General features: G+C 51.0%; 1 protein-coding gene across 1 annotated transcript; it reads right to left on the reverse strand.

The window, feature by feature from the left end:
- Positions 1-2,154: 2,154 nt before the first annotated feature.
- Positions 2,155-57,480, reverse strand: SEMA7A (semaphorin 7A (John Milton Hagen blood group)). Its single transcript, XM_034782835.1, has 14 exons — positions 57,301-57,480; positions 24,710-24,843; positions 23,737-23,778; positions 22,917-23,012; positions 22,096-22,177; positions 17,597-17,707; positions 15,907-16,046; positions 15,259-15,440; positions 13,156-13,264; positions 11,539-11,737; positions 7,720-7,835; positions 6,500-6,651; positions 5,024-5,097; positions 2,155-3,494 (listed from the first exon to the last, which is right to left on the reverse strand). Exons 1-14 carry the CDS (start codon positions 57,410-57,412, stop codon positions 3,130-3,132), a joined length of 1,914 nt encoding a protein of 637 aa, XP_034638726.1. The 5' UTR covers positions 57,413-57,480; the 3' UTR covers positions 2,155-3,129.
- Positions 57,481-71,321: the final 13,841 nt, after the last annotated feature.

A 71,321-nucleotide genomic window follows, 5' to 3' on the forward strand; every position in this document is an offset into this window, starting at 1 on the left:
GAATTCCATTAGCGGATCTGCAATGAGATTAACATCTCCCCCAGCTCCCAGCCCCACTTTGTCCCTGGCTGCCCCCCTTGCAACGTGGTGCAATGTGGCGACTTCCTTAGCGTTCCTGTGACTTCGTGGCTGTGCTTTGACTCAGGCAGGGCAGCTCTGAATGGCAAAAGAGGCTGGTGTTTCATCTCCTTGGCTTCATGGCTTCCCAGTAAAGTCATCTTAGCCACGCTAACCAACAGACAGGAAGAAATGTCGTACTGCTGAGAATTAGAACTTACCCACAGTACCCGTCATCTCCACCCCATTCCCCAATGCCCCTCCCAATCTGTTTCTGCTCGGTCCGATGATGGTTGATTAAGACTTCCCACAAGTGGAATTACAACCCAAGGACACCTGAATACACATAGCCACATGCCTAGATGATTTGCTGACTAACTGCTTTGCTGAATCGGGGCCTCAGTTTCCCACCCAACAGCTCTCTTTCCACATGGCAGGACCCCTCCAGCTAAGAGATGGGGCTGTAATCATGACCACACTCACGCTTTAGTTAATTAAAAGTCACAACTTTATTGAGACTTTTTTGGGTGGGGAGGAGAGGTTAACAAAAAAATCACCTTCTACAACATGATGCAAAATTAACATGGAAACATAATAAATAGGTCTTTTAATAGTCACATCATTACGATACTAAAGTGCTTTGAGAAAGGATGCAACGAGCCAGTGTATACGATGCAAGAAAGGGTTTGCGAATATCAGAAAATGTAGTGCAGCAAAATATGCTCCATGGCTGGGTGGCCAACACCCAGGAAACTGACCAAGGAGGATTCTGCTTATTTCACAGTTTATCCTTATCTCACTAGTTGAGCGGAAATGAGCAGACAATCAACTCGGGGGGCGGGGAGAACTCCAGTCTTCTCCCTCCATTAGGAGACTGGTCTCCATCCATCCATCCATCCATCCAGCACACATCATGAAGAGAGGAAGCCATTGAGCAGATCCTCTGCTAGGGTAAATCACAAGTCAAGTGTATAAACTGAATACAAAAGGTTAAGCAAGTAGAGTGGAACCAAACCTCTGAATAGAGATGGATGCAAAACAACCCCCAGATCTGAGGCTATTTTCTACTCTGGGGCGGTTCAGACACAGCTTTCAACTTTGTGGCTAACTCCTCTCACTGTGCAGGGCTCAACAAGACGCCAGAGCTATTTGCCCCCTGACCTCAAGAGAAGTGCAGAACTTAATAGGGCTCAGGTCTAGCTCTAGTTCTATTGCAGGTGCACCTGTTCACACACAGATCAATCACAAATGATTGTAACATCCAGGTGACCAGCCACTTATATACCCAGATGATCAACTAACATTCACATAGAGGTGCTCAGCTACTGGATTTACACACACAAATGATCTGCTCTCACATGCAGATATTCACACACACACACACACCTGAAATGCATTTCTCCCACACTCTTGGGAGGGGTCAGAGAAACATCTCCTTTTCTGGTGAGTAATCTCCAGTGCCCTGGAGTTGCACAGTGCTTTAGGGTAAGTGTGGTGTAGATATTTGGGCTCCGGATGGAGCCTTGGCTCTAGGATCCTGTGAAGGGGGACGGTCAAAGATCTCAAGGTCTACACCACAATTAAACAGCCCCTTAGCCCGAGCCCTGCAAGCGGGAGTCAGCTGGCATGGGCCAGCAGCAGGTGTCTGATGGGAGTGTAGCCATACCCTTAGAGAGGAGAGGAATCTGTTGGAGACTTGCCTGGGCAGGTTGGGAGTGGAATAGATAATAGCAACAAGAGCATTAGACAAGACCAACAAGCCGTCAAGATGTGTGGTTCTGGTGGATCCCCCCCAGCCTTGATCCTCACCACTTGCCCAGAGTCTGCAGGCACCCAGGACAACTGCATGAATAAATAAAGCTCATCCTCTGTATGTGTGCGCCTCACCTGACATCCCCCCTGGTGCAGCCCGACTGAATCTTGTCCCTGCTTAGCTGCACTCTCCCTGCCTCACTGGCTGCTGCTGTCTATAAGCGCTGACTTCTGGCGCCGGTGGGTGCTCGACCCCCATCTGCACCCAGCCCCGCCCCAACTCCACCCCTACCCCACCTTCTCCTGCCCCCATTCCAACCCCTTCCCCAAAGTCCCTGCCCCAACTCCGCCCCCTCCCTGCCCCGGCCTCGCCTCCTCCCGAGTGCACCACATTCCCACTCCTCCCCCCTCCCTCCCAGAGCTTGCTACAGATGTTTGATGGCAGCAAGAGCTGGGAGGTAGGCGGAGGAGCGGGGATGCAGCTGCCACCTCCTCCCCTGAGCGCGCGGCAGGGCGGGGAGCTTGGCTGCTGGTGGGTGCAGAGCACCCATTAATTTTTCCCCGTGGGTGCTCCAGCCCCCACGGAGTCAGCGCCTATGTTGCAGTCTATATCAATTGCTCTGCCTTTCCCTTTTAGCAGAGAAACACCAAGGCAGGATCCTTCCCCATCCCCTGGCCCCCTGGTGACCGATCTGCAGACCCTTCCTCTTCTAGTGCAGAACACTTATTAAAATGATCTTTCCATCTCTTCCACCCCTCCTCCCTGACAGCCCCCTCCATTCCCTGCCTCCCGGCTATGTCACCTCCTGCGCATCTTCCTGTCCCAAACCATGAATCTGCTCTCCTTTATTTTGCCCCCTTCCTCTCCCCTGAGCCTAGCTTCCCTTGTGTGCACATCCCTCCCTCGCTAGACAGTCAGATCAGCCCCATGTTACTCTTTGGTGGCATTAGCTTTAGTCCCGTCCTGCCCCCTCTCTTTGGTGGCCTCAGCTCCTGTGCTGCATGGAATCAGGAGAGGGATCTGGGCTGGTTTCATCCCCTCCATTCAGTGTCTCTAAAACACCTTCCGGCATAAAGCCGCCATGATGGATTCGATGGGCACAGACATGTGGGGGATGGAATCCATCTGCTTCGAGTGGAAGGGATGCCACTTACGAAGCTGAGAGGGGGGCCAAGGTACACAAAGATGAATGTCCAGAGAGCAGCCACTGGGATGGGGCTATCCCTTCCTTGCTCAGGTGCTGGTAAGAAATTGAAGAGGATCAATAGTAGTCCAAATGGTGAGTCCTGGCCCAGGGGTGTGGACACCACCCCACCCTTTCACTGGAACAGCAGGGCAAGAGCCATCATCTGCAGGAAGCCCAGCCAGAAGGAGGGGGAGGTGGCCACAGCCTGGCTGCTCTGCCTCAAAGTCTGGGAGGGCACAGGCTGCTTCAGCAGCCATTCCTTCACGAGGGTTTGGGAGAAGCCATTCTCCTCCGAGATGCAGGTGTAGCGCCCGTAGTGGTCATAGGTCATGTTCTTGATGAAGTGGATGCAGGGCCCGTGGGTAGAGCTGCAGTTCTGGATGCGGCTGCTATTGTGGTGCCACATGTAGGTGGCGGCGTGGGATTCGGTGGGGCACTGCAGGAAGTAGCGGGAGAAGAGCGCCACAGTGACGTTCCGGTAGCTCTCCGGGCTGTCCACTGGCAAGAGAGGGGAAGCGAGACGGTTGTCCCCAAAACATGGTCTGGCATGAAACTAACATGTTTCCCCTTACTCATGGGGGTGGGGTGGGGAGAAGGTCTCAACCCACCCACCTATTCTGCATGTCCACCCAACCTGAATACACAAGCCTGATCTGAGGGGAACATTTCCATGGACTTCAATGGGCTTTGCAAGGCCAGGGTTTGGAGGTTCCCCCCTGCCTCTTTAAAAGGCCCCAGACCACACCCAGGCAGATTTTAAAGGAGAAAAAGGCCCCTCTCTGTCCAACCCCAGCAGCCCCCTGAAATAAGTCAGGGCCAGCTGGGTGCCTGCAGAGTTCCCATTGCTATCAGTGGAGCAGGAGACATGCATGCAGGAAGGGAATGTGGAACCTGGGTTTACAGCAGCTGTGAGGAACCATTGCTGAGAACAGCGGGATGAAGGGTTACTATGGATCATGGGGGCTGTACACAGGGTCGTCTGACTCCAGCTTCCTTTGACTTCAGGTATTGTATAGTGGTTAGTTTGGCTGTGCCTCATTTTCCTGGGCAGGAGTGGATCAGACCTGTGTCTCAGACTCTATACTGCTCATAGCGATTCTCTAGTTCAAGTGGCAGGGGCCTGTGCTTTCAGAACAGGAGGAGCTGAGCTCTAGTCCTGAGGAAGTTCAGTGGCCTCACTTAGCACTGTGCTTCGTGCCATGAAATGCTAGGGGCTGTGAATCCATCACCTTATTTAACTACAGACAGGTATTAACACAACCCTGCACATAACAGGAGTGAGATTCAGTCCTTCTCACCTGACTGCAGATACTAGCTGCTTAGTAGCTTCAGTCCCCCTTCCCACAGAGGGGAGAGCAGTTTACGCATAATAGCGCTTACTCTTGGGTCTGTCTTCACTCCAGTGTTAGCGGGGGGGGGGGGGGGGAAGAAGAGAGATCAGTACTCCTGGGTTAACCTAACGCCAGGTGTGAGCAGTCACTGCAAAGCCTTGCCCGTGTTAATACATCCTCACTGGTGATGTGCTCCCCCATGGGTTGCTAGGACTTCTGGGGCCCATTCCAGGATTCCTAGCATTGCAGTGAGCTAAGTCTCTCTCTGATTCTTCCCAGTGAGTTGTGGGAGTCTGTCCTGCTGGGCACAAGGTGGATTTGGGGAAGGCAGTGAAGGACTACCAACTCGCAGGTGCATCCTCACTGCAAAGTGGGCAGGTTACCAGCGCCAGCGAAAGCAGCCCCCAAGCAGTAGCCTTCACCCCCTGCCGAGCCACCTAGCCTGGGTGCAAAGCACCACTAAACCCGGAGAGTTTAGTGGGACGGGAGTTGGGGCAACAGCCAGGAAAGAGCCTGAGTCAACTCTGCAGCGAAGGTACCTACAAGGTACCATCCTCCCAAGGAAGGTAAAAGTGTGTATTAGAAACCTCTTCCCAAGACATTAATTACATACCCTACCCGTGCCCCAACCGCCCGACTTTTCCCAAGAGCAAGTGGCTCTAGAAATCAAAGATCAGCGCTGATCGTTAAAAGTACCTTCCTGCTGTCTGAAGGCCGAATGGGTACATATTTCCGGTGTGGACTCCAGGGTCACATTCTGTAGCATTGTCCTGAATAGAAGGGAAGTGGGAACAACCATTAACAGAGAAATAAAAGTCACTGAGTTGTTTATATTGGATTTCTTTCCTGGCCTTTGAAGATTTCTCTCCTATGGATCAGAGTTGGCCCTCCTCCTTCCTGGCCCACCTCCCTGGTGAAGGGAGAGAGAGAGAGAGACACATTGTACCATGTCCAATAATCTCCACCACACACATTCACTCTGCACCAGTCTTTTAGAGCCTGTTTACATTACAAAAACAACACTAATCCCTGGCTCTTATCTAGGGCATTTTATCAGTAGATCTCAAAATGCTTTATCAAAGGAGAACAGGACCATTATCTCTATTTTGCAGATGGGGAAACTGAGGTAGAGAGGGGAAGTAACTTGCCCCAGGTCACCCCACAAACCAGAGGCAGAGCCAGGAATAGAACCTTTGTTTCCAAAGTCCCAATCCAGTGCTGCGGCTGCTAGGCCATGCTGACCGCCCTGTGTACACAGGACTGTGACCAAATCACCTTCTTGTCTGTGAGGACAAGTAAAGCAGGTTATAACCACACTGGAGAGCCAAGTGCCAGTCTGGGTAAAGCCATTAGTAATACTTAGTGCTGTTTGCATTGGTAGATCTCAACAGCTCAGGCTGTGATACTTCTCCCCTCCCCTTGCACTCTTCCATGGGAGAAACTACACCCAGTAACACCTGGGAAGGTAAGTGTTCTCCATGTACACAAGGATCTCAACTGCTTGTGGAGCAATGGGCTAGAGCATGAGCTGGGGTTCATTGGTGCAGCTCCATTAACTTTGATATCACTATATTGTCTGGCCCCATGCGAATACGGGTCTCTCAGGCTGAGGCAGAGGTAGGTAGGTATCATCCCCTTCTCATTGCTGGGCACTGCTGCGTTCCACCCCAGAAGCGGGTGCATTTAAAGCAGGGAGTAAAAGCTCTATCTAGGCTCAGGATTAGCCAGCATCGTGGCCAATGGGACACAGTGCTTTCCGGAGGAAAAGCTAGCATGGCTAGGTCAGCTTCTATGCTGCAGTCAAGGGGTGTGATTGCAGCTCAAGCAGACACACCCAAGGTAGCGTTAATCCTGGAGCAGTGAAGCTGCAGCAGGGCGAGCTCTCTCATAGGCTGTCCAAACCCGCCCAGTACCCTGGGGAGCTCCTCGTGGGGCAAGCCAGCGCTCCAAGCTTCCACCACTGCAGCTTCACTTTTCCGGGACCCAAGATAGCTAGATTGTAATTCGAGGTCGGCAGCTTGAGCGGATCCCACCAGGTGCTTGCAGTCTGGATAGACTTTATGCCTGCGCGGGGGAAAGCAAGGGGGTGTTAAGGGTCAGGGTGTGTTTATTGTCACCAGCACTGACACCAGAAACAAGCAATAAAACAGTGAGCATCAAAGGGAGACGTACAGGTTAGTGTTAATGGAGACGCATTTCCCATCTGCCCATCCGCAGTAAGGATCCTTTGCCATGACGCAGCTCTCGCAGCTCCTGTTATATACCTCGCACATGTCCATGGGCAACTGGACCACCTCGGTCGGCGAGCTCACATACAGCTTTGCCTGCACGGGGAAAACAAGGCAGAGCTATTACTCCAGCAGCCGTTCCTCACACCAGGCGCCTTCCTGAACCCCTTCTAGTCACAGAATACTCTTCATTCCAAAAGCTCCCAAAGCTCTCAAGGGGCTAATACCTGCCCAACCAAGGATCACTACCATTGCAATGCAGCCATCTCTGGGATGGAACGCCGCAGCTGTGTAACAATAGACAGCATGGCGATGCTACACAACAAGCAGGGAAGTGAAGAAGAACATAGCATCCCACTCGAACCGCAAGAGGAAGCTGAAATTGCAGCTACCCAGGTTGGGATTTGGAAACTGGGCCCTGGGATTAACATCCCTGTTCTTCCAGAAAGTGGCTTGGAATCCCCAGTGCTCAGGGGCTTGATTTGACGTCTGGGAGGCAGTCTTTGCCCAGCAAGGAGCAATTCCAGGGAACTTTACATCTGGAGATCAGGTATTTTAAGGTGTCTCTCTCCCTTCCTTTATGGCTAGCACCTGACCCTTGGGAGCGCGAGTGATTCGCCCACAATTAGCAGGTGGCATCAGGACTCTGGGTAGGACTTAGGGCAGCGTTTCTCAAATGGGGGTCTCAACCCAAAAGGGGGTCACAAGCCTATAGTGTGTGTGTGTGTGGGGGGGAAATCACGGTAGTGCCACTTACTTCTGTGCTGGGTGGCCAGAGAGCAGTGGCTGCTGGCTGGGCACCCAGCTTTGAAGGCAGCACCGCCACCAGCAGCAGCACAGAAGGAATGGTGGCATGGTATGGGAGTGCGTCGTCAATCTTTTGTGTGTGTGTGTGTGGGGGGGGGAGTCGTCAGAGGGGCTCCCAGCAAAAAAAGTTTGAGAACCCCGATTTTGAGAAATGTCCTTCAATCCTATGGGAAGCTGGAGGCAGCTCCAAGATACAGACAACCCGAGCCCTGATAGGAAAGCCAGGCTGTTTCCAAGTCTGGTGCCTAGATTCTGCTGCTTGTATCACTGCAGGTGGGCTGCAGCCATCCAGACATCATCTCTCCACTGCGGGGGGCCAGGATGAGGCCATGCAGAGCGACGGAGGAAGGAACTCACCCTTCTATGATCCAGGGTCATGGCCAGGATGGGAGCTAGCTGTTGAAAGGGCTGGATCTCCAGGATGTTCAGGACGCCGTGCGGCATCACCACCATTTTGTGGATATACCCTTTGTCTGCAAGAGACAGGAGAGCACAGGTCAGCCCACAAAGCAGGGAGACTTGGAAGCGTAGGAGGATGGTGCCAGGGCTACACAGGGAGTGGGGGAGAGAAAAAGCAGGGTCAAGATCAATGGTCCTGGGTCTAAAAGCAGAACCTGCCTTTTCTGCAGCGTCTCAGGCTGCATGGGAAGACAATGCCCTCTTTGCGAAGCTTGGCATGAATTAGTCACAGGAACCAGCAGCCCATTGGAGCTTCCCGCAAGAGGCTGATTCCAGAGCCCTGCCCGCTGCTGCTACGGATGGCAAAACAATGGCAGCTTTTTCAGAAAGGGCTCAGCAGGGCAAAAGCACCATGGGAAACACAGCCAACAAAGGCTGGTCCTGTCACTGAGTGCGCTCAGCTCCATACTCTGCAGCCCCTGGGAGCTGGTTCCCCGTTGCCACTTCTCACAGACTGGGAGAGGAGGCCCTGCTGTTAAGAGCAGGAAGGTGTGACTGTCCCTTTAACACCACGGAAAGGAAAATAAACCCAACCCAGATCTTTCCCCATCTAGGGGAATTTGACTAGACCACAAGTCTGGCCTCTTCCTCCTGCTCATGAATCACATCAGGTTGGGGGAAAAGGAGGAGTACACACCCTCTTGTCCCTTTCTGTTTGAATACAGATATCCCTGTCCTATGTCACAGGTGGCCGGAGGGTTGCACACCCTCTGATCCTGCCCCTACAGCACCTGCATGACCCTGGAGAGTACAGCCCACTGAAACTGACAATGCCGCACTGGGCCATCCCAGGGCACAGTGGGGCCGGGCAGTGCTCCCAAACACTGCCAGCAACCAGACCACCTGGGAGGACACTGTTGCCAGAGGGAGGAATCCCAGGCTCAGTCTATGGGGTCGCTGTGCCATTGGGGAGGGGTGCTGGGAACGGAGCGCCACCTCCAAAGCTAATGATCTTCCGGCCCTGGTTCTGTCTCTTGTCCTCATGCCCAAGCCCATTGATGCTCCTAGGCAGGGACAGAGGGGTTGGGGGTGGGGAGGAAAGCACAAGGGTATTGCCACCACCACCATTTAAAAAAAACAACAAAACAAAAACAAAAAATCTGCTGCTGGGTCCCACTTTCGAGCTCTTCTCTGCAACCAGGAGGGCTAGAAAGCTGAAATTCACATGTAAAAGTTTTTTCTTTAAAACAATGATCACCTGACTCCAGGAGCTGGGGCTTTAAAGAAAACCCCGAGCATTGAGACTAGCAAGAGCATGCGATGCTGCAGAGAGGGCTCAGGAGAGGCTGTGATACTGGAAGCATGGGGATGGGACAGCTCAGTCCTGAGCATATGATGATGCGGAATCACAAACATTCTATCCATTCACCTAGCTTAGGTACTGGGATATTGGGGGCCGCACAAGTATCTGAGAGCCTCACAATCCTTTATGTATTTATCTTCACAGCACCCCATGAGGCAGGGCTCTGCTATTATTCCCATTGTACAGATGGGGAACCGAGGCACAGAGAGACTAAGGCCCAGATTTCAAAAGTAGCTAGGCACCATCCTTTCTACCCTGCTGGGCTCTGATCTATTGAGTATGACAGTTTGCAGCAAACCTCTCTAATAGGGAATTGGGAGGACTCTGGAGTCAGACATAGTTCTCTGCATTTGGCTCAGGGCATTGGCTAGATCAGAAAGTCGGGTCTGTGGTGGGCAAAGATCCAGCCACATCTGCCAACGTGGAGCTGATCAGGGCACTTACACAGTGAAACAAAAATCACCAACCAATAAAACTTTCCAGCCACACACACAAACACACACACACCCCCACACACCCACCTTTGGAAAGCTCCCATGCTGCTCAAATGATAGAACAGCAAGTAGAAACTGGGGAGAGGGAGCGAGTGCTGGCTGGAGGTTTCTATGGAAATCCTGGGGGAACGGAAAGCACAAGAGGGAAATATGGGGATATGAGTGTTCATAGAAATAGCCACATGTTTCAGGGTTAGGGAGCCAAAGCTCATGTTCTGTGTCCTGAGACTTTTCTCGACCCTTGGGATTTGGATGAATCTGGAGGTGTTTTACATCCTCCCGACTGGAATGTGGTTGGAAGCCACTAGTTAATTGAGCTACGTGGGAAACTGTTTTCTCATCCCTCCAGTATTTTCAAGGCTTTGGACATTTTTCCCCCATCTCAGAGAGGGACAAAAAGTTGAAATCTCAAAAACATTCGCAAACCAAAACCAAAATTCAGCCCACGTCAAACGAAAGATTTCGTTTCAGTTTCAACCTTGGCCTTAAACCCTTTTTTGCTCCAAGCTTAAACTTCTAAATCAAACAGGACAACCGGAGATGGGAGAGTGGGGTTTTTTTGGTATCACAAACATCAAAATGAAACATCTCAACACTTGTGAAAGTTTTTTCTTCCCCCAAAGATTAGTCAAGTTGGGAGATTCATCAAATCTGACCCTGTTTCGCAAACAGTTTCTGTTTGGAAGCATTGGCGGTTTTTGACCAAAAAGATTCCCAATCAGCCCTACGGGTGGATGCTCTGCTGGTGGGCAGGATAGGGCAGGACTGGGAGACAGCCTAGCCTACCCCACCTTCCCTGCTGGGAACCTCCGCTCCTCCCCCACTGGCCTCTGGGAAGTGCCCACCTCTCCCCTCTGCCATGCCTTGTCCCCAGGGAGGAAGCAGACCAGATTGTGACAGCAAGAGGGCAGGAGCTCAGAAGTGGCTCAGTGGGGGGAAGGCAGGCCAGCACTTGGAGGACACACACACACACACACACACACACACACACACGATGGGTATTCTGAGCTGCTGCACCCTGGCACAGCCCCAGTGTTCAAAGGGGGAGATGGGAGAGGGTTTGGATCTGGGCCTTTGCATGGGGAAAAGGTTCTTATGTCACCCTAAGCCAGGCTGACCAACCCTAGCTCTGTACTGAAAGGCCCAAACAATAAGCAGCAGGAAGGGTATATGCCTGCCAGCCACTGCCAGCTTCCCCATGCAGACATTTGCTGAAAACACCCAGAACATGGGCATTTGCAACGCTTCATTTGTAATGAAAGAGGTGCTGGGGCTCAAGCAATTTTTTTTACTTTCATAACTGATGTGGCAAGCCCAGAGGTACCGGGGCTCTGAACTGCCAAATCTAGAGTACCAGGGAGAGCCTCCACAGGGGCCTGATCCTCAGCTGGTATAAAGTGAGTCTAGTTCCACTGAAGCCAACTATGGAAGGAGTCAAACGAGCTACATCCATTTACACCAGCTGAGCATGGGGCATGTGATTGCTATTTAGTAAAGGGCCCTGTTTCAACAAGTAAAACCAGGGCATTGCACTTAGTCACAAACTATAAAATACAGATGCTTCCAGCACAGGGTCTTCTATATCAGGGTGTGCTGTAAAGAACTGGCTAGAGGTAGGGATGTGTATGTGTGTACACCCATACCGATTCCAGCTACAGGATGGAATTGGAACTGTTTACCTGTGTGGCATATGCCCTATATTGCTAACAGCTCATGGAGATTCTCCTTTAATGCTTTAGGAGCAGACTGCTATGCGTTCTATTCCTGCAGTCACTGGAAATTTCCCAGTGGCCATAGGGTGTAGCACAGGGACAAATTCAGAGTCCCTAGATGGCCATGGATTAGTTCCAGTCCAGTGCTCCGGAAGGGGCTGCCCTGCCTGGGTCCTGAGGGTAAAAGGTGGAGAAAAATGGTCAGTACCTGTCACCAAATAGAGGATGTTGTAGGTGTGTCCATCTCTCGCCTGGATGCGGTGCACCCCGATTTTCTGGTAGTGATTCTTGTTGTGGAATAGGGGGCTATTCCTTGGAGCAACGGGCTGCACTTTTTCCTCCACCTCCGGGTGGAGGTCAGCTATTTTGAAAGTCTCAGGAGGGGTATGATTTCTGCCCCAAGGGCACTGAGCCAAGAGAAAAACCATCACCACATTATCAGGGCTATCCAGATCCACAGGGAGACCAAGACAAGGGTGAGCCATCTCCCTTGCTAATTCCCCAAAGGAGCCCCGGGACGAGGAAGCTGGTTACCAGGGATGTGCTCAGGCACCTGTGCTCTCTATTCAGCAGAAAAGCCTCTGGGGAGAATTCCCGCAGCACAGCTGAGGCGTAAAGCAGCCACAGGCCACCCTCGATGCCTGGTGCCAGGGGCATGCCTGGGGAGCAGGCTCTGGAGGAAGCAGGGCCATAGCACAAAGCTCTAATGCAATTCTAGGCAGCACTGCAGCCCTCTCAGGGTGGGCTGCCTAAACTTCGGCCCCTGGCACAGCCCAAACCCAGGAGTGTGCAGAAGGGGCTTAAACTACCATGCCACCCACCCCCTGGGCTGGAAGGTTTGTCTCCAAGAGGCACAAGCAGCCTATATTTCAGAGGCCGTCCCTCGTTCCCACCAGGGAGGCATTAGCTAACTGGGGAGAGGGAACGTGGTTTCTGCAGCGGCTGCAATCCCGAATGCTCCAGAGATGTCAGTCACACACACCCAGTGTCCCCCGACCCCCATGGGGACACGCTAACAGCCTGAGGCACCAGAGAGCCAATCACTCCCATCTTCTCATGCAGTGGTCATAGTCTTATCCAGCCCTGTTATATCATAGAATGATAGAATATCAGGGTTGGAAGGGACCTCAGGAGGTCATCTAGTCCAACCCCCTGCTCAAAGCAGGACCAATCCCCAGACAGATTTTTACCCCAGTTCCCTAAATGGCACCCTCAAGGATTGAACTCACAACCCTGGGTTTAGCAGGCCAATGCTCAAACCACTGAGCTACCCCCCTTTATATACATTAAGGACTGAAATGTGCCACTATCACCTGGCCAGGAATTAGACTGTAAGCTCATTGGGGCAGGGACCATCTCGGAGGAAGTGCCCTAAAAGTGTGTGTGTGTGGGGGGGGGCCCTCCCAAGCACCCCCCTGAGGCCCTGCCCCTTCACTGCCCATTTACCCTCCCCCCCCCGAGGTCTCGCCTCCCACTCACTCCTCTCTGCCCTCTCCTCCTCCTGTTGCTCGCCCTTACGTCAGAAGTGAGAGCATAGCCCTCCTACTTTTAAAAGTGGGGGCGGGGGCATGGCCCCCTGGCCCTCCTTGTTCTGGCACCCCTGGTACAGCACCTAGCATCATGGGCTCCTGGGCCCGCACTGGCCCCCCAGGCACCATGCGACTAGAACTAATCAGTTTCCCCCATTTTACAGGGGGAGAAGCAGAAGCAGCACAGAGAGATGAGGGGACTTGCCCAAGGAAGAGTTGGGAATACAAGTCAGATCTTCCGCCTCCCGGTGCTTTAAGCATCAGACCACCCACCCAGAATGCCCGCTGTCACTCACCTGTCCAGGACGGATGTGGGGCATGTCCTTAGTGTAGCCTTTGAGTTTCGATGTCCGGAACACCGTGTCAATGTCACCGATGGTGTAGACGCAAACGGCAGAGTACCCCCTACAAGCAACGGAACAAACTAGGATGAGGGCCTGGCTGCCATTCTGCTACTGCTCAAATTCTTAGCCATGGTTTCTCCCAAGCTGGGAGGGTGGGGGGGGGAGGTTTATTACATAACCATGGATAGGGACACTTCTAACTATATCCCAAATACATCTCAGCCAATGAGAATGGAGGGATGAAGCAGCAGGTCAAAGCCATGTGACAGTGGACTAGTAACCATATGGGCCAGGATATATTAGCCAGGACATCCTAAACCTGAAACCGTGATTCAGGCAAAATTCCCACTGAAATTAACAGCAGGGGTACCAGGGCTGTGCTTAGTACAGAGATGCTGAAGTCTCTCTCTTCCCCAAGGGAAGAATGTCTATCTTAGGTACTTCTATGGCCCTGTTCCTGGAACCTCTCAGTCTTTAATGGATTCCTCACAACCCCCCCTGGGAGGAAGGGCAGTGTTGTTATCCCCATTGTACAGATGGGAAACCGAGGCACAGAGAAATTAAGTAACTTGCTCAAGATCACATGGGAAGTCGGCAGCAAAGCAAGTGAGTCTGCTTTGAGGAGGAAGAGGAAGGTCAGGGCTCCTGCAGGGGTAGAACTGCAGAGTGAAGCCTGAAGGGGCACTTGGGTGGCAGCCGGCCCCATTACACAATAGGATCACATTGTGATGTGGCAGCAAATGCCATACCACTAGCATCTTCTCAGCATGCCGCTACCTCAGCGTCCAATGACACTGCTGTCAATACAACAGCCTCTCCTGATGGACCAGCAGGCAGGGAAAATAAAGGCTTTAATTGCCTTGCATGCTCGTAAAAATGGGGAGAGTGCTGCCAATTTCAGGACATGCAAACGCGAGCATCGCCAGGGTCTCTCTCCTGGATCTCACAGAGAAACCAGCTTTTCAAGAAGTGTTTGCTCAGCACCTAGCCCAATGGGACTCTGATCTCTGAGAAGAGCCTTTAGCCACTCCCATAATACTTTTCTCTTTCTCTCCCCCCCACCCCATGTCCTGCGCATCTCAGTCGTGTCTCAAATCAGCAGCATTAAGCACCACAATGAAAAACAGCAAGGGGAGAGTGCAAAGCAAGATTCCTTGAGCAGGGATTGCTGGAGGAAGCGCCAGGCAGGAGCATGTTAACCCTGGAGTTAATAGTTTGTCACAGAGCTGACACTTGGCCTCACCATCTGTGCATCCCTGGGAAGATGTGTCCCTGAAAGTCTTGACTCACACTGGGAGAAAGCAAGAGAAACGGACAGGATGGAAAGAAGAAGCAGACACCCAAGGGCTAGGCATCCCGCTGAGAGGGCTCACCCCAGGATTACAGAAAAACAAAATAGCCCATAACATAAATACTACAGGGAGCGAAGGGAAAGACTATCAAGGTTAGGACCCAGAGTGGGCCAAGTTACTTGGGTTAGGTTAAGACATGGAAACCATCCTGCCTTCACCCAGAACTGGCCCTAGTAGGGGGAGCAAGCCCTTTTTATCTGGCTTGCTGGCCTTTGCCTGCTCCCATCCCTTCTAGGCACTAGTGGACCAACTCTCACTGGTTCTGACTGCAGCTGATCATGGGAGGCCTCTCTAGGCAGCCCCTAGCTGTCCGAACTCGCTGCTCTTCCCTCCCAGCAGGACACCTTTTGAAGGCAGAGTGCACCAAGGTGTTGGCGACCCCAACACGGGGCAGTGAATGCCTGGTACACCCCATCACAGGGCCCCAATCCTGCAAGGGATTGGGGCCTTGATGGGGATGAAGGTGCTCAGCACCTCCCAGGGTTGGGCCCACAAGCTGCCTTCTCTGATGGTGTGAGGAATAAAGCCACGGGTGGCAAATAGGAGCAGAGGAGCATGTGCTTTCTGTCTCATGCCGTTCCCTCTCAGCTAGGAGGGAGCTGGGGTGAGTGGACCAGCTATCTAGCAGCCAGCTCCTGAGGTGCCTTTGAACACCCCTCCCCTCAGCTCTAAGGCGGTGACCTGCGTGGGCCGAGATACTCACCAGCAGTTGGAGAAGAGTCCATACACTCTGGTTTCCCTCCAGTTCTTGTCTGACGGGACAATGAAGACATCCTGCAGCAAGTCGAAGTTGCTCTTGGTGGCCGGGTCGACGCAGACCAGCGTGGCCTTCAGGAAGGTGGTCCACTTGGAAGCAGAGAGGGAGCTGGTGCCCCCTTTGTCTCCCTGGGGGACACAGCAGAGCCTCAGAGCCCATCCCAGAGGAGGGAGATGCAGAAGGGAATCTCTGGTACACGCCCAGCCCCTTGAATGGCTCTCCATTATCTATCTATCTATCGTACTTACATGCCCCCCCCCCATCACCACAGCATGTGAGCAGGAAGTCTGTGGCAGAGCCATGTCCTGAGCCCTGGTCTGCACCTTGGACCACCAGACCATCCTTTCAGCTTACTCCCTTCCAGCACTTCACTTCTAGGCAGGTCAGAAATCAGGGGATGGTTACAAGCAAAATATGACCTATGGCAGCCAGGTTCTCTCTTCACCTCCAGCACTGCTTTGAAATGCCCACAGCAACCTCCTCACCACATGGCCACACCAGCTCCCAGGAGCAGGGGAACTCATGGAGGCAATGCCATTGGCTCCCTCACTCTCTCTAACCCACCCTGCCTGTGCCACCCTGCCTGGTCTGTACCTTGCACAGCTGGGCCACTCTGGAGACTTTTAACGGGGCCTCAGGACTCTTGTCCGGGTTGTCTTCTCGAAAGAAATAGTAGATCTTATCATCATGGCGCTCATCTTGCTTGATGACAGTGGCTTTCACAAATGTTGGATCTGGAATGGAGGAGGAAGAGCTGTGAGAATGGGACAGACAAGCAGACATGTCCTAAGAATCTCTCCTAATACAAGGGCATCTGTGACAACCCATCGCCAGGGATTGAACCAGGGACCTCTAGGACTTAAACAAGTGAACTTCTACTTCTGCAGCTAGAGCTGAAGAGCCATGCTACAAAGCCAGGAACTGAAACCAACTCAGATCCTCTATAGATCAGACACAAAGAGAGACCACCCCGACACACTCATCAGGGGCTTACCCCGTTCCAACACCCTGGTTTAAGACTCTGGATCTTGCCTTTTGCAGCTTCCTTGAAATGTCAAGGCTTTGGAGTCCAGCTCAGTCGAGTCCCTAGGCTGGTTAGCATGGAAGGAAACCCGTTCCATGGAGACAACTGAGTGCGTGGGGGAAATGCCACGGCATGGAAAGGAGGCCCAGCGGGCTTTGCAGTTGTTTGTGTTTAACTGGGGAAGTCCGGAAGCCTGGTAATGATGCGAGAGCCCTATTAATACACCTCCCGGGCTCCATGAAGTCAGCTGGAGGGGAGCGCTGAGGCTCATTACTTCGTGTCCCCCAGCACGGAAGAACCTGATTACATGATGCCCTGGGAGCATCTGCTTTGTTTGCTTCTGCTGGCTCTGTGTTTGCACTTGACTTGTTGCCATTTTTGGCCCTCATCTGTGAGGGGGATAAAATCCCCTCGCCAGGTGGGAAACCCCTGACTTCCCTTTGCCAATCCACCAGCAGGGGGGGCGGGGGGGGGGGGGGAAGAGGATGCTTTCCAGATTTGGGTTCATTACCAGGCCCCTGGCTGGAGCTATAGGAACAGCAGCCTTTGGGCTCCACCAGGTGCCCATTTATGGCCAGATGGGCGACTGACGCTCTCTGCTCTGTTGCCATGGGACAGGCAGTGATTGCAGCTGGCAGGCCAATTAAACAGCTGCATTTCCTTCCGGCTTCAGATACAGGATGCTGCGTCCGTTTTTTCAGTTCTTTTTACACAGCTACTTCTGTTTTCCCCAACCCCCCCCGAACCTCACGCTAGAGGAACGGTTCCTCTGCAGCCACTGCCCACAGCATTTTAGTCCCCATCATTACAGGGATAACTTCCCCAGTGCAGCTAGAGCAGGGGTCTAGCTGCTGTTTCCCTGTTTGATAGCAATGGCTGGGGCCAAACAACAGGTGGAAGTTGTTTATCACTCTAAGGACGCCTTATTGTTCAGTGCTGAAAAGAGCAGGCCAGGAAATGCTTTGATTTCCTCTGCTCTACGTACGGCAGCCTCCCCACGGCTACCTAAGGAGACTGCCTTGCCTGCCACAGTCCCACCCCCTGGCATGCTGCTGCTGCGCTTGAAGACTTGTCCCAAGCCACTTCCTGACCCTGTGCAAGTGCAACCCCAGAGCAGCAGGTAGGAGTACAGTAGGGGGGCAGAGAATGCAGGACGGCTTGCAGAAAGAGAACAAGGTGGAGACACCCTTACATCCCAAGATCATCCTCCTGCTGGGCTTAGCCTGGCAGGCACCCCCAGGGGCTCTCTGCCATACTCACTCTGCATCACTGTGTCGCTGGTGTAGAGCTCCCCAGTCCCTCGGACCTGGCGGAAGCGGGGTATCTTCCCATTGTGCTGGTGCAAGCTGATGGTGGAATAGATGGCTTCGCCTGCAAGATGGGAAAGATTGTTTGCAGCCGACTCTGCAAATACTGCAAAGTTCTGCCAATACTCGCCTGGGGAGTATTTTTCCCCTCAAGGGATCTAGCACTGGTGAAAGGAACTGGGTTGATAACCCTGGAGGGCGGATTCCCCTCAGATCCAATGAGCAGGCCTGGCCTGGGTCATGGTAGTGCCAGCTCAGCCTATATCAGCAAAGAGCTCATTCTCCAAGGCCCACTCACACCATGGCTTCTGCGCTGGGCCAAGCCCTGTCAGCTGCGATGGGGAGGGGGGCTGGCTTTGGATACAGACACTTGTCCCCTGGGGGCCAGAATCAGCAGCGTTGCCCCTTAGCAAAGGAAAGAAACAATTCAACAGAGCCATGGAAGCAGCTCTGGTTTCCCAGGGGCAGAAGAGGAGGGGAAGGTTTCAGGGGCGAACGGCATTCACAGCAGCCTTGGATGGGGCATGGGGATGAGCTCCCCACTCCACTGCCTTCTCCCCTGGGCATAGGGCTCAGTGCGAGGGGCGGCAGGTTATATGGGCTCATGGTGCCTGAGCACCAGGAATATTCAAGGCTGGGGGCTGTGCTCCACCAATATCTGGAGCTGGGTTTCTCCCCTGGACATGCCTGGAGCGGGCACCGGCCTCTGCTGCCGCCACCCCTCCCCCCCGCCCACTAGCATAGCTGGGGGGAGCGGCTGCTCCCCTCTGTGCACATTTTCCAAAAGTGGCGCCTTTCCACTTTCCAGGCAGCCAGCACTGAGCTCTGGACTCGGAGACTGGAGCCTGGTATTGCGTGTGGCCGCTGGCTGGCTCTGGGCTCCGCACCGCCCCCCGCATCCCCAGCCCAGCTCACTGGCTCTGGGGCTGCAGGCAGCATCGGCTGGTTGCCGGGCTCCCTGGGGATGAGGAGGAGGAGGCGGCTCCCTAAGACAGGGTGGGCTCTGCCGGGGAGGGGAAGGGGTGGCAGCGCAGCCCCCCTGCACAGCGGCAGGGAAGGGGGCTCTGAAGTTCAGCTTGTGCCGGTGGAGAAGGAAGGAAGGGGGGGTGCGGGATGTTTTTTCCTCGTGGTCTCTCTTCAGCGGAGGGGGCTGAGGGAGCGGCATGACCAGGAGGCAAAGGAGCGACTTTGGGTTATTGCCCCCCTCTGTACTTACCCCCACCCCACCCCAGTGCTGCACCCTGGGCTGTGAAACTGTGCTCAGTGCAGCTTGTGAAGGAAAGAGGGGTAAATGTGCTTTAAGGTGCCAGTTATGTCTCCTCAGTCTCACTGCTGACTAGCTGCAGCCCCAGGGCTCAGAATTAAGCAGCGTTCTCAGGGACTGTACAGACTCTATACTAGTTTTCAGTTGCCTGCTAAATGCTTCAGCCATGCCACCTTTTCACTTAGCTATCTCCTGAATAGTGGTGACTGGGAATGGGGGGGGGGCGGGGGAAGTGTAGCAGATGCCAATTTGAGGGGAATAGTCTCTTGGACAGATTCTACTGGGTTTATGGTGCTTTGTGCTATGGACTGGAGCAAAGTGGCTAGTGAATAATCAGGAATCTGGTTAATAATTATTCTCTAAATTCAGTTTTCTTCTTTCTCTCTCTGTGAATTATCACCAATTCAAAATAGTAGTGTGCAAGTTGACTAGATAATGGTAATAGCATAATCTCTTGTTATAACATTGTAAACCCTACTACCTGATTAGTAATTTGATATGTCGGGTGGCGCCTTTTTTTATGTGTTCACTCCCCCTGATGTTAGAACCTGGCTACGCCACCGGGGAGGGGGGCTTCTTAGACCTGAGCAGCTGGGGCTTGGGTGAATTTTGTGATACCCTACCCCCCCCCACCCCACAGCCACCAGCCTGTAGTCCCCAGTCCTGCCCCACGTTGGGCAAGGGGCAGCCCCATCCCCAGTGAGGCTATGGTGAGGGGCAGCAGCAGGGGAGGCCACACGTGATGGCAAACCCCCCTGCCCCGGTACCCACCATAGGGGAGGTGAGTGGGCTTTCTGGACCTGAGAGAGGCCCTAGGAGCATGTGCAGTGACCGTGGTGCAGAGTGACCGTGGTGCAGGGGAAGAGGAGGGGTCCCTCCCGTGGAGCTTGCTGCTGCCAGTGGGGGGGGTGAGTCCTCTCTGGCCCTAGCCCTGGGGCAGCCTGTCTGCACCCCAAGTTCCTCATCCCCAGCCCTGCCCCACCCCAGAGCCTGCACCCCCAGCACCCCAACCCTGAGCACCCTCCTGCACTGTGAACCCCTCATCCCCATCCCCACCCCAGAGCCCTCACCTGAGGGGAAAAACACACAACTTAAAGTTGGTGGTCAGTTTGGAGTATCATTGTGTTTAGCACAATACTTGATTATTTTACACCCTTTAAAGTATATAACTAGTCGTATACAGGTATTACGAAGTGGGAATGTTCTTAATGTTTTCTCTGAATACTGTGTGGGTGCCTCAGTTTCCCCTATGCATTTCTTAAGGATCTAGATCGTGGGATAAGGGGGTGTGATTGTTGTAGAGCCCTAGAGGGCCAGTGTGATGGTGTCTGCACAGAGAATGGCCGAAACCCTGTCTCTGGACAACTAATGGCCTGGGCCGCTCTCCTGCAAGGTGCCAACTGAAGGTGTTGGAGAACGAAGATCAGATGGCCTCCTAATGCCTGGAAAAGAGACAAAGGCCAGAGGAGGGAGTGTTAGTGCCTGTGCGGTATGGAAGGGGATGCTGGGATGCTCTGGAACCACTCTTTCAAAGCCAGTCAGGACTCTGGGGGAGCCTCCTCTCCCTTAGCATACTGTCTCCAGGACAAGAAGCTTACACCTTCCTGGGTCTGACCTCTGAGCATTCAGCATGAGCTTCCACACCATGCGCTTCCCGCAGCGAGTCTGTCCAGGCAGAGTCCTGGGGCAGCCAGAGGTCCCTGCACCCCAACTCTGCAGTCAGACATGACTCTCAGCCAGCCGGGAAAACAGAAGGTTTATTAGACGACAGGAACACAGTCTAAAACAGAGCTTGTAGGTACAGAAAACAGGACCCCTCAGTCAGGTCCATCTTGGAGGGGTGGGGAGCCCAGACCCAAGTTCTGGGCCTCTCCCCATTTCCCCAGCCAGCTCCAAACTGACACTCCCTCCTCTGGCCTTTGTGTCTCTTCCGGACAAGGAGGCCACCTGCTCTCTTTGTCCCCAACACCTTCAGTTGGCACCTTGCAGGGGAAACTGAGGCACCCACATAGTATTCAGAGAAAACATTAAGAACATTCTCACTTCGTCACAACAGGTGCAACAAAATACAATACTGTATATTGAGGCAGGCAAGTGCTGCTTCTGACTTTCCACTTTTAATTGACCCTTGTAATCTCGTGGCGCCGCTGCATTGTAGCTTCATTTTATCCCAGCAACAAATTCTTGATTTGTAGGACCACTAATAATCAACAATAGATTTTTCTCATAGTGATATTGTGCAACAAAGAGAAACATTGCACTTAAATGCTTACGGCTTTACGGCTTCCAGTCCATGTTTACACTCTTTAATAAAATATATATAGCGGCTTACAGGGTGGGAGTGGGGGGCGGGCGGCACCACCATTTTGGGCACCACCAAAAATTATACAAACCTGCCGCCTATGCTCAGTGCTGAGAGGTAGATGTGGGGATGGGAGAAAACCAAGGGCCCCAAATGAGGCGGAATGAAAACTGGCCCCTGGAAGCCGATCACAAGGGCTTTGTATGCCTGCCTGGGTGAGGAGGATGAGGCCAGGTCCCCTGCGATGGCAAGAGAACCCACCGGCCTCCCTTCTTTGGGCAAGTGGATGACGCATTGGCAATGCCAGACTGCCCAGCAGCTTGGGCATGAGTGACAGGGGAGGATTTGCAGGGTTACTGCCCGTCACCATGGACTCTGGCCAACCCTGGCAGGACAGTCCCAGGCTCCCTCCTCACACTGCTCCAGAGATAAGCTCTAGCCCAACCCTGAGGTGGCTCACCCTCTCCTGAGGGGATCCCATCTCCCTCGCTGCTGGGCTTCTTCAGCTGCTCTGACGCTAGACTTAATGGGACTGACCCTGCACTGGGGGCCCACGACTTCACCCTGTTCTTGGTCAGAGGGCAATGCCCACTTCATGCTCATTCCACCTTGAGCTTCTCCCCTGCACAGAGATCTAAGGCCTGTCCTCTGACCAGCACCAGGCCAATTTACAGACCAGCGCTGGCACGGCATGGAGACGGCACCGTTCCCCCAAAGCCCCTCCCCCAGGAACACGATCACATAAACAGGCAAAGCCAAAGACCCTGGGCCAGCCACCCAACTGGTGGAAATCAGCATGACTCTACTGACTTCAGTATTACACCAGCTGGGGACCTGGCCCTGCGGTTCTACGGGCCGAAGAACAGACACAAGCATTTGGACTTACCATCAACAAGGACCAGGGAGTTCTGGTTAGGCACAAAAGGGGCCAAGCCCTGCGCAGCCACTTCAGTTTTATTCCGATCGGCCTGGGGAGGGCAGAGGGAACAATTAAGAGTCATTGTTGGTAGGAGGGGTTCTGGCACCTTGTTGTATTCTCCCAGCAGAGTAAAGCAATCAACATCTGCTCTAAGTCCCCTCTGGGACAAGAGATTACCTACCCCCCGCCCCCCCCCGCATCTGGACCTGGCATGTGCTCTGGCTGTAGGCCGTCTCATGCAGAGCTAGACTGGGTTGGTGCACCAGGAAGCTCAGGAAAGGTGTTTCCTGTGAGTTAAGGCTAGGGGGCGAGGGGGGTCAGGTCACGTGCTCCAAGAATAACTCTGGCATCAAAAGCTAACTTGAAGGAACATTTACAGACAAGTGCATTGACTTGGCTGGTGTTTTCCTAAATTCCCCTTTACTGTTACTCACTAGAGATGTGCGATCCTGCCTGTCCTCTGCCACAGACCGGATTTCCCAGGTGGGAGCAGAGAGTGAGTTCTGTCATGGACTATTAAACTCAGCTTTCATATAGGCTTTCCCCACATAGGCTTCAAAGCACTTTGCAAAGGAAGGGGAGCGAGATCATCATCTGCATTTGACAGATGGGGAAACTGAGGTACAGACAGGCAGAGCAATTTACTCTGGTCATAAGGCAGGTGAGTGGGGACAGAACCCCAGGTCCAATGGAGAAGACACTGGACTAAGCATCAGGTGACCAGGTTCTAGACCTGCTCACCTGCAGGCTGAGCAACAAACTCCCTGGCATCAAACTCCCTGGCTTACCAAGTTCCAGCAGGTGGGCTTGCAAGCATTTGTCCCACATATCAACAGCATGTCGTGGTACTTGCCAATGAAAGTCAGGTAGTTCTTCTTCTCCTCCTGGAAAAGAAAAAGGGGTGCATGAGCCATGGTGGATGGTTTAGTGAATCCCAGCTGCTCCAGGCCCAACCTTACGAGCCTTGATAACACCGCTAAGTCGGAGGGGATACCAGGATTTTTCTGGGTATTAAAGCCAGGAGGAACCATTCCCCATCGTGATCATCGGCTGTCCTCCTGATACAACACAGGCCAGAGAATTTTACTCAGGAAGGGGACAGCAGGATTGGAACACCCTCCAGAGCTCCAGTGTGGGACTCTCAGCCACCCCCACCCCATAGCACAGAACTGACTCAATCTCCTAATTATACAATCCGCATATTAATGGAATTTGGTGACTTCATGTCTCCTGTTCACCCCCGTCACGCCAAAATTTCCCACCCTGACCCTCAGTTCTTCTGACCCTTGTTCCCCCTGACTTAAGCCTACATCCTCCACCCCTCTAAGTTAGGGTGACCAGATGTCCCAATATTTGGGGCTTTTTCTTATATAGTCACCTATTACCCCACTCCCCATCCTGATTTTTCTCACTTGCTACCTGGTCCCCCTACTCTAAGTGTCCATCAAAGTTCCTTCTACGCTGGGTGGCTTAAGAGTCCTACCGCTGAATGGAAAAGGTGCGCTAACAGAGCGGAGGTGAGAGTTATAAGGGCCCCTCTGGGCTATCTGGAAAACTTCTGATATTTCTCAGAGAGCTAAATCCACCTGGTGAGATCTCCAGACTTACTGGTTTTTGGCAGGCTCCTGAATCCTGTTCCGGGAAGTCCTCCTAGAGAAAAGGAATAAGCATGGGTTAGTTCCTCCCCTTGCTAAACAACTGTCTGGAAGTGAATGACAAATGCAAGCAAAGTTCGGTGAACCCGTGTGCCACCCACGGACTCAGCTGGCCAGGAAGATGAGGTGGCTGCCTGGCTGGGTCAACACCGATAGTCGGCACTTTCCCAATGGTTCCCACGTGGAAGCTGTGGTGTTGGGAGAACTTGGAAGGCTGGGCCGGTTCTGGGCCGGGTCTGGCAGTTTGGGATAAATGGAGGTAGAAGCGGGGCCGCAGGTGGGCGGAGGGCACAGCTGGGGGAAACTAGTAGTGGGCTCAGGTCAGGATGCTGTCAGAGGGATGTCAGGAAGGGCTCAGGTCTCTTGCTGGGGGAAGTGAGTAGGCATCAGTGGCTGGGTAGAGGAGGGAGTGGTAAGAGGAACTGGGGTTTTCAGAGAGTTAACCAGACTGCCCATTTGTATGACAGCAAGAGGAGTGGTGTCTGTGCCTGATCCCTCAGGGGTTAACTTGCCTGTGGGGAGTGGAAGTGCATGGAGACAACTGGAGAAGACATCACCCAAGCTCCCACTGCCCAGTCCATGGTATAATTCAGAGCCCAAACCCCATTGGTCTCCATCATCAGTGATGTTACTGGCTAGTGTATGTGATATCAGAATCGCTAATACAGAGGTCAAACACTGGCTGGTCAGATCCCTAGATAGATTGTGCAGGGCGGTTAACCAGAGGGATTAAAGCACGGGGCTGGGTGTTGAGACACTGGCCTTCTCTTCCCAGCTTTGCCCCTGACTTGCTGGAGGAGGCTGGGCAAGTCACTAACCTGCCCTGTGCCTCAGTTTCCCTAGCTATGCAATGGGGAGAATGTGCCTGAATGACTTCACAGTGAGCTTGGGAGGCTAAGCCATGCACATCTGTAAAGCCTCCTTACCTTATGGTTACTGGAGCTCTCAAAGTCAAAGTAGTAGAGCTTTCCTTCTGCTCCCACCAAGAGAGAGGAATTCCCCTCCTCATGGTAGAGAGTTAGGAGATTCTCGTGCTTCTCCAGCGGAAAGCGTCTCTCCCCTAGGAAACACACAAAGAAGAGAGACTCAGCAGGAGTGTCCATGAATCCAGCAGGATCGTTGTCAGATGACCAGCCACCCTGCCCCACTGAGGAACAGGGAGTGTACACACACACACACACACACACACACACACACACACAAAGCCTCTCAGCTAGTTACTCTCTTGCCACATGGTAAACCCAGCTTCAGAGACACACCCAGATCAAAGAGACTGTCACCAGGTGTAGTCATCAGTAACGCCACACTTGGCAGATGGGCTATCTAGTCTGGTACTCGGTGCCTTTCAGGAGGCGGCCCTTAATGCCCACTGCACACCCACATGTGACACGCTGCACTGTGGGGTGGAATCACTTCTTGCCCTCACTTGTCCACCAGCACAAGGCTGGAGAGCTCTCGTCAGCTTCCTCGTAGCACGTGAAACTGCAGACACTGCGCACATTGGAGGGCGTGTGTGCCAGTGATTAGAGCAGCCTCACACATTTACCAGCCCCGGCCTAAAAACACCTATTCATGTGGCACAATGAGACAAGTATCTGGCCCATGAGAAGAAAAATAAATGGCTTTCCCCAAGTCAAGGAGAGCCAGGTGGGGGCAGAGCAGGGGGCCGGAAATTGGGGCTCCTGGCTTCTAGTCCTGCCTTTCTGTGCCCTCCCCCATTGTACCAGAGCCGCAAAGCATATTGAAACAGAGTCTCTGCTACAGAGGGGCGCTAATGCAGCCATGAGCAGGGGCCCTGTATGGGGTGTGCAGCATGTATAGACACTGTACTGTGGAGCAATTCATGTTGGGGGTGGGGCAGGGGTTAAGTTGGGTCAGATAAGCCCCCAGCAGCTCAGATGCTTTTAACTCAGCTGTGCCCGCTGGGAGCTAGAGGCCTGAGGAGAACCAGCCATGTCTCCACTTTTGCCTAGCGAGGGTGGGCAGTGCCCATCTCCTGGCACTGATCACACTGGCATGGTTCAGCCTCCAGCAGAGGCACCTGAGCCAAACCCCTGCAAGCGGCTGCCCCGATCTCTGAGGGCACTCGGAATCCAGCCCTCCTCCCCCCCCCCATCCACAACGTTTTGCAACTGGCCTCTAGCACTGGCCAAACCCCCAGATCCAGCCACTCCCAGATTTGGGGGGGGGGGGAGGGGCGGGAACAATCCAGGTCCAAACGCAGGGGCTCAAGTCTCTCTACCTACCATACCAACAGCCACCCTCACTCCCACCCACACACTGGTGTCTGCCAGCTGATGTCTCTCACTTCTGGCTCAGTATTAACAAGAAGAGAGCTAGAGAAGCAAGGTGGAGACAGGCACAGGAATGGCAGGGAGGAGCCGGATGATCTTGCAGGGCCTGATGGAAGGGAGGGGTGGGGAATATTTGATGCAGGAGGGCAGCAGATCAGAGTGGCTTGTCACTGACTCCAAAGCAGCTAGGTTATTGCTCTTCTTCCCAGGCACCACTAATTGCTAAGTGCGCTGTGCATCTGACCCTTCTCTATGTAGAGCAGGAAAGAGGATTACGCAACTGCTGAGAAACCGGGGGAGGAACAGATGAGATTACAAGGCTGCAGCCCTCCCAGGCAGATGGGAACAACATGGCAAGACAGCCAGCATCCAGCCTTGAATCTGCCTGCCAGTGCCAGCGTTGCAGATTAGCCTCCTCCCCGTCCGTCCTCCCACAGGGCCAGAGTTGGTTCTTGGCTCTTAATCATACACTGCTCCCCCTACAGCAGCTCCCCATACCTCAGAGTGCCAGGTAAACAAATTAACCAAATCTCACAAACCTAGAAACTACGTCACCCCGCTTTGCGCATAGAGAAACTCAGGCAGGCCAAGCAGTGACAGGACCTTCCCCGCAGCAAGCCAGTGGCAGAGGTAGGAATAGCCCCTGCTCTGTGACTTACAGGCTCCGTGCTCTAACCACTAGCCCACACTGTTCCATTTTGCTGCCATGGCTCTTTCCCACCCAAGATCTAATAGGCCAGAGGCAGCACAGGCTAGGTCAGGCCCCTGACACTGCTGAGTTCTATTGCTGAAGCCATCAGTGGCCAGGCCAGGGCCGGCTCCAGGCACCAGCCCACCAAGCTTGTGCTTGGGGCGGCACCTGGAGGGGGGCAGCGCGGCGCTCCGACCCCCGGGGAGAGCAGGGCCACGGCCGGGCTTGCCGCCCTCCCCCCGGGCGCCCTCCCCCCGGCCGCCGGGGGTAGAGCGGCGAGCCCTGACTGGGGCCCGCCGCCCTCTGGCCGCCCAGCCCCCTGTGCTCTGGCTGCCGGGGGGAGAGCGGAGCCCCCGCCTGGGGCGGCAAAAAAGCCAGAGCCGGCCCTGGGCCAGGCACATGCTGTCCAGCACTGCTGAGCCAACACCACCTCTGAAAAAAATCAGACTGTTGTTCCATGGCCAGGGGAGCCCCTCCTGCTCCCTGTGCCTCATGAGGGTAATCAAATTCACTACTGGGGAGGTGGCCTGGAGTTTACAAAGTGCAGTGAATTTAGCAAGCCCAGTCCCAGTGGGGAGGAGGATTGCTATTTATTCTTCGCTGACGCAGCAGTGCGCCAAGGGGCATTAGTGCAACAGCTGAGCTGCTGCGAAGATCCCTTCCCTGGAGAGGCTGTGGTGCGACTGCATTGGTTACAGGACGGGGAATCCTCATTGCCAAGTCGGCCTGTGATGATCACCCACCCTGGGATTCGTTAGGTTCTGCTCCAGCTGGGCTGGGCTTAGAGGGAAGCTTTGGGCTTCTTCCTCTCCCCGGGGCAAGGGCCTCTCCTGTTGATTCTCATGTCAAAGTGCAGTTGGACATTAGGAAAAAGTTCCTAACTGTCAGGGTGGTTAAACACTGGAATAAACTGCCTAGGGAGGTTGTGGAATCTCCATCTCTGGAGATATTTAAGAGTAGGTTAGATAAATGTCTATCAGGGATGGTCTAGACAGTATTTGGTCCTGCCATGAGGGCAGGGGACTGGGCTCGATGACCTCTCGAGGTCCCTTCCAGTCCTAGAATCTATGTCACAGCTGGCTTTGTGCGGTCTCATGTCACAGCTGGGTTCTCTAGCAGAGTTCCCTTCCCACATCTCCCTTTGGCGCCTGACTCTCCAGGCCTGGAGCCACAACCGAAGCAGAGAGGCCTGCAAATTCAGCCTCCAAGTGGGGGTGATGTCCCTGGGCAGCATAGCTGCATCTGTGCCCCCGAGGGGGGTGTCTATAATCTAGTCTAAAACAGGGGCATGCGCTAGTCAGATCCCTCCACCGTAGCCACATCGCTGCATGCTCACTTGGATCGCGAACTGCAGGCTGGCCGCAAGGCTTAGTGGGGAACTAAATGGCAGCCTTGATGAAGAACATAAAGCCCCTGGCCACCATCAGAAGCAGTATTCCCCGCCAGCACACAAAGGCGTAACAAGTGCATTGCATGACTTGTGCCCCACCCCCCCCAGCAAGTTGCAGCAGGTTGCTACAGGTCAGAGCCTTCCTTGGCTGGCCTGGTACACCGTCCTGCTTGCTAGTGAGAAATCTCCCTGCTCTCCACTCTTCTTCCTCTATTGCAATGTAGTCACTCCTTTCTGCTGTGAGCTTCCTCCCCGCGGTGCCCTGCCACTAGCAGCAGACAGGAGGATCTTAGTTTTTCCTAGACTGGGGGTTGGGGCCGCATCGCCATCTTCTCTATTAAAGAGCCAGCCAGGCACACTTAAGTTGCTGTGTCCAAACTATTCAGAGATCTGTCATTCTACTGACTGTCTCTTACCCTGGCCATCTCGCTGCCCTGGTCTACACTTGGGCCTGCATCTTTTTAGCTAGGTTGGGGGCTAGAATCCCAGCCTAGACAAAGCCCGATGCGTGCGGCCATGTGGAAAGTCTGCACTGATGCTGCCTGTGCTTTGCCCGAAAGAGGGTCTGCCCACACCACAAGAGCTGTGCATGGGCTAGCCCACCTTGCTCAGTGAAGACAGCTAAGAGAGAGCGCGGCCTGGCGGAGACCCTGGGTATGTACTCGGCTCGGCTGCCCACGCTGCGCTGTCTTCACTGCTAGCATTACCCACGTTAGCTGGACTCAAGCTGGCTCAGGAGGCTAGCCCAGGAGGCTAGCCCGGGCCCAGATGTCACTGTGGAGACAGACTGGCTTGTTGGGTCTTACACCAGCGAGCCCGTTCTTTCCTGCTGAGAAGAATCAATCATCAGTGCACATTGAGCCTCGAGTACAGGAGAAGGGGGCAGGGGAGAGTCTGCATCCCACATGAGCCAAGGGGGAAAAGGCCCCCCAAGCAAGGAAATCAATCACCGGCACGTGCCTCGATTGACAGAGTCAATGCGCAGTGCGGGCAAAGGGCAGGCTGCACACGACCGAGCTTCCTGCCAGGGGCCTTCAGCCATTGCACAGGCAGCCTGCCTGTCCAGCACAGCTCCAGTACTCAGCAAAACAGAGGGCGCCTTGATTGTTCTGGTGGCTGCATTGTCTTCTCTGTGCTTCTGCCTCAAAAGCAGCAGCACCTGGGATTCCAGCATTGTGAGCTTCCTCCCAGCAGTGCCCTGTCAATGCCACTCAGGAATCGAGCAGAGTGAGCACTTCCCTGGTAGTGTTGGCCAAGACTCCAGCAGTGGCTTGTCAGTGCCAGACCCCAGCAGTGGGAGCTTCCCCATATCGCTGCCCATTTGAGTGTGGGCCCTACCCCATTGTAAACCCTGTACTGGACCCTACACATCACCTACTGAGGCAGTGTTGTACCTTCGGGTCACTACACGCTGTGCCATGATGCTGCGACACAAGATGGCCAGGTTACCCCTCCTCCCTGCAAACAAAGGGTTCACCTCACCCTGCCGGCTAAGCTTGCAGGAGGCAGGACAGAACCACGAGAATGGGTGCACGATCCTTGTATATCCACAGCGGTCTGTATCGCGGTGCCCCAGCCCCCTGATTCTGCATCTTCACCAGAGGGGTTAAATTCCTCCCGCTCAGCCATTTGTACTGCCCCGTCAGCCTCTAGCTGAACTCTCTGTGGCTGTGCTGATCACCGCTTACTGTCAGCCAGTTTGGTCAACTGCAAGTCACTTCTAGGAAGCTCAATGCCCACCACATCCAGATGGAAAATGCAGCAAACCTCGAGCATGCGGCATTGTGCAAGTCAATTGCAATCACAAAAGGGTTTGTGGGAAGAGGTCAGGGCAGCTCTGGTATAGTGCTAGAAAGTACCATCCCTTCACAGCTTGGGAGAGAATGGTACATGGGGTGGCCTGCACACAATACTTGTTCAAATGCAGCCTGCTTGCTGACATGACCCGGTTGGGGTCTCCTCCAGGATTTGCCCTCTGCAATCCCACAATGCTCCTTGCCCGAGCACCGTCTGTCTCGTGGCCTGGGTGGCTTTGCAGGCCAAGTTGCTCCTTGGTTGATCCCTTTTTTGCAGATCCAACAACTTGGGCACGTTCAAAGTGTTGGGTCCATGTTCACTGCTGAATCTTCACCAGACTGAAGACAGATGCAGACACTGAAGCATGGGGAGGTGAAGTGACTTGCCCAAGGTCACCCAGTGACTCAGTGGCAGAGCCTGGATTAGCATGCAGAAATCCTGACTCCTGGCCAGTGCTGGGCAAATACTGCGCAAAGGTGTGTCCACGTCTTTCTTAAAGTGTGGTGCCCATAATAGCGACCTCAACTGGCTATATCAAGGTAATAACTACGTGTGCCTTGGCTCCTCTAGGGTTTTACATCACCATAGCTACGGCCATGTAAAATCCACACCCCTTTTTGCAGGGAAGACATAGGCTACGTGCCTGGATAAATAAAAAAAGAGGAACATCATCTTATGCTACCAGCATACTCTAGCTCTTACTTGGGGGTCCAGTGACCTTTTCCCTCTTGTGTAACATTCGTCTTCATCCTACGTTCAACAGCTGACCTAGAGGGATATATGCTGCCTTCAGACTTCCATTTCCCTTATGCAGCACAAGGCTGCTCACTTCATTTCTGCTGACCTCAATTTGGCTTTTTGCAGCGTGGGTGTTTTGGGGACTGTATTTAGTTGAGCTCAACCATACTCCAGAGCTCTGCTCAGACCCAAGCTTACACAGAAGCTAATGACTTGTTTCCCTTTGAGCAGCTACAATGAAAACAATCATTTTGCTGGCACCAGAGCAGTAGTTTTTCTTCTTTCTGCCAGATGCTTCAAAAGGGAGGGTTGGATGGCGGAACCCAAAATACACGGGCTTGCCAAGAGCACTTGACTTGCAGCTTTGTTTGGACTCATCTACTAAACATGGTTGAACCTGTCTGGTGCTTGGATAGGAGAACTCCAAGAAGATCCCAGATGCTGGTACTCTTCTCTCGGAATTGGCACTACCCCCAGTGCACCCAGGAGTGCGGTGCTGGAAGTGCTGCCATTTGAGGGATTCCCCGTGTGGGCATTGATTTCAATGGAAGTCAGGAGCCTCAATACATTTAAGGATTTGGGTGTGCCTCAGTTTCCCCATCTGCACAATGGGGCTAGTAGTTCTGCCCTGCCTCACAGGGGTGTTGTGAGGAGATCACATGCCACAGTAATGGGGGCCGTATAAATAGACTAGATTTAAAGCCCAAGGCTTGCCCATGGATGGCCATTTAAAGATCTCGTGGCACTTTGGGGCAAAAAGGGGTGCTACCCCCAATATCCTAGCCAAATTCCAACTTGGTGAGCCGCATTCTGTATTCCTATTGGGGTTCCATTTTAACTCTGGTGAGAATTTACTGACATGCTACGGCTACCATGATCCACTCCCAGAGGTGGCTGCATGTCAGAGGTAGGCAAATTGATCCCCACTCATGGAGTCTCTAAACACCCTGGGATCCTTCTGGGTGAAAGGTGCTAGGTTGTTCTTTGATTAAGAGACCCAAACCTTCTCCAAGTCATGCTCCGCTTTCCCATGCACACCCCCAGACTGGCATTTTCAGTATCTGGTAACACCCCATGTGCATTCTTGATCTCATTTCAGTGGAGGGGGGAAAATAAATAAATCGCAGTTACTGGGAGAAGACTGACCCCTCAAAGGAGACAATGCCACGAAGAAGGCGGCTCCCCACCCACTCTCCAAATTCCCCATCAACTCTCTGAGATTTTCCATGACATTTTATCTGGTTCACACAAAAGCCCCAGCCAGCTGAAGAATCAATGGAGCAATTGTCATTTCAGATGCTACCCCGAGTGGTAGAATGCATACAAGAAAGGAGAGCTTTGTGCTTTGCAGAGAAAACAGCTAAATCAATTGCTGGCAGATACCATGACCTAAGCACAACAGAAGAATATGGGGCAAAGAGAGAGAGAGAGAACAGTAATGGGGGTAATGGAGAAGCACATAAGGAAAAAAGAAGGTGCTGTCATAGGAAAGTACCTCCCATAATTAACTAACAAGAAGCAACCCATCCAAAGCGCAAATGCCACTTCTCCCAACTGCTAAGGGAACTTGCAAACATGGTCAATTGTACAGCAAGGGAACCAAAAAACAGACTAGTTTCCATCCACCTGGGGCAGTTCATGTTATTTAGCTAAGCAGAAGGGCACCACAGCTGATCTTTAATCTCAGTCAGCTGTCCTTGCACATGACTTAGTAGGAATAAGCACATACTTTATCTTTTACTTATGGGGAACTGTGGAGGTGACTGGCCTCCTGGTACAAATGGCCCAAGCTTAGTGGGGAGTTGCCTTGATCTGCTCCTTCCTGGCACTACAGCGTCTGGCACACAGGAACGTAGGATTGGCCCAACTAGACCAGATCACTGGTTCATCCAGTCTGGTATCCTGCCTCCAGCATTGATCAGAACCTGCTCCTTCGCAGGAAGATGAGCCCCTTTCACACCATGCCCTCATACTGCACATGGCCAATTGTACAATGTCCAGCGAGATTTGGGGGGTGGGGAGGGAGATTTCTTTCCTGACTTCCCATCCCCACCTCCCCAAACGTAACCAGTTTATGCTCCAAAGCCAGAGCCAGTGTGGTCTAGTGGATTAGGTCTGCTGGTCTCATGAGCATAGGCGTTCAGAGTAACCAAGTTCTACTGATGGCTCACTGGTGGTTTGAGCAAATCACTCCTCACTTCTGTATATCAGAGTCTGTAAAGGAGGGATATTAGCTACCTGCCCCCCAGATTTCAGGAGGAGGAAGTGGCTAGTGTGTGTAGAGGGTGTCAATGCTCCTAAATGCAAAGGCTTTAGTATTACTGCCTGGCTACAAATATCACCGGACAGTAGTACAAGTATTAGTGAGTCGTTAATTCATTAGTGCTTTAAGAGCCTTGGTTGGAAATTCTTATTATGGCTCGGATATGGTCGGTTAGCAGGACTCCCCAGTCCTCTATTTCTGTTCTCTTTTTAAAAATAAAAAGAACCATCAATATCCTGGAAACCCCTTCAAAGGAGAGGAGCGCAGAGGGGCTCATTCAGAGAAATAGATCTCAGTAGGGGGAATCCCTTCTCGTTTCCATGTAAAACCACACAGAGGTCAGCTGCTCTATTTATGGTACTTATCTGGCTCCCATTGCAGTAGTATTGGCTACGTCACAACACATGCTGTGCTATTATCCCCATTGCATTGATGGAGAATTGAGGAAGAGTGAGACGCAGGGATGGGCCCAAGGTCACACAGCAAGGGTGTTGCACTAACCACTGATCCATCCTTCCTCCCCAGCATGCACATGGGTCTATGGACAATGATAGCAGGGTATTTGCTCTGGCAGAAGGCCGTGTTCTGCTGGTGTTACACTGCAGACAGGTGACCCAGGGAGATGTCAACTCACTGCTGTCATCAGTGGCATAGCTATGGACAGGTAGGGTGAGCTAGGGTGGCAAGCGAGGAGCAGCAGCCAGTGATCAAAGAAGGGGGGAGACATGTGAGGTTTTCATGTGCTCAGTCACAGGTTTCCCGATGAGTGGGAGACTGGCTCAAGGACTGAGCGGACATGGCTCTCTGCTCAAAGCAGCTCCCTCAGTCACTGGCCAGGGGGCCCCAGAGATCTGTGCTCAGCTGGACCTGGTCCTGCTGCTGTATCCATCCAATTGGGTGCTAAGTTCCAATCAGACCCAATTGACAGCACAAGCCACACTCAGGACGTGATCCAAAGGCAATGGACCTGCACAGGTGGCACAGATGGCAGCTATGATCTGGCCTGTGGACCCCATATTGCCCAGCTTGGTTCTCAGATTCCAGGAGTCTGTAGAGCTGGCAGGTTAAAAAAAATAATAATAATGTCTCCTCTTTACTCATGACCTGATCTGGTGTGATCAGGGGTCACTGAGAGGCAACAGGGACAAGCCCCTCCCCATGCTGTTCTTACAGAGTTACTGGTTGGCGTAAACCTGACCTTTCTGTGGAGTCTGCCTGGTGACAACAGAATGGATTCACCCCTCCCCAGGGACCAGAACAGGCCATGATCTGGTTGTTGGGGGGTGGAGGAGGGGTGTGTGTGTGTGGGGGGGGGGGGGGCGCCCGGGAAGTCTCCCAACACAGGCACGGGGGGGCAGGGCCCATACAGAGGGGATGGGGGGGTGGGGGAGGAAGAGACTGGGCATGGGAGGGGGCAGGCTGGTGTCACAGCCCAATGGCAGCAGGGGATGGTTTAATTTTGGCCCTTGGAACAGACCAGGAGAGGGAGGGGGCAGGATGGCTTAAAGCCACCATGGTCCCACCCCGCTGGGCTGAGTCTGTGTGCGCAATGATGCAGCGCACCATCGCCCCTCCCACATTTCCTTTTAGGCCAGGGCAGTGGGAAGGGTTAATGTCAGTCTCCCTCAGACTTTAAGGGACCATCATGATCATCTAGTCTGAGCTCCTGAATATTGCAGCCACAGATTTTCACACACCCCCTCCTGTAATAGACCCCTAACCTCTGGCTGAGTGACTGAAGGCCTCAAATCGTGGTTTAAAGACTTCAAGTTAGAGAATTCACCATTGACAGGAGTTTAAACCTGCAAGTGGCCCATGCCCCATGCTGCAGAGGAAGGCAAAAAAACCCCATGGTCTCTGCCAATCTGATCTGGGGGAAATTCCTTCCTGACCCCGATCAGTTAGACTCTCATGAGACTAGACTCTCCATGACTTAGCACTCAGGCCAGGTTGAGCAAGCCAGTTTGTATGGTCGCTGGCTTCTTCACTTCAGAAAACACCCAGGGCTTGTCTGTGTCTCATGGCTCCTCCCCAGTCCCGTCACTTCTCTGTGGTAGGCCACTGGGACCGGTCTTCCTCTTGCTTCTCTTCTCAGCCTCTCAGGCTTTCCCACGCTCCCCCAACCCCTGGTAGAAACGGGCCATGGAGCTAGTTTGGGGTCCAAATGGTCCCAGAGGGATTTTGGTTGGGTTCCATCTCTCTGGTCAGGGATTGACCTGGGGTCCTCTTGAGCTAAAGAGCCAACCCTCAGTGGGCTGGACTTGGGAGACCTGTCACACTCCAGTCTGTGGCTGCACCTCCCTGCCAGCACCAGTTCATACCCTGGTGAGAGAGCCAGTAACCAGGGCTGGTGCAACCCATTAGGCGACCTAGGCAATCGCCTAGGGATCTAACATTTGGGGGGTGGCGACCGCGGCGGCCGGATCTTCGGCCGCCCCGGTTGGGGGCGGGACCTTCGCTGCCTCTGTCGGGGGCGGAACCGTCACCACCTAGGGTGGCAAAAAAGCTGGCGGCGCTCCAGCCAGTAACCCTTCACCCTGGGGTACTGCTAGGGTGACCAGATCACAGGGATGAAATATCGGGACGTGGGGAGGGGCGGGGGGGGGGCGGAGCAAAAAAAAATGGCGGTGGAGCAAAAAAAAAAGCAGTTTCGCAGGGGCGGGGGGCATTAGCAGAGTAGCAGGTCCCAGCCGCACCGGGCGCACGTGCTGCCCACCCCAGGGCAAAAGCTGGCCCCGATGCAGAAGGGGCTGGGGATAAAGAGGGCATGGGGGGGGGGGACACACACCGATAAGAAGCACTGTGAAGCAAAGTCCGGGGCTGGCCGCGGGGCAGCGGCAGTGCATGTGAGCCGGGGACCCCGGGGGCAGCGCGGTGCGGGCGTGCAGGGGGCCAGGGCTGGCACAGCCGAGCCACAGCAACGGCCGGTCTCCTGAGGGGCTCCCCAGGGCTCCAGGCTGGGCAACGGGCAGGAGCCAGTGCTTTTCCCAGCCCCGCAGAGCCTCCCGCCCCCCAGCCCTCCTTCCCGGCGGGGCGAGCCGCTGGAGCGCAGCCGAGCAAGAGAAGAGCGGGGCTCCCTGGCAGCGGCGGGGAAGTTTATGGGGACCCCAGCTGGTCCCTCGCCCCTGTCCACCGGCCTCCCTGCCTGGGACAAGTCTCGCCCCCGCAGCCCCTCTTCGCCGCGTGTCTCCGGCGGCCCACGCTGCCCACCCGGGCCAGAGCCAGCCCCGGCTGCTGCCTGCACGCAGCCCGGGCCATGCCCAGCTAGCCCCCGGCAGCCGCGGCAACTTTCCCTTCCCCTCCCACGCTCCTGGTAGTTGCCCGACCCTCCTCCCTCCTCCTAACCTCCTCCCTCCATGGAGAGATCCAATGGGGGAAGGAGGGGACGGAGTCGGGGTGGGGCGGGGCATGAGCGCCAGAGCGGAGGGCAAAATTGCTTTTTTGTCCAGTGTCCAAACATCAGTCGGGACGCGGGACAAAGAAGGAAATATCGGGACTGTCCCGATAAAATCGGGACGTCTGATCACCCTAGGTACTGCACAGCCACATGGCCAAGCAGAAGCAGGGAGAAGGCATAGGGACCACTGCAGCTATGGGACTGATTGCCCTGGGGTCTGGGAGTTCCTTGCCTTCAACTTTGTGGTAAAGTGCTGTGAATGGGGTAAGGCTGAGGGGAATTTGTGGAGTTCTTGGTCCTCTGGTCCCCAAGTGGACCAGGATACATTGCAGGGGGAACCTAAGCAAGGAAGGGACCTCTGGGTAGGAGCACCTTCTAGTTCTCTGCTAAAGGACATCATAATTATCCCCATTTTACATACGGGGAAGTGAGGAACAGAGGAGAGAAGCTACTTGCCCAAGGAATAGAGGGCTCTATTCCTTGGGCAGGTCATAAGAACGGCCATACTGGGTCAGATCAAAGGTCCATCTAGCCCAGTATCCTGTCTATTGACAGTGGCCAATGCCAGGTGCCCCAGAGGGAGTGAACCTAACAGGTAATGATCAAGTGATCTCTCTCCTGCCATCCATCTCCACCCTCTGACAAACAGAATCTAGGGACACCATTCCTAACCCATCGTGGCTAATAGCCATTAATGGACTTAACCTCCATGAATTTATCCAGTTCTCTTTTAAACGTTGTTATAGTCCTAGCCTTCACTCCTCAAGTAAGGAGTTCCACAAGTTGACTGTGTGCTGTGTGAAGAACTTCCTTGTATTTGTTTTAAACCTGCTGCCTATTAATTTCATTTGGTGACCCCTAGTTCTTGTATTATGGGAATAAGTAAATAACTTTTCCTTATCCACTTTCTCCACATCACTCATGATTTTATATACCTTCTATCATATCCCCCCTTATCTCCTTTTTCCCCAAGCTGAAGAGTCCTAGCCTTTTTGATCTCTCCTCATATGGGACCCTCTCCAAACCCCTAATCATTTTAGTTGCCCTTCTCTGAACCTTTTCTAGTGCCAGTACATCTTTTTTGAGATGAGACCACCACATCTGTACGCAGTATTCAAGATGTGGGCGTACCATGGATTTATATAAGGGCAATAATATATTCTCCGTCTTAGTCTCTATCCGCTTTTTAATGATTCCTAACATCCTGTTTGCTTTTTTGACCGCCTCTGCACACTGCGTGGACGTCTTCAGCGAACTATCCACGATGACTCAAAGATCTTTTTCCTGATTAGTTGTAGCTAAATTCGCCCCCAACATATTGTATGTATAGTTGGGGTTATTTTTCCCAATGTGCATTACTTTACATTTATCCACATTAAATTTCATTTGCCATTTTGTTGCCCAATCACTTAGATCTTTTTGAAGTTCTTCGCAGTCTGCTTTGGTCTTAATTATGTTGAGCAGTTTAGTATCATCTGAAAACTTTGCCACCTCACTTTTTACCCCTTTCTCCAGATCATTTATGAAATAAGTTGAATAGGATTGGTCCGAGGACTGACCCTTGGGGAACACCACAAGTTACCCCTCTCCATTCTGAGAATTTACGATTAATTCCTACCCTTTGTTCCCTGTCTTTTAACCAGTTCTCAATCCATGAAAGGACCTTCCCTTTTATCCCATGACAATTTAATTTATGTAAGAACCTTTGGTGAGGGACCTTGTCAAAGGCTTTCTGGAAATCTAAGTACACTATGTCCACTGGATCCCCCCCTTGTCCACATGTTTGTTGACCCCTTCAAAGAACTCTAATAGATTAGCAAGACACGATTTCCGTTTAGAGAAACCATGTTGACTTTTGCCCAACAATTTATGTTCTTCTAGGTGTCTGACAATTTTATTCTTTACTATTGTTTCAACTAATTTGCCCGGTATCGACGTTAGACTTACCGGTCTGTAATTGCTGGGATCACCTCTAGAGCCCTTTTTAAAATATTAGCGTCACATTAGCTATCTTCCAGTGGTTGGGTACGGAAGCCGATTTAAAGGACAGGTTACAAACTCTAGTTAATAGTTCCACAATTTCACATTTGAGTTCTTTCAGAACTCTTGGATGAATGCCATCTGGTCCCAGTGACTTGTTAATGTTAAGTTTATCAATTAATTCCAAAACCTCCTCTAGTGACACTTCAATCTGTGACAGTTCCTCAGATCTGTCACCTATAAAAACTGGCTCAGGTTTCGGAATCTCCCTAACATCCTCAGCCCTGAAGACCGAAGCAAAGAATTTGTTTAGTTTCTCCGCAATGACTTTATCGTCTTTAAGCGCTCCTTTTCTATCTCTATCATTGAGGGGCCCCACTGGTTGTTTAGCAGGCTTCCTGCTTCTAAAAAACATTGTTATTACCCTTTTGAGTTTTTGGCTAGCCATTCTTCAAACTCCTCTTTAGCATTTCTTATTACATTTTTACCCTTAATTTGGCAGTGTTTATGCTCCTTTCTATTTGCCTCACTAGGATTTGACTTCCACTTTTTAAAGGAAGTCTTTATCTCTCACTGCTTCTTTTACATGGTTGTTAAGCCATGGTGGCTCTTTAGTTTTTACTGTGTTTCTTAATTTGGGGTATACATTGAAGTTGGGCCTCTATTATGGTGTCTTTAAAAAGCATCCATGCAGCTTGCAGGGATTTCACTTTAGTCACTGTACCTTTTAATTTCTGTTTAACTAACCCCCTCATTTTTGCATAGTTCCCTTTTTGAAATTAAATGCCACAGTGTTGGGCTGTTGAGATGTTCTTCCCACCACAGGGATGTTAAATGTTATTATATTATGGTCACTATTTCCAAGCGGTCCTGTTATTACCACCTCTTGGACCAGCTCCTGCGCTCCACTCAGGACTGAATCTAGAGTTGCCTCTCCCCTTGTGGGTTCCCGTACCAGCTGCTCCAAGAAGCAGTCACTTAAAGTATCGAGAAATTTTGTCTCTGCATTTTGTCCTGAGGTGACATGTTTCCAGTCAATATGGGTAACTGAAATCCCCCACTATTATTAAGTTCTTAATTTTGATAGCCTCTCTAGTTTCCCTTAGCATTTCATCAACACAATCACTGTCCTGGTCAGGTGGTCGATAATATAACATTAGGGATCTATTCTTATTCGAGCATGAAGTTACTATCTGTCGCTTCTCTCCTCTGTTCCTCAGCTTCCCCATCCATCACATCCCAGTGCTCCATCCACTAGACTGCACTGTCTTTGCCTTTCCATACAGGGAATCTGGTGTCTCTTTGCTCATGCTGTCGCGTCTCTGCCCAGGCTACAAAAGAGGTGGGATTTGTCAACATCCCATGCACAGAGGCTGTGGGTACTGAACTAAGGGGTTCATTTGCTCTCCCTTCCCCGATGAACAAGGAGGGATTGTGCTCTCCCACATCACCAGCTGCTGCCCAGGTGGTGAGGCTGGCACATCAAGGCCATTGTTTATCAGGTCCCCTTTGTCCTGCACCATGTGTCATTACTCCAGCTAAGGGCAGCACCGTGATGGCACTTGTATCATTTCAAGGCTATGCTCACCGCTGAATGATAAACTTTAACACCCAGAAAGACAGTGTGTGCTGGGCAGGATATGCAGAGAAGATATAAGCCTCTAATGACCAACAGACATTTCACCCAGCAAGATCCTGCTCTGCCTGAGACCGGAAAGAGGTGCGAAAAAGTTCAGCTGGAGAGGAGAAATAGCTGCTCTTGGACAGATCCACAGGGAGCTGTGCAAAAATCCCAATTATTATTATTCAGCAGTGCCCAGAGGTGCTAGGTGCTGCAGGCCTTGATCCTGCTACTCAGGGCAGAGCCCAGGGTCTGTGGGAAACCCCACTGAACTCAACAAGTTCTGCATGGATGGGCCTATGTGGATGCGATTGCAGGATCAGGGCCCTAGAGGGAGACACAGTACCTGCCCTCCAAAGCTTATCTAAGACAAACAGGATACGTAGGGAGAGGGCTGCATCCCTGTCCATCCTGGCTAATAGCCATTGATGGACCTATTCTCCATGAACTTCTTTTTGGAACCCTGTTATAGTTTTGGCCTTCACAACATACCCTAGCAATGAGTTCCACAGGCTGACTGTGCACTGTGTGAAGAAGTACTTCCTTTTGTTTGTTTTAAACCTGCTGCCTATTAAATTCGTTTGGTGACCCCTAGTTCTTGAGTTATGCAAAGCAATAAACGAATAAGGAAATGTTACATTCTCTACACCAGTCAACATTTTATAGACCTCTATCATACCCCCACTTAAGTCTCTTTTCCAAGCTGAGAAGTCCCAGTCTTTTTAATCTCTCCCCATATGGAAGCTGTTCCATACCCCCGATCATCCATGTATAAAAAGCAAATCAGCCTTCACGCTTCTGCTTCAGGATGCTAGCTAAGGAGCGACTGCCTGGGGCTCTTCCATCAAAGGCATGTTGTTGCAAAATTCTCTCTAGCGGGGATCGATATACCATCCTCAAACTGGCTAGTGGGCTAGATGGCCCATCAGTCATGGCAAATCTCATGCTCCTCCTGTGTAACCATAGAGCTGAGCAGAGAGGCAATTCCATTTTGGGGAAGATTTCAGTATTTTGAAATCTGGTTTATTCCGACTCTATATTACAACAAAACATTTCGAAACCCTCCGCAAAAGGGAAGGAGCTGTACAACCTGCAAGTCCTCGACCCCAAAGAAATCTGCTGGATGGGCTGCCCCCAAGCAACGGGCCCTGGAAGCCTGGGAACTGATGGAAACCTGCCTGGCAGGCGGTGTGTGTGCTGGGGTTCCGTCAGAGCTGCATCAGACCGTCTCTGTGGAATGGGTCGAATTTGCCAAATCGGAACAAAAAAGTTTCCGTGGGATTTTTGCGACCAGCTCTTAGAATTGTTCTAATTGGAGAAAGTTAGATTTAGAATTAAGCCATGTATAGCGCAGCATCATTTATAAGAACACAGGAAATGACTCACCAGGACAAGCCAATGGGCCCTGAACTCTGGTACCCTGTCGGATAGGGGCTAATACTGGATATTTGAGAATATGCAACAATGACCCAAGTGCCCTAATGATGCCCCTAATTGTGCCTTACTATACTATCCTTCCTGACTCCAGCTGGGAAATCAGCTTAGAAGCATGAGCATCAATAACCCTGGTAATACTCAATCTTCCATGCTCAAGGGATGCACAGCAACACGTCTCCATGGGGTGCAGCGAGTGTATTGCAAAGGCATCAGCCATTACTGGCCTGATTTTCAAAGCTGCCGAGCAAACTTAAGTGGGGGTTGCAAGCACTCGTCCCCTTTGATAATCAGGACGCATGCACTCTGCTTGTTTTTAATTAGTCCATATTTCTATTCCAGTAGTTCCCAGAGGCCCCCTGTTATGCTAGAGACTGGAAAGTAGAATTCACCTGCAGCCCTGGATCTTAGCGAATTAGTTTCAACGGAAGAGTAGAACGGTGGCCTCGGATGCCAGTTTAAGTAATATAGCCCCAGCTCTTACAGAAAAGGCACCAGGACCTTCAGCTTCCGTCTAGACAGCCATCACCAGAGACAGGGAGATGAAACCACACCACAATGCATGGCAGCTTTACCATGGTGAGACTCACCTAGCGTCATGAGGTGAGTGCACTGGGTGCCACTTTAAGTCCTATTGTGGGATTTCAGACCCTGCATGGAGAGTGCTCCCACCTGAGCCTCAATCCCTTTCTGTTCTGCTCCCTCACAAGCACATTTACTGCGTCCTGTAGTTCCTGGCTTTATTCTTTACTGCACTCAATGAAAGATGAGGGCAGGAAGGAAGGAAACACTTCAGGACAAATCGGAGGCACTTCACACCTTGGCTTCAAGTTTCTGGATAAGAATCCTGGGGAAAGTGCTGTCCTGGGGGGTCTAAAGCCCTCATAAACCTGAGGGGACGGAGGGCAAACCTATGGCGGGCTTCTGAGCTCTCACAACTCATCGAGTGCTGGGGATTTTTTAAAAATAAAAAAAACCCTCAAAACTATTTTAAAACACAAGAATAAAAATAATCCCAAGGAAAAGAGACAGCTAGCGACAGAGCAGGGATTTGGGAATTCTGTGGGAGTCCCCACTGTCGCAGGAACCCTCAAATTTCCAACAATACAGACGGATCAGAGCCTTACATCCCTTCCGTGGTGCCAAGTCACACACAGCTAAGCCCCTGCACCGGGAACGAGGCCAGAGGTACCAAGTACATACTGCATTCCATGGTTTGAGACAGCATTTTAGTAAGAATATTGCTGATCTATAAACAGAGTGGAGCTGCGGACAGGGCTGTCCCATCCGGACTCAACCCACTTCAATTGGAAGGGCTCAGTATAGCTAAGGTACGGGCAGGGGAAGCAGCAGCCGCCTCGGGATTCTGGCCAGCACTAACTCAGTGCTTTGCCAGCACAGCCCATCTGCTGACCTGTCCCTTGAACTTCAACAGGAAACTCGAAGTACGAGCCCATTTTAGACATCCTCAAAACAAGGAAACGCAGCAATTCAGCTGGTGCCTGTCAATGACGTGCAGAGCAGGTTCTTTCCTGCTGTTGTTTCCCTATTTTCCCCTACAAAGTAAATCTGAGAGAGGAGTTACAATTTACAGTTGCACACCCCGCTCACTGGAAATTTACAAGGGTTCCTGCCACAGTGGGGACCCCCCCAGGATTCCCAAATCCCCACTCAGTCATGATCTGTCTCATTTTTAAAATAATTAAAAAAAAATTTGAAGAAATAATTCCTAGGGTTATTTTGAAAAATTCCCCAACTCTAGATGAGTTGTCAGAGCTCAGAAGCCCACTATAGGTTTGTCCTCCATCCCCTCCAGTTTACGAGGGCTTTAGAGCCACAGAACACTACTTTCCCTGGGATTCTTATCCAGAAGCATGAAGCCAAGGTGTGAAGTCCTGGGACACCCCAATCTTGCTAGTGAAGGTGAGTGGGAGGGAGGGGGGGCTCTTCCCCTCCACAGCCATCTCATTTGAAAATTCAGTTCATCGTTGCTTTTGCTTTTGACTTCCATAGTTACCAGAGTACTTCCTAATCTGTAATGTATTGTCACAAACACCCCCGGGACTGAGAGGCCAGGCACGACTATTATCCCCACTGTACAGATGGGGAAACAGGCACGGAGTGGCTCAGTGACTCGCTGAAGGTCACACAGGGTGGCTGTGGCAGAGCAGGGAGTTGAACCCAAGCAAGTGTTCTAACTACTGAACAATCCTTCCTCTCCTTAGCACCTCTCTGCTGTTCTTATTTCTCTCTAACTGAATTGGAGCAAATTAAGGCTGGGGTTTGCAAAGGAGCAGGGAAGAGCCCAGCCCCCCAGCAAATGTCCATGGGACTGGAACGCTGAAATCCCAGAGCTTACATCAGTATAGCCTAAATACCCCCAGAGGACACCTGCCACCAGAAGATCTCAAAGCACCTTCCAGCAACGAATAAGAATTGTTAACCCTTCTTTTCCAGAGGGGGAAAACAGAGGCACGGGGTGGTGAAAGCGACTTGTCCAAGGTCCATCACTGATTCAGTGCGAGAGCTGAGACCAGACCCCAGCTGGCCTGAACCCCAGCTATGTGCTCCGAGCACCAGGTCATACTGACTCTCTGCTGTGGCCAAGCATGTGGGGACTATAGATCAGTAAAGCCCCAAACACAAAATGAACATGTATCAAGTGCTGGGCATGGCTGCCACCTTGTTTCTCATCTATTGCTGAAGGGGGTTAGTAGATAGTGGAGCAGGAGTTCTGCACCTCTGAGACTAACCGTATGTCCAGTAGTTGCTGGTTGAATACGAAAAAAAGCTGGGGTCAATAAGGTAGGAGGGAGGAGACATCTATATCTCACACACACGTCTCCCTGTCCCAGAGCTATAGTTCAAGCTGTTTCCTGCTCCCAGCCATGGCACGGTCCCAACAGGGCCTGAGACATTCTAGGGGGCTCAGATTTATCCTTCTTGCTACCCACTGCTCAGATCCATTGATTATCATGAGGCCCTTCCCAGAAATCATAACAGTGGCATCTGCGTTTATTGTCCCTGTCTGAGAATCTAAATATAAGAGGAGCTGGTGACTGGCTGTGGGGACGTTTATTTCTGCCAACTTCTGTCTGCAGTTTTTAAAAGCTGTCAGCGCCCCATCCTCCCAGACAGGCGCAGAGCAGGAGGGGAGAGGATCAGACCAGATGGCTGCTCCTTTATCCGAGGGTGGCAGTGAAGCTTGTGGCATATGAACAGCATTGGCTGATCAGGGTCTGAGACATAACAATGTGCTGCCAATATTTTAACTGAAGGCTCCCACAGGAGCATTTCTCAGAAGCGTCCCGGGGTGGGTGTGCGGCTAGGATGAGGATACATCTCTGAGCCCCAAGGAGGAGCCCTCCGTAGTGGGGTTGGTTAGTGATACCTAGAGAGGTGGGACCCCAGCAGAGGTGTGGGGGGATCCAGCCCAACCCCTCCTTCAGCCTGGTGATGGTATTTTAACTTAGGGCCTCTCTGTGGAATCAGTGACCTTGCCATGACAAATCAGTCATTTGAATTTAGGAAAGATGTGGATGCATTTGAGAGAGCACAGAGGAGAGCCACAAAGGATCAAGGGTTTAGAAAACCTGACTTAGGAGGGAAAAGTTTAAAAAGCAGAGCATGTTTAGTCCTGGGAAAAGAGACTGAGGGGAGACCTGATAATCTTCAGATATGTTACAGGCTGCTATAAAGAGGACAGTGCTCAATTGTTCTCCATGTCCACTGAAGGAGGCACAAGGAGTAATGGGTTGAATCTGCAGCAAGATTTAGGTTAGATATTAGGAGTTAGAAAGTTTTTCCTAAGGTGGTTAAACTCTGGAACAGGCTCCCAAGGAAGGTTATGAAATCCCTGTCATTGGAGGTTTTTAAGAACAGGTCGGACAATCACTTGTCAGGGCTGGTCTAGGTTTACGTGGCCCTGCCTCAGTGCAGGGAGCTAGACTTGGTGTCCTTTCCAGCCCTACCTTTCAATCATGCTAGGATTTACTTAGCGCTTTTCATCCCCAAAGCACTTCATGGACTACGGCTGAAAGGTTCAAATCTACTCAAATCCCATGGGTTTCAGTGAGATTTGGGGACCTAAACCTGAGAATCCTTTGGCAAGCCCAGGCTGCATATACAACTGCTCTGAAACACTGTCACTTCTGGGACAGAGGGCAGCAACCAGAGACAGGCAGTGAGAAAACCATTGGTCTAAACAGACACACCAGGCACAAGGGAGATGAAAAGGGTAAAAGGGGTTTCTCATGAGCATGCAGCATTTTACTGTCTGATCTACCCAATGATCCTTGTGTGACAGGTTGGATCACAGAAACCCCCTTGGGATCTGCCACCCAATGCACCAAGACTACTTCTATTCCTGTTTTCCCTGCCAGCTCAGGACTCCAGCACCCTGTCTTGCTGAGCCAGACACTCCCGTCTGCCCCAACACAGACCGAGGGTCTGAATAACTTGCCCCAAAGCTGCAAGTTTACCTGAAAACAGCTCACAGAAGTGTGCTTGTCTCTAGCACTCAGATGCCCAACTCCCAATGGGGGCCAAACCCAAATAAATCCGTTTTACCCTGTATAAAACTTATACAGGGTAAACTCAAATTGTTTGCCCTCTATAACACTGATAGAGAAATATGCACAGTTGTTTGCTCCCCCAGGTATTAATACATACTCTGAGTTAATTACTAAGTAGAAAGTGATTTTATTAAATACAGAAAGTAGGATTTAAGTGGTTCCAAGTAGTAACAGACAGAACAAAGTAAGTCACCAGGCAAAATAAAATAAAATGCGCAAATCTATGTCTAATCAAACTGAATACCGATAATCTCACCCTCAGAGATGCTTTAGTAAGTTTTTTCCTCAGACTGGACACCTTCCAGGCCTGGGCACAATTCTTTCCCCGGTACAGCTCTTGTTCCAGCTCAGGTGATAGCTAGGGGATTCCTCATGATGGCTCCTCTTCTCTTCTGTTCTCTTCCACCCCTTTATTTTTTTTTATATATATCTATATCTATCTATATCTTTTGCATAAGGCAGGAACCCTTTGTCCCTCTGGGTTTCCATCCCCCACTGGAAAAGCACCAGGTTAAAGATGGATTCCAGTTCAGGTGACATGATCACGTCATTGCAAGACTTCCTGTATGTGTGTGTGCTGGCAAATGGGTAATGAAGACTCACAGGTAAACACAGCCATCTGCAGACAATGGGAGTCATCAAGATTCAAAACCATTAATGGCCCATACTTTGCATAATTACAGTAGGCCCTCAGAGTTATATTTCATATTTCTAGTTTCAGATACAAGAGTGGTACATTTATACAAATAGGGTGATCACACTCAGATTATAAGATTTGTAATGATACCTTACAAGAGATCTTTTGCATGAAGCAAATTCCAGTTACATTATATTCACTTATGTTTTTATAAAACCATATAGACTGCACAACATCACACCTTGTTCCTCCAAAAAGGGCTGGGGTGGGGGAATTGTACCCATGCAGACCAGACAGGACCTCAGCTTTGAAGGTCTCATGCCAGACTCCAGTAAACTACCTGGAATGGAAGAGCCAAGAGGACCTTGGCCTCACCCACATTTGAAGAGTTGATGCTAAGGACAGACTTATTTTTATCCTAGACCACTGATTTCTGAACCTCTCTGCAGTGTGAGCAGGGGAGCCAAAGTTCAGCCAGAGGTTGTGAGGAGAAGATGGCAGCCTGCCAGGCACATTGCAGAGTAATAGTTCCCTGCTCTGAGGCAGGGTCAAGTAAACCTAGACCAGTCTTGACAGGAGGTTGTCCGACCTATTCTTAAAAACCTCCGCTGACGGGGATTTCATAACCTCCCTTAGAAACCTGTTCCAGAGCTTAACCACCTTAGAGTTAGAAAGAAGGAATGTGGGGTCACATGTCTTCCTCCCTCCCCCATTGCTTGGTCACATGATGAGGCCGAACCCCCTCCCTGCCAAGCAAGCTGTGCGGGGCAGGGAGAGGCAGGAGGGGAGGAACAGCTGGGAGCTGCTCGGAGATGCCGCTGCTTTCCCGGAATGGGGGGTCAGGCATGACTCAAGCTGTTCTGGGGTAGTGGCCCCCCACTGTCAGCAGGCACTGGTCATCTATGGTTTAATCACTAGGACATTGGGTTACAATCTAAACTGACAAGCCAGACACCAGGGAGGTGACAGAGGGAAAAGGTGTTCCTTGTTCGCGCGCAGCATTTTAGTCTCATCTACCCGCCCGTACACCGCCAGCGTCCCCTGAAAACTCCCAAGTGAGCCTCTCTTTGCCAAACAGCTGCTCTCTTACACTTGGAACAAATGCCAGAGGGGATGCAGCTGGTCCCATTCAAGGTCACTGCCTCTTTGCTGGAGGTAGAGGGCGAGCAGACAAGAGCGGCACATTGTTATTCCCACCTCTATCCCCACGGTGCTGGCAGCACCTGTCATGGGCTGGGTGCTCTGTGCTATTGGAGACTGTAGCATCACCCCAGCTCGAATTCTAGAGTCAGCCCCAGAGACCCAGTGGCAGCAGGGTAAGCCTCGATCCCTCTCGTGTGCATTTTTAAATGGAATCGTACAGTGGGGAGGGTGGAACCTGGCTTGACAACCAGAGAACAAATGAGCTTTAAACAGCCCAGACTCCTAGGGTGCAATTCTGCAATGCACCTCCAGCAGGTGCAGCAGAGATAGCCTAACCCAGCAGATGGAGCAGGGGAAAGATTGCTTAAAGCAGGCTGCATTAATTCAGTGCCTGCCCCTGGCTGCTGCATGCGTCCAGGTGTGGTCACAGGAGGGAGAACGCTTCCCCGGGTCGATTTCCAGCTCTGACATTGACTCACAGCATGACCTTGGGGAAGTCACTTTGCCTCAGTTTCCCCATCCGCATCAAGGTGAATATGAAAGGCTTAGAGCCCTCCGTAGGGCTGAGCATAAATAAATGCCTATCAAACACTTGGAGAGCCTCGGACAAAGAGACCATCGAGGGTACCGGCTGCATGAAGAATTACACTAAGGCAGAATACATACATTTCAAGAGCTCAGCCCTTCTTTTCTGAAGTACTCAAAGATCATGGAACCTTCTATCTCCAAGGTGGAGGCTCCTCTCCCACCCAGGTCTGTAGGATGTTGCCAACTGACTGCACCTATCTCAGGTGAGCGGCTGAATCTTAGTCTCTGCCCCTGGTGGGACAGGGGTCCACATCACAGAACCATCCCTCCCCAACCACTTGTCCCCTTTGTGGACTTGAGTCTGAAGGGACCCTAGATCCTGTGTTCCCCTCTCACTCCTGGTCAGCACCCAGGCACATGGGTGGAGCAGAGGGAGATAAAAGTGAGCTACTTTCTCCCTGCACCTGATCTGGGGATAAAGAAAGTCCTTTGCATTCCCCCACCCCCACTGCTTTCCACCCAGCCTCTTGCACTTTACAAAGAAAAAGCAATTTTGGGGAAATTTGGCATGAGGAAGAAGCTCAGTTAGGAGAAGAGACTTTGTTCTCCAAAAAGCCTGTGAGTGACAAAGAACAGTTTGGAGAAGTTCAACCTCCTGCAGAGGGACCTTCTGCTTGATTAGCAGCGGGCACCACGCACATCTTTATGGGCTCCCTGCACACCATTCTAGGTACTTCCCCTGGCTCCCCATCACTGCAACAATAGGTTATTGCAGTACCTAACTCTCATTGAAATCAATGAGAGTTAAGACAACTACCCTTGGGGATCTGGACCTGACTGCTTGGTGGGCCCCATCCCTTCACTAGGACTAGGGAAGGCAATTCAGACTCCAGGGAATTCAGTCTTTTGTCCAGATTGCTCCACCAATGACCCACCCTCACCGCTGAGGCACAGTAGTCACTTATTATCTATTTACATTCTTTCCTTCCCCGCCTGTGCCAAGTCATAGTGATAACACTGCTGGATATAGTATTAGCTGAAACTTAAACCAGGGGTGTGTCACCGAAATTAAATTATCATACAAGCTGGCAAACCGTCATGACTTCCTATTCTCACACGGTGAGTCATTCAGTATTCCCTTAGGTTAAGGAAATGCTTACTGGGGATAATGATACAGACCTCTGTAAAGCGCTATGAGATCCACAGATCTCAAATGCTAGATGAGAGCTAGGGACTATCATTTTTATTCTCACCATGCATAATTAGACTGTGGAATTCACTGCCACAGGAAGTTGTTGAGGCCAAGAACTTAACAACATTCCAAAAGGGACTGGAGTGATTTATATGGATAGCAAGAAAACCCAGAGCCATTGTAATTATGGACAATAATAATTTTGGAAGGAGTATTAAACTTCAGGGCTTCAGTCATTCCCAACGCATTAGAGATCAAAATGAGCCCTAACGTGGGGGCAGATTATCCACGTCTGCTACTGTGCGACTCTTGCACCTTCTTCTGAAGCGTCTGGTGCTGCCACTATCAGCAGTGCGATACTGGGCTCATGGACCATGGGTCTGATCCAGTCAGGAAATCTCTATGTTCCTACTGCTATTGGAGATTCTTCTGTCACCCAGGTGAGCTGGTGCTTTTGGAGCAGGAGGATCTGTGTTCTAGTCCTGCTGAGCCATGAAGTGAACAGAGGCCAGTCACAGAGGTCTAGCTACTAACAAGACTGACCTTGCGCTAGGTAGCGTATGGAGCCATGGCTAGTTGAATGTACAGGATGCATTTTGAAATGGACACTGATTTCTAAATCCTGTATGCCAAGTAAAGCAGCCTGAACTTTAAATGGTTTATTCCAAACCTATTTGTTTTCTTCACATTCCTATAGCAGGAGGGGAGAGAAAACAGTTGCTCTGTTTGGTTTTAAAATGTTTTGCACTGAGACTTAATTACGCCAACATCACCCCCAGAGAAGATGACCAGAGAGCAAATCTGCACCACTGGGAAAGGTGCTTTCTGCTGGAAACGCTGATGCTAGTAGCTCCATCCCAGGTGCCTTTTCTCCTGGGGGAAAACAGGGCTTCAGTCATGGAAAAACAAAGCTGCCTTCAGCAGTGGAAACACCATGTAGCTTCCTTGCTTTGATTCTTCCTCTGCTGTCTCACTTTCTTTTCTGTGAATCAGCCCCAGTGAGAATGGAAAGGTTCCCCACAAACCTATGGCACCCACAGTCTGGGGGGCCAGGCTAAGGGATTTCTGGGCAAGAAGAGAAGATCAGGATGAAGTGGCACTGACCACACATTACACCCACACAGGGATCACGTGCCAAGTGGCGGCAGCTGGATTGGCATAGCCCATCAGCTGCAGGGGAAGCGTTTGGTACCAGGCTCCCTGCTCCTCATCCTCTCCCATGTGGCTGATCCAGCTCCCTTCACACAAGGAAGGGTGAATACAACAGCCACGGGCCAAGGCGGCAACTCCCTACAGAAGCAGATGCTGGCACAGTACAGACACTGCTGTGGGCACCTACTCCTGACACACCAGTGCTGACCCACTCCTCTAGGGGTGGAGCACCCCCCCCCACCACACACACACACTCCAGCCCTCCCCACCTCCCGGAGTGCTTATGTCTGGTCAGTCACACACAGCTTTCGGGTCTCAAGGACACCCCTCCCGTCAGGCCCTGCTGCAGCCCTTGCAAAGGATCTGAGGACTGGGGTTTGAAGGCACCAGCAGTGGATGAGCAGGCTGGTTAAGGAGAAGAAGGGCTGTCAGATTCCATCTTCAGCGAGGACACCAATGGACAGAGTCTCAACCTGGGGGTCACCCCCCCCCATGCATGCGCCACCATTATAAACTTCACAAATGCCTTATTCTCATCTGCCTCACATCGAGCAGCATCCAATAGCATAACAAGCTGGACTGAAACTGAGAAAGTCTTGTACTGACTACATAGCACTCAGCATATAGAAGATGGATTGGATGGAGGGATGGTAACAGGCGCTGTGTTTGTAGACCTACCAGTGGTATACGATACAGTCAGCCAACAAAACCTGCTTGCCAGAGTCTATGACGCGACACCTGACCACCACGCAGGGTGGTTCATCCAATCTCTCCTGGAAAAAAAAGACTTTTCACGTAGAACTATGTAAGAAACTGAGCCACTGGAGACAAGGGAATGGCCTCCCACAGGGCAGTGTGCTAGCACCACTCCTCTTCAACCTATATGCCAATGAGCAGCCCATGCAGATCAATTCGAGGAGCTTCACATATGCCAATGATCTATGCAGCACGTCTTAGGAGAAGGACTTCGCCACTGTCGAGAACAGACTCTCACGTGCCCAGAGCAATCTTTCAGCTTATTACAGTTAGAACCAACTTTACGCCAGCCTGACCGGGGAGACACACGACGGCTTTTCACCTACGCCATCGAGAAGCCAAGCAGAAATTAAACATCACCTGGGATGGAATCCAACAGCACCAGACCGGTGGGCCAGGGGGCTATGCCCCCCCCACTTTTTAACATGGGCAGAGTTCGGAGGAAGGGGGAAACACTGCCCCTGCCCCCAACCGCAAGCCTCGGGCGGGCACGGAGCAGCGCTTCGCAGCAGGGGAGCTGATCTCAGCATTGCTCCACGCCTGCCCAAGGCTTGCAGTTTGGGGGGGGGGGCAATGCCCCCAAACTATGCCCATATTAAAAAGGGGGGAGCTATAGGGGTCATAAACAGATGCCACCGGCCACACCCACCCTGCCCTGATTGCTGACTTGGAGTGGGGGTCCTGGCTAGATGTGGGTAGGGTCCCAGTGCAGTGCCAGCTGTGGACTGCTCACGGAGCTTCCTTCTAAGCGAGATACACACCAGATGGGCTCATCGCATCCTACATTGCCCTGCCAAGTATGGCTGAGGTTAGCTTTAGTAAGGGGTATTTTACACACAGCGCCACCTAGTGGCAGAACAGTATCACAGAGTTTGGCCTTCCATTACAGAAAAGCCTAACTACTGCTACTATAACGTAGCATATTGGCCCAGCTCTGTTTTTCCTCTTGGTCTCTTACTTTGCAGCCCTACCACACTGTAAAGCCGTGTCTGATCTGACAAGCCAGGGCTCAGCATGGGATGATCCAAATGTCCCTTTTCCAAAGCACAACCCAGCGGGCCAGCATTTAGTTCTAACTGTGCAAGCAAAGAAAGAACACAAGTTACCAGCCTGAACACACTCCCTTCTGCATTGGCAAAGGGAGGAGTGCCCGAGTTCTCTGCAACTCTGAGCATTGAGGGGCTATTTTGCAAAGCTACAAAACTCCATAGCTTCCTTTCTTCCTTCATCTGCACTAGAGGAAGTGCAATGCACCAGAATAGACCCACGGGCCACTCTGTTTAGCTTCTGCTCTGACAATGGCTAATGCCAGATGCTTTGGAGGAAGGTGTAAAATCCTTGCAATTAGAAATGAGTCCAAGCTTTGGCATTTGGAACAGGTTCTGGACTCAGTCCCCCTCGAGACCACAACTGAGAATGAGGAAACACCCAATTGTGTCCCAATACCATGTTTGCAAACAGACATGACCTAGCTACATACATACTGATCCTATGTCAGGATCTGGTGGCTAATCTGCACTAGAGACTGCCAAGCCCACTAGATATCCCTTTAAATAGCATCGGAGCCATCATACAGTTCCTACACTAAGTCCCATCTCTCTTTCCAACAGGTCTTACTGAATAAGACTATCCCATGGCAGAGGGAATTGCTTCCCCACCTCAGCTGGTGAGCAGTTCATGCCCTGAAACTGTGTGTATTGAGGAATGTGTTAGAATTGCAAGCTATTGCTTTAAGAGTGGCAGAGAAAGGGGGCGGGGGGGAGAGGGACCTGGCCAGCCTTGCAGGCTAAGGGGCTGTCTGAAAGTACATGATCAGAGTCAGTATTGGAAAAGGCCATCTTAAAGCAAGGTGAGCTGAGAGTTATGCCTCTCTGCCTTGGGGAGCAGCCTGTTTTCATGCTCTCTGGTTTTAGATTCTTGCTCGTTATTCTGAATTCTAAGAAATGCTACATTGCCAACTTCCAGCCAGACTATTTATGTTGTTTTTACAAATAATTTCTGTGTGCGCTATGAGCACTACAGCAACAGGATTGTGCCAAAACTGGTGATAAATTTGCAGCCCGATTTTGCACTGTTATTCTGGCTGCTCCATTTCAGGCAGTTTCGCGGCCCACCATTTTCCAGGATATTGGACAAAACAGCTTTTTTCACACCAAAATCATGCCATGTTTGGAATCTCAAAGCCACCTTTGGCAAGAAAGGGGCCCATTTCCACCCTGAAACGGGGTGATCACTCTGGAAAAGGGACAGGAAGCCAGTGAGCAGCTAACCCAGTCAGGGAAGGTAAAATAAACCCTGGATTACAGTTTAGCTCAAGGCACTTTCCTCCAAGTTGACTTTATACACTATTCCCTCCACTCCTCCACCAAGAATCAGGTCCCTGAAAAAAATCATGAGATTAGCATAAAAATCTCAAGAGTTGAAACAGTAGGAAGTGTCAGGACCGGTTTTCCCTTGCCTTCTGAGCCTGGTCTGGGGCCATATTCTGAGGCTTTGCGCCAAAACCAGGAGGGCTAGAAAGTTTAAACGAAAGCTGAGACCCTCAGTCAGTGGCCTGCAGGAGTGGAGGTTTTAAGGAAAAGTGCCAAATAGCACCAGACTCATGATGAGAGTCCACAGAGTGACTGATTTGCAGCAGCCAAAGCGTTTCTCTCATCCAAGAGCTGTCCCCATTGCTATGCCAGCCCCAGCTGGTGGAGGTTAGAGCCATCAATGATGGGATATACATAGAGAATCACAGGACCCCAGATCACTTCACAGTCCTTTAGCCATAAAGCAAGGGCAACTGCAATGGAAGTGCTGGCCTCCTGACAATGTGCCTCCATCCCAACCCAGAGGGGCCAAGCTCTCAGAGTGAATGCAGTCTGGATCCCAGTTCTCTGCTGGTGTTAACGGGCTCGGCTCCATTGGAATCAGTGCAGCTCCAGCCACTTACAGCAGCAGTGAATGTGTTCGTTGCTCTCCAGCCCCTCCAGGTGTCAGGAGCAAATCTAGCTGTGTGGACACTGCGGCTCCTGCAGAGACATGCATTAGCCACCCGAGCGCAAGGCTTGGGGGTCTGCTGGGCTTGCGTGGCTAGCACAAGTCTACTCAGGCTGGGAAGCTCACTCACACCTGCAGTGTAGACACACCCATAAAATCCTTGGTCATTTTTGTTGAGTCCCAGTTGTGGCTGTGGGTTTGGGGATACTGATCCGAGTTAGGTCTGAAGCGGGCCAGGCACTTCCCAGACACGAGGTAAGCTGTTTGGAGCTGGAACTGTCTTATCATTGAAGTGTCTGGAATGCAGGTGGGGTCAGGGTAGGGATCAACAAAAATTATTTCCCAGCCTCCTTTCCCCCAGGCCAGACAGCCAAGAGGAGTAACAGCTTTGGGTCACTACCGACCTGGGCTGGATTTTAACTCATGACAAAAGGCACCAGACTCCCTAGTCAATCCTCTCCACTATCCAATCTGCACCCCCAGCACTACTGGGTAAGAAAGATGTGGGTGACAGGGAGCCAGACTTACACAGCAAACTGCAGATTTCTTAAATTAGATATTGTCACTGGATTCCCAGCTGTTCAGAGAAATCCTGCTCAGGAACCAATAAAGCAGGGGTGGGCAAACTTTTTGGCCCGAGGGCCACATTGGGGAATAGAAGTTGTAATGGTGAGCCATGAATGCTCACAAATTTGAGGCTGGGGTGCAGACTCTGGAGTGGGGCTGGGGATGGGGTGTTTGGGGTGTAGGAGGGTGCTCTGGGCTGGGACTGAGGAGTTCGGAGGGGGATCAAGGCTGGGGTAGGGGTGCAGATTCTGGCTGGGGGTGGGGACTCTGGGGTGGGGCTGGGGATGAGGTGTTTGGGGTGTAGGAGGGGGCTCCAGGCTGGGATTGAGGGGTTTGGAGAGCAGGAGGAAAATCAGGGCTGGGGCAGGGGGTTGGGCCCTGGGGAAGAGGCTCCGGGGTGCTGGGTCCGAGTGGCGCTTACCTCAAGCAGCTCCCAGAAGCAGTGGCATGTCCCTTCTCCAGCTCCTATGCGTGGATCGGCCCCCGACCCTGCTAGCGCCTGAGCAGGACCATGCGGCTGCTTCTGGGAGCCAAGTGGTGCGGCCCCGACACTACGCCCTGGCCGGAGTGCCAGAGCGAGGCCGAGCCTCATGGTCCAGACCCAGACCCAGACCCAGCCGGAGTGGAGTGGAGTCGAGCCGCGTGGTGCAGCCTCGACTCTAGTGCCGGAGCTAGGCTGAGCTGTGTGGTCCGGCCCCAGACCCAGCGCCCCGGCCGGAGCACCAGAGCGGGGCCGAGCCGCGTGGTGTGGCCCCAACCGGAGCAAGGCCGAGCCACGTGCCGCAGCCTCCAACCCTGCGCCCCGGCTTGCGGTCCAGCTTAAAGCGGGCCGTCCCTGCGATAAGCAATAGGGACGCGCTCTGTCTAAGCCGTGCGGCAGGAGCCATCTCAAAGCATATATTTGCCATCAAGTTTCCCCAGCACTAATTATCAAATGCGCTCCTTAGCAACAGTGTCTCCCTGCATCGCGTGCCGGGAAGCCCAGCTTGCGGCACACGTACATTACAAAGGCTCCGAGAGGGTAAATCAACTGCGTAACAAGCAGCAGGGGAACACGGCCAAAGAGAAACAGGTGCCATAGAAACCCGATCGCTTCCGCCTGCTCTTTCCACTGGCATACGCTCCCTTGGAAAGAGCTGTTTACCCCTCATGTTTCGCCAAGAGGCTGGTGATCTGACTTTTTTCCCTAATGGGAAAATTCAATGGAAATTTTCCTCCTCCCTAAAGCTCACTCATTTCCCAGCCACGGATTCTGTGTTCCCATCTCCTCCTTGTACCATTTGTCTGCATTATTTGCCAGACAAAGAGATAATAGCGGCACCTTTCCCCTGGATCGCCTTTGTCTGACTCCCCCACATGCTGTGAATATCATTCAGGGGCCTTAATATTCCCCTCGCTCTCCGAATGCCCCCGAACAGCTGCTTCTGAGCCGCCCTACTCACAAACTGCACATGGCTGAAGAATAACAGAGGGTTCATAATAAGCTAGGCCACCGCTGGGTACAAACATGCCCTCAACAAAGAGGCTCCAGGAGACTATACAGGGAAGCTGTTGGGTCACAGACTGACAAGAAATGTTCAGTACAGCTGTCTGCTCGGTTCAGACAAATAGCGTATACATCAGGGACACTGCAGTGCCTTCTGTTAATGTCTTTGTACATGGCGTTAATCAAGGTGTTTGAGGCGGGGGGGGAGGGGAGAGAAACCATCAGTAAAGGCTATTCTGTTCTATACATTTACATGTGCTCCACAAATACACTGTATATGCTTCCTCATCGGTCACCTCACCTCCCTTCTAATAGCTGTGCCCCTCCGTCTCTGCTCAAGGAGAATGCAATACTAAATGTTTAGCGTAGAGCCAAATTGGCGCAGAGACAGCGGGTTAAGTAACTCTAATGAATAGGAAGCTAACTGTTTTACAAGACAAGTGTTTGGCATTTCAGCTTCTCAGTATCTGTGCAATTCCAGAGAGAGCTGTTACAGTCTCTCTCCAGGAACTGGGCATATCAGCAGCCTTAATTATATTTGTGCAGTTTGGAAAGGGGATGAAATTTAAAAAAAATGTAAAGGTCTCCTCAAGAAAGAAATTAAAAATTAAGAAACTGATCAAGGAGGAGAAAGATCTTAACACATGAGAAAGTTGCCAGTTAATATCTTTTCATGTACGACAGCATCAATCTTCCTTGAAGAGGCAAAAATGAATCAAGACTAATCCCACCAAAGTGACTTTATACAGACAGAAGATAGAGATTGTTACACCAACAAGGCTATTCTCCGCATATCTCTTGTAAATGGCACACACTATTTATACATTTCAAGGCTGTAAGATCTGCCTATCAGGGAGTACAAGGATCTGTCAGGCAGTTGCTCTCTGGGACTCACCTTTTGGAGCTGTAATAATTCTAGGATTCACCCTCGAGTGCCCAACTGTCAGGAGAAACAGGTGGCTGGTCCACAGAGCAAAGAGATAGGCAGCATAGGAGTTCAGACCCATTTCCACAGCTCTGCAAATCGCTCAGCAGCTTACTTCTGTAAGAACAGTAGAGCACACACTTCAGGGCAAACCTTTGAAAATGGGTGTGTCTAGAGTGGTTACTAACTCTAGCCAATCAGAGTGCAAGCAGGAAACATGGGGGGGGGGGGGCAAGGATGGGAAACAGTTACCCCAGCTAGGGATAAGAGTTTATCAAAGCTTGGAAATTTACCAAATCAGCTACTCTGGAATAAGAGTCCATATGAAGAGTTATGGTAGGATTTCTGGTCTATAATTTTTGTGGAATAAGAATTCCAGACTAGCTATTTCACTCCATTTCCAAGGGAAGATAAGCCCTGACTCACCATCCAAACCCTTTATGAAGGGAGGCGGGGGGGGGGGGGGGGGGGGAGGAGAGTATGATGTTATCATTGACTGAATCCAGAACATCTGCTCCTTGTAGATGAAACAGGGAGTAGCGACTGCCCCACAGCAGATCCAATGGTCAATCCCCTTCAGCTCCATACAGCTGTTCTTGGGGAATGTGGTGCTCTGCAAGCTGGAGGTGCCAGGGCGGGGTCACTTTGTGCCTGTGGAGACGGATGGGGCAAATGTTCAGGGTTAGAGAGATACTGCTGCCCCCTGCTTGCTTCTGCAGCATTGCAACCTCAAGCATTCAAAAACCATGCGTGCCTAAACATCATGAGCTTCTAAATAGAATACATTGGGGGTGATTTTTTTCTTGGCTTTCTAGCCTTTGAGGGCCACCTTTACAAGCTTTCTTCTGCCACCATGAAGGATAGAATCTTACTTTAAAAAAAAATGAAAGCTGAGATTCTGGTGTATTCCCCTAACTCTGGTGTGTAGAGCTTTTAACTCCAACTATCGCCAGGCTCACGGTAAGAATCACAAAAGTTGGCAATGGTCTGCCAGATGAGAGACAGCATAGCCTAGGGGGTAGAGCACTAATCTAGGCCTCAGAACTGGATTGTATTCCTGGCTCTGCCACTGGTCTGCTGGGTGACCTTGGGCAAGTCACGTTGCCTCTCTGTGGCTCAGTTTCCTGGTCTCTAAAACAGGCTTAGATTTGAGCCAACTGGCAGTCTAGGTACTTACCCAAACCAAGAAACCAGTGGCATATTGCCCTACTTAACCTTGACATTGGAAAAAGAGATGATGACATTAAAATCCCTCCTGTACTTCCAATTTGATACATCTTTCTTCCCTTCCAATCCTATAATAATAATAATAATAAATGGAGATATCCCATCTCTTAGAACTGGAAGGGACCTTGAAAGGTCATTGAGTCCAGCCCCCTGCCTTCACTAGCAGGACCAAGTACTGATTTTGCCCCAGATCCCTAAGTGGCCCCCTCAAGGATTGAGCTCACAACCCTGGGTTTAGCAGGCCAATGCTCAAACCACTGAGCTATCCCTCCCCTGTTGTGCTATGTTGCTGTTCACTTATAAACAGCTGTTATGTTCCACCCCAGAAGTGGTGGCATTTTTGTACTGGTTCATTGATCCCTCTGCACATTGGGCCCAATTTTAATTTACCCCTCTGGCAGTGTGAGCCTTAAAGTGAGTGTAAAGGTAATTCATGCCCACTTTAAGGCCCCTTTACATTATCAAGGCAGTGTGGAAGTACATGAAAGTCAGGTCCATCATTTATAAATCAGCAGCATGGTATATATAAATGTCATTCCCTTTCTAGCCCCAGTAGCGGTTGATAATATGAGACTAAAAAAATTTTTGTACCTAAAATTTGGGCTGTACACACAAAAGATAAACTATAAAGGAAATAATGTATGTCCTGAACTATCTTAGCTCTGGTTTTGTGCTGTGTGTTTATCCAATTAGTGTATTATTTTTACAATATTGCAAAAGTCAGGACTATCTGAATGTGATTAGCATTGTAAAAATTATATTAAAAATATGAAGATCTTGGTCAGTATTGTGATTTATTGGTCCAATGGGTAAATCATGGTAAATTCAATTAACAGAGCAAAGCATTTTCTAAGAAAAATGGCGTTTCATTTAAACTAATATTCTAAAAGGGAGATTGAGTTAGCAGTCCAGAAGATACCATTATGGTCCCCTGAACTACCAGTTGGAAGGTATTTATTTACATATGCTATCTAATTGGTTAACTTTGCACCAATCCTCAGCATTCTTGATACATTTAACTCTGGCCATGACAATTTTTAGTCAATGATGAGCTAGGATTCTCTCTCAGTTTATAATAAAAATAAACACAATTTATCCTTTGCATTAGCTGCATCCATGCATTTGATATCCAAGTGTTTTTATCCTGGCATTAAATTTGGCTCTGGACTACAGAATTTATCTCCAAACCCTCCCAAGGGATCTTGTTTCAGGGCTATTCAAGTCAGTTGCACTTGGTATAACAGGAAAAAGCACTCTTCATTAAATCTATTTTAATTTCTGAGTTTATTCTGGAGTATACGGAAGAAACAATCATTTTATAAATAACTTGAACTTCAGCCCAACCCTCCAGCCAGTCACTGTCAAAATGCTTCCTCCAGACGGTTCCTTTTATTTCTAGGTGGCTGTTTTCATACATTTCCCTGTGTGATGGTTCTTGGGTCATGAGTGTGGTAGTTGGGCATTAGCTCCCTAACATTAGCAGCCTTTCAGCCATTCGAGCACTCTCCACCAGCCCTGTCTTTGCCTTACAGTTAACAAGAGGTGCACCCCAGTCCCCGAGGCCCTCTGAATCATCCTCCTCTGATATCCAGCCCCTGACATGGACTACTCACAGAAATCCCAGATCCTCTGCCCCCAGTTTTACTTTAAATCACTGCTCCCATATAACGCACAGCACTTGTAATAAACGAAAGATGGCCGATTTAAGTAGGAAATAGAGATTCTACTAGAAACAAGAGAAAATGGTGGAAACAAATGGTTACTATACAAAACAATCAAAAGAAATCACAAACTAGGGCCTACACTTATTACTAGTTACCTTTCCCGTCTAATAAAGAAGATTTTCCCCTAGGAAGACCAGATAACAAGTGTGAATATCAGGACAGGTTTCTTCCCCGACTGGGGACTGAGGGGGGAGATTTGGGTAATAGTTGTGTATATAAGACAAAGCCCTTAATATTGAGTGGGTCCTGATAATATTGGGTCATCTGGTCACCCTATTTCTCCCTACCCCTAAAGGTTAGTCTGTTGCAGAGCTGGCAATCAAAGGACAGCAAAGAAAATGTAATTCATACAGGCAAAGAAAAATAACTGGTAAACACACAGAGAGCAGAAGGGAAACAGGCCAACCCTCGCGAGAAAAATGATCTTCACATGTTTTATAATTACATTTTATATCTGGGGGTAATATCCAAGCTTTATTGTTCAGATTTTAGGATTCATTTGAGCAGTGAGGCTGGGCTATTTGGTTGTGCTAGGGTTCCCTTGAACTTACAGCAATAAAATGTGCTGGGGGGGGGTGGGGAAAAGAGATTTTCATAGACACAAATGGACTCGTTCCTCTCTGTGCCTCTGAAAATCTGATTTGCACTATGATTTCTGAGAGGAGATGATGCCTATTCTGGGTAATAAATCCCTGATCAGTAATCTGGATCTCTGTACGCAGTAGAGGTGCCTTACCTTTGTTTTATATTCCTCACTCCTGTGAGAGTTTAAGCTCTGGCTGTAGGAGTGGAGGGCCCCGCTGAGTGATTCTGTTCCTGAACTGCATGCATATAGTCTAAGCAGAGAGTTAAGGTGTTATCCTATACTCCTCACTCAGGCTGTGTTTGAAGGGTCAATACCAGCTACATGAATAATACTAAGGCAAAATCCCCATTAGGTTAACAGGAGTTTTGGATGAATGGGTCTTTAATTATGCCCAAATACATTTGTTAGTCTCTAAGGTGCCACAAGTACTCGTTCTTTTTGCTGATACAGACTAACACAGCTACCACTCTGAAACTTTTAAAATGTTCAGGAGTACTTGTGGCACCTTAGAGACTAACAAATTTATTAGAGCATAAGCTTTTGTGGGCTACAGCCCGCTTCTTCGGATGCGTTTAAAATGTTGTTAGCCTCGGAACTGGCAGGTTAGATCTGGGGACAAGGTAGCATTTTTCTACCAAAGTTGAAATGAGTTGGAGAAGGGGATCCTGAATTATGACACCGTGGGCTCCAGCAATCCCCAGCTGGCAGAATGGCCACTGGATCCATAGGCAGACAGGTATAGTATTGGGCATTTTTGGACACCATGGACCAGATCAGCTTACAGAGTTAGCCTGGACCAGGGAATTTAAAGTTGGTTTAAATTACCTTTACTCAGACTCACTCCAATTCTGTGCCCAGCACAGCTCGGTCAGACCAGAGAACTTTGAATGGAACCTGGATCCTGATCTGAATGTCAGAGCTCTGCTGTTATGAAAACACAACATTAATTAATTGAATGCAGGAAGCAGAGCAATGCAATCTTTCTGAAGTGTTTTCATTTCTCATCAGATGCCCAAACCATAACTAGCTGAGCCAGATGCCGGATTTCCTATTTTATTGAGCAAGAGCTGAGGTAAACTAGAAATTAGGAAGATTTCAAATTGTTATTCATGGATCAGGTGCCAGCCCTTCCCTTAAAAATTCCTGCAGCTTTGAAAGTCAATTCCAGGCAAGTATCAGACAGCTCAGTGGCGGATTCTATGCAGTTTTGCCTGAATTGCAATATTCAGATGCAAAATCAGACCCGGATCGGAACCTCCCTGATGTACATTAAAGAATGACGAAGCATGGATTTTCCTTAATAAACATGTATTTTTATTTAATCACAGAAGGATGATTCCAAAGAACTAGCAATGATCAAATCCCAAACAGCTACCTCACCATTAGAAAACCAGCATTCTTCTCATTAACAGTCTCCATCCGGCCTTTTTCCCCGACTGTAAACAAGCAGGACTCAAGCCTGCAGCACCTCCTGCTGGTCGTCTCAGGAAATAGCTGTCCAGCCATCAGAATGCCCTCTGCAGGCCGGCGATCCACCTTACCACTGGCCCCAATCTCAGGGTCTCCCCTCCCAGGGGAACCCCCCCCCCCATCCCCACCTCACCTCAGTCTTGGCTACTGCCAGTCACCACTTAGCCCCTATTCACTGGGGCAGACTGCAGTGTATCAGCCACTCATCACAGGCAAGGGGGGTCTGGACCTGATGCCTCTGCATTGCCTACCCGTGGGCTGCCTCCTGCAACCCAAGTGCCCCATTGGCCTTACCCTAGGCCTGCAGCCTGCGGCTTTCCTAGGCCAGAGCTCCCCAGCTCCCTTGGCCTTTCCCCAGCCCTGCTCCACTCTAGGCACTTGGTTAAGCTCCCTACAGCAGAGAGAGACTGTTTGGCTTTGGCTCACAGCCTTTTTATACAGGCCAGCTGTGTCCTGATCGGGTGTGGCCCAGCTGTGGCTGCTTCGCCAGTCAGCCATCCCCAGGCACAGCCCTCTCCAGGGCTGCATTTAAACCCTTCTATTTTAGGAGCAGGGAGGGTAGCCACCCCGCTACACAGACTAATCAAAGAAAAATTGGTGCAAGCTAGAACACTAGTTGCAACGGTGATTCATCATTTGTCCCCAGCAAGTCTATCTGACAGAAACAGAGCAGGCCATGCACCTGATGTTTTAATTGACCCTTGTGCAAGAGATAGAGCAAATTAATCCTTTAGTTGCTGAATTGACCGCAAAAAGCAGAGATCTAACAGACCACTTGCTGCATCTTGCTACTCCAGAATCTGTATGTGAAGTGATGAAGTTCTCCGAGCTGTCCTTCTTTTTCAGCCAATGCTGCTAAACTGAGGCTAGGGATGAAGCTTCAAGGGAAACTAACTAATTGTGTGTGATTGAAACACGGACAAATCTTCACCATCACGCACAGAAACAACACTGCAGATCCATGCAACGTACCCTTATTCATGAGATCCCACAAAATGGGAACATCACCCAGCCACCTTGTCCCTCCTGCAAGTCTGCCAAGTGAGGTGGGTCTCAAATGGTGCCCTAACTTTGGGCCATGGCTGCTTGAGAGGAATGCCAGGGAGGAATTTTCCCTATGGTACTTGGAGGGGGGAGGGTAGATGTTGCCTCTTCTGATGCACTGAGCAGAGGACATCTGTGAGGAGGAGGCTGGCATGTCCCACAAGATCGATGTCCTTTGTTGGCAGGTGGCAGACACTGGCAGCTCTTGGGCCTTCTCATGTGCTAGTTGGATTGTACTGAAGCAGAGGGTGTGCATGCACAAGCATTTGTTTCACTGGTCTCTACTACACAGAGTCAGCACTGCTCAACTGTGTGTCAAAGCTCAGTACCGCTAACCACTAATGGAGATGCTCCTTTAGATAAACAGGTTTTAGGAGCCTGTGCTTTGGAAGCAGGAGGATCTGAATTCTATTTGTGCTGACACAGATGTCCAAAGAGGCCATGACATGAGCATAAGTGACAACCATGAAGTCTTGGAGAACCATGGGTTTGCACAGTAAAATCCAGGATATATACCAGGAAGTTCTAGGGTTTTGTCCTCTTAATATTTCTGCTTGTCTGTGTGATCCCTTTGGGAAGGAGCAGCACATGGTAGCAGAGGAGAAAGGACCTCTCCCAGCAGAAAGACTGCCACAGTTATCAGACAGCTTTCCTTCCGCATGGGCTTTGCTAGGTACATGAAGAGGCAGCGATATGAAATAAAGTGAAAGGGGAATGGAAGAGAATTAAACCCTTATCACAGCTGAGGAGGGATATTGTTTGTTCCGGGACTGGCAGAAAGACATTTGAACTCCTAGGAGGCTAAAGTGATCAGAAGGAAATGGAGCTTCATGGACTTTTCCCCTCGCCATGGCAAAGGGGAGACAAATTAATGGTCAGTAAAAATGAAAGGTGCAGTGACTCCATGAGAACAGGAGATCCTGCTCGGTGCCCCGTGAGAATGCATCCCTGGAATGAGTTCATCAACCACTGCTCTGGCCTGATCACTACAGTAGCTAAAACCCAGATCTTTAAAGGTACGTAGGCACCTACCTCTGATTTCAAGGGGAGTTAGGTGCCTAAATACCGTTGAGATCAGGGCCTAAGGGTACATCCATACAGCAGCTGGAGGTGTGATTTCCAGATCAGGCAGATGTATAAGCATGAGTCTTGATTAAGGTAGTGCACAAAAAATAGCAGCATAGCCGTGGCACAGGCTAGTCACTCAAATACACACCTAGGATTGTACATGGGAAAGTTGCATGTACAACCACCTGGGTTGCTCTTTTTAAGTGCACTAGCTTGATCAGAGCCAGTGTGGCTATACCTACCCAACCTGGAAACTGCACCTCCCAGCTCTAGAGTAGATACACCCTAAGTGACTTGCCCACAGTCAGTCTGGGGTACAGGAGGGATTTGACCCCATGTCTCCCAAATTGCAGGCACATACCCAAACCATCGGACAACCCCGTCTTTCCAACGCTCCCCTTTTCAATCAGATACGCTAGTCCTCAGCAGAGCCAGACCGCTGGCACAAGTAACAGACGCCAACATCTCAGAAAGCCCTATGGGATGCTCAAGTATTATAGCTGTTTATTAGGGTATGTCTACACTACGAGAGTAGTTCAATTCTACTTAAATCGAATTTGTGGAACCGATATTACAAAGTCAAATGTGTGTATCCACACTAAGGACAGTAATTCGACTTTGTGAGTCCACACTAATGGGGCAAGCGTTGACATTGGAAGCGGTGCACTGTGGACAGCTATCCCACAGTTCCCGCAGTCCCTGCTGCCCATTGGAATTCTGGGTCAAGCCCCCAATGCCTGCTGGGGCAAAAAATGTGTCGAGGGTGGTTTTGGGTAACTGTCGTCATTCAATCGTCACTTCCGCCCTCCCTCCCTGAAAGCGCCGGCGGGCAATCAGTTCATGCACTTTTCTGGTGAGTGACAGCGCGGACGCCACAGCACTGCGAGCATGGAGCCCGCTGCGATCATCGCTGCAGTTATGGCCGTTGTCAACACCTCGCACCTTATCATCCCCCTTTTTCAGAGTCAGATGCTGAGAAATCGGGCGAGGAGGCTACGGCAGCGCGGTGAGGACATTAAATCTGAGGGGGGCACAGACCTCTCACAAAGCACGGGACCCCGCGCCATGAACATCATGGTGGCAATGGGTCATGTTGATGCTGTGGAACGGCGATTCTGGGCCCGGGAAACAAGCACGGACTGGTGGGACCGCATAGTGCTGCAGGTCTGGGATGAATCACAGTGGCTGCGAAACTTCAGGATGCGTAAGGGAACTTTCTTGGAACTTTGTGAATTGCTGTCCCCTGCCCTGAAGCGCAAGGACACCCGGATGCGAGCAGCCCTGACTGTCCAGAAGCGAGTGGCCATAGCCCTCTGGAAGCTTGCAACGCCAGACAGCTACCGGTCAGTCGCGAACCACTTTGGCGTGGGCAAATCTACCGTGGGGGTTGCTGTGATGCAATAGCCAACGCAATCGTTGAGCTACTGCTGTCAAAGGTAGTGACCCTGGGAAACATGCAGGTCATCATAGATGGCTTCACTGCGATGGGATTCCCAAACTGCGGTGGGGCTATAGATGGAACTCATATCCCTATCCTGGGACCGGACCACCAGGCCAGCCAGTACATTAACAGAAAGGGCTACTTTTCAATGGTGCTGCAAGCACTGGTGGACCATAGGGGACGTTTTACAAACATCAACGTCGGATGGCCGGGCAAGGTTCATGACGCTCGTGTTTTCAGGAACTGTGGTCTGTTTAGACGGCTGCAGGAAGGCATTTATTTCCCGGACCACAAAATAACTGTTGGGGATGTGGAGATGCCTATAGTGATCCTCGGGGACCCAGCCTACCCACTAATGCCCTGGCTCATGAAGCCCTATACAGGCGCCCTGGACAGTGAAAAAGAACTCTTCAACTACCGTCTGAGCAAGTGCAGAATGGTGGTGGAGTGTGCTTTTGGACGTCTCCAGGGGAGATGGAGAAGCTTACTGACTCGCTCTGATCTCAGCGAAACCAATATCCCCATTGTTATTGCTGCTTGCTGTGTGCTCCACAATCTCTGTGAGAGCAAGGGGGAGACCTTTATGGCAGGGTGGGAGGCTGAGGCAAATAGCCTGGCTGCTGATTATGCCCAGCCAGACAGCCGTGCGATTAGAAGAGCCCAGCGGGACACGCTGTGCATCCTGGAGGCTTTGAAAGCTAGGTTCCTCAGTGAGCAGGGTAACCTGTGACTATTACGTTTGTTTAAAGAGAAGCTGAACCTGCCCCTGTTTCTTTACCCAGTTAATGTTGACTATCCTCTCCAGTTACATACCCCGTTCACCCCATTCCCCCCCCTTCCAACACACGTTTAAAAATAAAATGAATGGAACTTTGTTAATGAACACTGTTTTCTTTATTACGGATTTCGCGGTAAAGTGTTGAAACTGGGACGCAGACTGTGGTGGGGAGCGGGCGTAGTGATGGAAAGAACGCTTCTAAACTCGAGGAATGACAGGCTCCTGCTCCTAGAGTGGTCCGTAGTGGTGGACTGGTTGTTTCAACGGAGCCTGCCACCCCTCCTTTTTGGGACTCTGTGTGTGGGGGCTATGTGACTTTGTGGCGGGGGAGGATGGTTACAGATCCCCTGCTGCGTGGCTCTGTGATCCAGGCTAAGGACCGCTGCATAAGATCTCTAACTGCCCTCCCCCGCCACAAAGTCACTTGCCTCGCCTCCTCCCCCCCTCCCCCGAACATGAAAACCACCTCCCAGACTGACCAGGGTGCCTAGTGACTGCAATGTGTATGTGACCTTCTGCTGAAACTGCCCCTGTGTCTGTACCCTGGTAAAGGTGACTGTCCTCTCCAATTACCAACCTCCTTCCCCCCCTTCAAACACACTCTCCTCTAAAGGAACATGACGGAAACAGTAATTAACAGAAACATATTTTTTATTAGCAACTACACAGTTAGGGGATGAAACTGGGACGGGGGCTTGGTTGAGGCGGGAATGAAAGGACTTATCAAATTTTTGGGAATGAGAGCCTTCTGGTACTTGATCAGTCTGCAGGGGTGGAGTGACAGTTTTCACGGCCCCTGCCGTCCCTCCTTCTTGGGACTTTGGGTGAGGGGGGTATGGGACTTTGTGGCGGGGGAGGGCAGTTAGAGATAGACTGCAGCGGGGCTCTGTCCTCCTGCCTCCGGTCCTGCAGAACATCCACAAGGCGCCGGAGCATGTCCGTTTGCTCCCTCATTAGTCCAAGCAGCGTTTGAGTCGCCTGCTGGTCTTCCTGACGCCACCTCTCCTCCCGTTCGCTGTGTGATCGCTGGTATTGCGACATGTTCTCCCTCCACTGGGTCTGCTGGGCTGCCTCTGCTCGGGAGCAGCCCATAAGTTCTGAGAACATGTCGTCCCATGTCCTTTTCTTTCTCTGCCTAATCTGCGCCAGCCTCTGGGAGGGGGATGCCAGGGTAGGTCGGGAGACATTCGCAGCTGTGGGATGGGAAAAAGGGAGTGAATTCCTCACAAAGATACATTTTTGTGAACAATGAACATAGTCTTTTTCTGTGAACAAGACCATGCACAGCACCTATCTCATGCGCACTCAGGACAAGGTTGAATTTTCGGCCTTCGCATTCAGTGCCTGGGGTCTTGCAGTGGAGATCAGACAAGCAGGGCAGGACAGCGGGTAGCAGGCTGACATGGTAAGCCGAAGACTTTTGGCTGCTTAAAACTTTAAATTATATATTACGTTCAAAGCAATGCTCCTAGCATTGGCCAGTTCCTGCTGGCGGCAATCCGGCAAGCACGAACTCTGCCCCTGTCCCACCCCCTCACGGTTGTCCCCGGGAAAGATCCCTGTATGTTGCCCTTCTCCCGCCTCCACCGCGTGGCTGTAAACCGCCGGTTACAGTTATGTAAAGGAACAGGCAATCAGTCCCAATACTAACATTCCCCTAATTCAAAGCAGGTCACCATGCGCGACATCACTCTGATGAGGATTTCTGACACAGAGAAAGACCGCATGCTGCGTGAAAGTCAGCAAAAACCAGGGCCGTATGCCACCATGCTCTGCGAGGCAATGATCCCAGAGTACTTGATGATAGCCTGGCGTGGAAAAGTTTCCTACCATGAAGGACGCAATAAGGCCGCTCTCCCCAGGAACCTCATGCAAAGACTTTCCAATTACCTCCAGGAGAGCTTCGTGGAGATGTCCCATGAGGATTTCAGCTCTATCCCCGGACATATAGACCTTATTTTCCAGTAGCTGCACTGGAAAGGACTAAAAAGTAGAGCGCCTAGGGCAAACTAATCATGATAAACCGGACATTGTTAGATTATTTTGCAGTAGTTGCACTGCCAAGCACTAAAACATTAAGCGCCTAGGGGAAACTAATCATGAAAAACCCATTGTTAATATTCCTGTTCTGTTCAAAATAAATGTTTACATGTTTAAAACACTTACCGACTGATCCTTCCCCTGATTCAGGGTCCGGGTTAACGCCTGGGGAGGGTTGGTAGGGGATCTCTGTGAGGGTGATGAAGAGATCCTGGCTGTCGGGGAAATCAGCGTTGTAAGCGCTGTCAACTGCCTCGTCCTCCTCATCTCCTTCCTCATCTTCTCCGTCCGCTAACATCTCCGAGGAAGCGGCCATCGACAATATCCCATCCTCAGAGTCCACGGTCAGTGGTAGGGTAGTGGTGGCGGCCGCACCTAGAATGGAATGCAATGCATCGTAGAAACGGCATGTCTGGGGCTGGGATCCGGAGCGTCCGTTTGACTCTTTGGTTTTCTGGTACCCTTGTCTCAGCTCCTTGATTTTCACGCAGCACTGCGTTGCATCCCAGCTGTATCCTCTCTCCATCATGGCTTTTGAGATCTTCTCGTAGATCTTCGCATTCCGTTTTTTCGATCGCTGCTCCGAAAGCACGGACTCATCGCCCCACACAGCAATCAGATCCAAGACTTCCTGATCAGTCCATGCTGGGGCCCTCTTTCTATTCTGAGATTGCATGGCCACCTCTGCTGGAGAGCTCTGCATCGTTGCCAGTGCTGCTGAGCTCGCCACGATGTCCAAACAGGAAATGAGATTCAAACTGGCCAGACAGGAAAAGGAATTCAAATTTTCCAGGGGCTTTTCCTGTGTGGCTGGTCAGAGCATCCGAGCTCGGACTGCTGTCCAGAGTGTCAACAGAGTGGTGCACTGTGGGATAGCTCCCGGAGCTATTACCATCGAATTCCATCCACACCTACCCTAATTCGACATGGCCATGTTGAATTTAGTGCTACTCCCCTCGTCGGGGAGGAGTACAGAAATCGAATTAAAGAGATCTCTATGTCGAACTAAATAGCTTCGTTGTGTGGATGAATGCAGGGTTAATTCGATTTAACGCTGCTAAATTCAACATAACCTCCTAGTGTAGACCAGGCCTTAGTTGCATTGCGCTAGCACCTAGGGCCCCAAGGAGGGATCAGGACCCCACCATGCTAAGTGCTGTACACACATATCATGAAAAGATGGCCCCAAAGTGCTTAGGCCCAGATCCTGAAAGGTATTTAGATTCCTATCTTCCACTGAAGTGAAATACATTGAGCAGCTGGGCCTTACAGTCTAACTAATGTTTCCTTTTTCCAGTGTTTCTGACCATATGTGTGTCGGGGGGGGGAGGAGGGGGTATATCTGGGATATATAAATGATCACCCATGTTTCTGATGACGTGTGGTGCACGTGTGTGCATGTGTACCTGGGATATATAAGGGGTTTATCGCCAGTGTTTTTGATTACATGTGTGTGCGTGCATATCTGGGATATATAAATGGTTGATCATGCATGTTTCTAATTGTGTGTGTGTGTGTGTTCTTCTTCAACAGTTAGTCAAACCGTTGGCCATAACGATTGTTAGTCATTCTATCCGTTCTTGTGCAGCTGCAAGGGCTTGATGGGCCAAGAGTCCAATGTCGGAACAGACTTGATCCACCCACGTAATAGGGGATCTGCTTCTGGGCCGCATCCACCCCTCAATTGGTGGAATTTTATCCCGGATGTTACAAGCCACTCAGAGAATGGCGTTTGCTGGAATGCCATCTGCGGACAATTGCCCCAGTAGTCTGTAGACCAGAGCCACTGTAAACGTCTGTGTTACTAATGAAGTCATTCCACTTTGTGCCCAATGTACAACGTTGGCTTTTTGTATGGAAAGCCTCCGGCTTTGCCCGGTCTCAGTGACATAGTGTCCATGTTTCACAGCCATACAGCAGTACGGGGAGAATATAGCTCGAATAGATCCTGAACATGGTTGTTGTACTGAGATGATGTTAGTTCCATATTTGTTGTAAACAACCCATGACAGACACTGTGATGCCAATCCGGTGAAGAACCTCCGGGTGAGAGTTTGAGGAACTGGTGAGTATAGAACCCAAACAGCAAAAGCTGGAAAAGGCTTTGACAGTTTCATTATTCAAAGATTGAAGTCACTGGTGGACCTGATCCTAGGTTTTGCAGCTTTGTCTGTTACCATGACCGACCTTGGCTGACTCCTCCTCCATTTACTGGAGTGCCTCGTGAAACCTGTCTGGGCTCTGTACTAGGAGAACAATATCATCAGCGTAGACTAGGTCTGAGAGCAAGAGATCACTGATCTGAATGTCTATTGACCTGACAGAATGCTGCATTATGAAATCCACTGCCTGACAAAAGAGCACAGGGGCCAAGACACAGCCCTGCCTGACCCCAGACACTGATTTAAACAACCTCCCATTCCCAAGATGTCCAAGGGCAGTGGTTCTGTGCAGCTCACTAATCAAGTCCAGAAGAGTGATTGGGACATGTACGCCCTTTAAGGCCATCCATAAAGCGACTCAGTCAACTGAATCAAACACAGCCTTAAAATCAACTGACACCACGTGCAGGGGCTTCTTGAACTCGCAATGTATCTCCAACAACAAGCAGAG

This window comes from Trachemys scripta, chromosome 10 (assembly GCF_013100865.1).
Source record: "Trachemys scripta elegans isolate TJP31775 chromosome 10, CAS_Tse_1.0, whole genome shotgun sequence".
NCBI classification, from domain to species: domain Eukaryota; kingdom Metazoa; phylum Chordata; order Testudines; family Emydidae; genus Trachemys; species Trachemys scripta.

Excerpts from the sequence above, each read along its gene's own strand:
- SEMA7A (XM_034782835.1), bottom strand. The coding sequence starts at position 57,412 with ATGGGTCTGAACTCCTATGCTGCCTATCTCTTTGCTCTGTGGACCAGC. Across the intron at positions 24,844-57,300 it reads AATTATTACAGCTCCAAAAG|GGGAGAGACGCTTTCCGCTG; the intron begins GTGAGTCCCAGA and ends TGTGTTTCCTAG. Across the intron at positions 23,013-23,736 it reads CAGGAGCCTGCCAAAAACCA|GAGGAGAAGAAGAACTACCT; the intron begins GTAAGTCTGGAG and ends TTTCTTTTCCAG.